At 43.9% G+C, this 60,657-nt stretch overlaps 4 protein-coding genes across 4 annotated transcripts; all 4 read left to right on the top strand.

Moving 5' to 3' along the window:
• Positions 1-5,266: 5,266 nt before the first annotated feature.
• LOC309581304 (arylacetamide deacetylase-like 4) lies at positions 5,267-10,052 on the top strand (the record flags this gene model as incomplete). Its single annotated transcript, XM_082295848.1, has 4 exons — positions 5,267-5,449; positions 5,817-6,033; positions 8,882-8,945; positions 9,278-10,052. The coding sequence occupies 4 exons, from the start codon at positions 5,267-5,269 to the stop codon at positions 10,050-10,052; spliced, it is 1,239 nt and encodes a 412-aa protein (XP_082151974.1).
• Positions 10,053-12,314: 2,262 nt separating this feature from the next.
• Positions 12,315-16,856, top strand: LOC309581305 (arylacetamide deacetylase-like 4; the record flags this gene model as incomplete). The annotated part of the gene is made up of 4 exons (XM_082295849.1): positions 12,315-12,491; positions 14,643-14,859; positions 15,238-15,301; positions 16,082-16,856. The coding sequence occupies 4 exons, from the start codon at positions 12,315-12,317 to the stop codon at positions 16,854-16,856; spliced, it is 1,233 nt and encodes a 410-aa protein (XP_082151975.1).
• A 9,685-nt stretch (positions 16,857-26,541) lies between these two features.
• Positions 26,542-28,275, top strand: LOC309581134 (arylacetamide deacetylase-like 4; the record flags this gene model as incomplete). Its single annotated transcript, XM_082295579.1, has 2 exons — positions 26,542-26,615; positions 27,501-28,275. 2 exons carry the CDS (start codon positions 26,542-26,544, stop codon positions 28,273-28,275), a joined length of 849 nt encoding a protein of 282 aa, XP_082151705.1.
• A 2,359-nt stretch (positions 28,276-30,634) lies between these two features.
• On the top strand, positions 30,635-34,469 carry LOC309581302 (arylacetamide deacetylase-like 4; the record flags this gene model as incomplete). Its single annotated transcript, XM_082295846.1, has 4 exons — positions 30,635-30,796; positions 32,303-32,519; positions 32,708-32,771; positions 33,444-34,469. The coding sequence occupies 4 exons, from the start codon at positions 30,635-30,637 to the stop codon at positions 34,216-34,218; spliced, it is 1,218 nt and encodes a 405-aa protein (XP_082151972.1). The 3' UTR covers positions 34,219-34,469.
• Between the last annotated feature and the right edge of the window lie 26,188 nt (positions 34,470-60,657).

Below are 60,657 nucleotides of genomic sequence, written 5' to 3'. Positions count from 1 at the left end.
CCAGACGTATTAACCCCAGAGAATGAGGGCAAGAGCCACATTTCTTTAGCTGGTCTCTACACTTTGGTCTAAGGGCACCATAGCACAAATAAAAGGATCTAGGAGCGGACTGGAACACTGTCAAAACCTGAAAACTAGTGAGATGCTGGGAAGCCCAGTGCAGCTGGGAGGGCTTGAGACTCTTAGAACAGCTCTGTGTGACAGGAAGAAGTTGAAGGAAATGAAGGAAGGGAAAGGAAACTGCCCTGCATCGTTCCATCACCAGATGTCAGCACCAGCTGAGTCTGTAATAACCTGGCAAACCTTTCTGCTCTGGGCACACAATGTGAGTACCTGAAACACATTACCAAAGGTCAAACTGTGGTTTGATTTCAATATTTTACTGAACCTGTTCTTATGCCTTCATAGCTTGAAGCTGTCTGTTTAATAACAGAGCACTTTTTAAGACATAACAACTTTAGATTACCTGTTCTAACCAATCAAGTTTGGAGTGGTATATTACAGAAGTTTATAACTTCAATTATCCTCTCCTTTGCTGTCTTCACATCACCTCTTTGTACCACTCTAGTTACAACTCACATACCATAGCGTTTTTAAAATAAATAAGCAATTAGAAAACATTCCAAATTTGCTAGCTCTATTATTTATAAATAATATTATTTATTTAAAAGCACTTAACACTATTCTCTGCCTATGATGCCCATTCTCTGTACTGCTCAGGGGCAATGCTGCAAACTCTGGCTGTTTTTATTGCTGTCTTCCTTGTCTCAGTTATTCACTATGTTTGCTGATTCCTGTGAGAGTGAAGACACTGCTAACCTGAATATTTGGAGTACTGAGATTCAGACAAACCTGGCAGTTGCAGTTGTTATATTTACATTCAAGCAACTTCTGATTTAGTAAGATTCATTTTGGTGTGATGACCTGCCATGAAATCCCATGTGGATGTTCCAGAGCAGCGTTTTGGAATCCGTATGTATGGAGCAGAATTCATTCACTCTGAGGAACAGAACTGCACAGCAGCAGAGACACAAACACCCAACAATCCACCCACATTTTCAAATGCTACTTAACAAAATCCTCCAGTTGAATAAGCATTTCAAAAATGTACCTGCCCTGAACTGCACAACACAAGATCTTAATTGCCATCACTGAATGCTAATACATAACATCTGTCTTTTTTTTCTTTTTAGTACAGTACAGCTTTTTACTCCAGAATTTGTTAGCAGCTGCTTAGCCTAGGAGTCATTTGGAAGGGAAAGACTTCAAAGAAGAAGAGGAAGAAAGGAAAGGCTAAAATAAAGATTTATGGCGGACTAAATGGAAGGTGGCTTTCTGTCGTAAGAGAAAAACATACAGGAAGTGGCTACTTATTTGGGTGGGGAGATGGAGATAACAAAAAGGGAGGACACTGAAAGGTAGGTAGGAGGCAGCCTAAATGCAGAGGTAGATGAAGCAAATACACAGCACCTTTAAAAACCAGTATGGTAGAGCGTGTACTAAGGTGTAATTTCTCAAAGCTTCTTACTGTCACTGTGAAGGGCATATTAAATCCATCTCACAGATCAGAAGACTCAGGCTTACAGATATGAAGAGCTCTGAGATGCTTTCAATCAGTTGTTAACATAAAATGAAGAAATGTGAAGGATGGCAAGTTCCTCCCATGCTCCACTTGGTAAAAACAAAGTCAGTTAAATTACTCTACAGATTCTAATTGTTCTGCTAAATTACCTAGAGAAAATAAGAATAATTTTAAAAAGCAAGGCAAATTATATTTACCAGAGTGTTTCATTTTGAAATGAACATTAAAAAACTAAAGAACTCAACCAGAAGCTATTATTTCTGGGTTTAAATTTTCTTTGGAATGCATTATTTTTCCTGTTTTCTGTTTCCTGGCTATACCTGCTGGCGTCGATACCTCTCATCACAGCTGACTACTTTACCACGCTTTAGTTACTCATCGTAGGATTTCTTGTGTTACACAGAGTAGCTCTGCAATAGTCAACTGACTCCAGGTTAACTGTGGTGGCAACAGCCTGCAATCACAAGTGAAATGTGTTGCAATGTTTTAGAGAAAGACTTCACAGGAAAACCAGTAACTCATGACAGTCACAGAATTCATTAGCACCAACTCCCCTGACCCTCCTGCCTTGCATAGTGTTGGGTTTCTCAGCTCCTGCCTCTTCTGCTAATAATTAAGGGGAAGTTGATGAGTTTTACACATTCTCAGCCTACAAAGCTATGTGGGATTCCACAGCTACAGAAGCTTTAGAAAACCCACAAGACTGAGTCTCGTGAAAACCTGCAAATACCACATTTCCTTAGATAGGTATTGTTATTGTACTTCCCCTTCCCATCATTATTATAACTATTAGAAATATGCCAAAAAATCAAGAAGAGAATGAATTTTAAAATGCATAAAGGGAGGCTTGCTGATGAGAAAATGGGAAGAATTTACCCAACTATTTTTGATTCTGTACTCATCAAGTGCTTCATTAACATTAAACTCCAGCAACACCAAGTTCAATGAATAAAGCATCAATTTGTGATCTCCAAGTAGCCGTTTTATAACAATAAAGAACCACATGAGATCCATAATTCTCATTACAATGTCAAACTCCAGACTGTGTTCATTTTCTCTGGTTTAGTGGAATCTCATCAACCTTTACTTAGTGCAAGGCTGTTCTCATCAATAGGTAAAGACTTTGTGGAAGCTGGGGTTTGAGGATGAGTTTGCTGAAAAATAAAAATATGGCTATAGCAAAACACATCAAACACCCACCATTTAAAGAACTACGTCTCTACTGCCAGAAAGAGAAGAAGCCTTTGTGTTTGCAAAGATACAAGGTACTCACTTCATGCAGTGGATTGAAAGGAAATAAAAGATTCTTTTGACAATTTAGCACCTCAAAAACAACTGGGAAAAAAAAACCCACTGAAAACTTTACTGACTGTTTTGTAACAACTTGAGAACCAGACATTGACCATAGATATTCCTACCCATCCTGTGGGTACAGGAATGGCTGGCCAGACTGGAAATAGCTGAAATATATGGAATATAAGGCACCAAGCATCATCACACAGTTGTCAATATAAGCATCCTCAGAAGGATCTAGCAGCTCTCAGACCATGGGATTTGCTTGATTCTGGAAAAACATGGACATTGTGTTAACAGGACAAGGAGGACTGAGGTGCAAACAGCACAGAGGTAGAACATGCTCTAAGTCCACATGCAGAGAATGCTCTAAGAGTAACATATTAAGAGATTAAGAGTAAAACATTAAGGTATTATTTTGAAACATTACTTCACCAACATTTCTTTAACAACAGAAAGGCTGTAATGCGGAAATGAAAGATTTTTGTTCAGATTGTCATGAGTGTACAACAGATTTTATAGACAACTGCCAGGGCATAACATCAAAAAGCAAACAAACAAAAACCCCAAACTGTCCCTTTGTAAATTTATTTTTAAATAAAAAGACAGTAAAGCAATCTTCCTTCCGCTCTATCAGATTCATCAAGGTTTCAAAACAGAGGTGGCATGTGTGAGGTGTTTTGGTTTTGATTAAAGCTGATTAATTATTGACTCACTGAATAGGAGAAGAAGTCTTGTGTCAAAATGGTGTCAGCAAGAGCTAACAGCAGACAGACACGTGCTCTTTGGTATAAGGCTTTCATAATCTGATCATATAAACAGCAGGTGTTTAATTGCCTTTGGTCACCTTTAAAAGTTTCATTTACTGCCACTGAAGTAGGAATTTTTTATTCTTGATTAAAGATTCTTTTGAAAGCACAGAAATTGCCTGCTCTGAGGATTCAAATATAAGAAATCATCAACAATGCTGAAATACAATATTCAAAGCTGATCTCCATGTGGGAATTTATTTCAGGATATTTGGACTGATGACACAGACATCAGAAATAAACAGTAGAACTGTGCTGTTCTTACAGGAATATATGGCAAAACAAATCCAAACCCCTGCAGGCTGTGCTGTAATATCACACTACAGAGAAACCATTTCTAAAGCAAATAACCACAAGCACCACTGGGCTGCCTCAATTGCACTGCAGACCGCTGTGGAGAACATCTGATGAGCTTAGGACAGGCTGAGCACTGGCCACGGGCATCTGGGTTTGGCTTCAATACTCTACAGTCTAAAATTTTAACTACCTATATCCTTAATCTGTGCCCTGTGGAACGGAAAGGCTCCAAATCAGCCAATCTCAGCACAGAAAAGGCTCTGATGACCTCCCTATTTCATAAACCTTGGCATAAATTTACAACATTGCTTCATCCCACATATTCTTACCTTCTCAAGCCAATGTTGTGCAAATCAGCTGTGAGTGTTGCTTTGATTTAAATAATATGCTAATGAAACTAAGGACTAATTCAGTTTTCAGATGGGAATTCCACTTTAAAAACCAAGGCACAAAAAAGGTTTGGGACCTGTAAATTTTAAATTGTGTAGAAAACATAATTCTAAGTAAGAAGAACACAAACCAGAAAAATTACTTCACCAAACAACTGCTACCAACTGTTACCATCCTTCACCAATACACATGTATTCATAATGCCTCTACATTGAACTGCAAACAAGAATAACAGTGAATATGAAACACTGAGGGTTAATCAGTAAAAAGCTTTCAGCAGAAACAACAGTGGCTTGAATCTACAAACACACCCCCATGTGTCTGGAGAGACCTTCATGTACATTAAGGCTTGCACTGATTTTAAACACTGAGCAAATATGCTCTTATTTTAAGCAAAATTAAAGCATGAATATGTTAGTGCATTCTCCTACAAACAAGAGTATTTTGATTTGAGTATTTTTCTTCTCAGAGAAGTGTATATATACCTTGATGACAAATGCAAGTAGTTCCATGTCACTAAAATTTAACACTGCAACAGGAATGTCCATCCAAAATGAATCCACTACAAACCAAAAAGACCATCTACAAAGCAGGCCCCCTCTGAATAATAATTTCTCCTTGTTAGCAAAGAGTTCATAGTATCAATCAATTCCGTATACTTTGAATCCCACCTTTTGTAAAGGGTACCAAGAAAGCATAAAGATGTGTTGCCAATAATGTCATTGTCAAAAGAAGGGTGGAGAAAATTGCATTACATTGCATTGCAACATTAATAAACATTTAATTTCTGCATATGAACTGAGCACTCATTCTCCTGTGAAGACTCCTCAGATGCACTTGAAAACAGCGCTTAACACAGCACTGGTTTTATAGCATTCACTCCCACTGAAGTGAAATGGCATGTGTTTTTACAACTTTAGCAATTATAGGAATGTTTTTTATTTCTCCTGTTTTAATACCAGCATTGTTTTTGGGGGTTGTATTATACGGTTTTTTCAACTCAGAACTGCCACCTGGAATTGAGCAACCTCTAAAGCTTCGTTTTTTCCACTCTTTGATGATTACAACCATGGTCACAGTAAGTTAAATTTCTTAACCTGGGGATTTTACTTTTCCTTGGGTAGGATATTTGGGAGCTGGAGGAAAATGGCTTAAGGGAATAAAAAAAAGAACAAAGCAATTCACACTCCTGAAACCTGTAAGCATTGATATATATGAACGCAAAACATGTTAAATTAACATAAAATTGATATGACTAATCTTAAAAGCTTCTTTAGATTCTTCAAACGGCAGCCATTTTATGCTGGGAAACTGTTTCACTTGAGAATTTAAAACAAATACCTAGATGTATCCTGTACATAGTGAACTGCATGTACATAGAATAATGCTGTCTGTTCAGGAACAAGCCAACATTACTCTTCTTCCAAATTCTTTCTTTTCAACAGGGAAAGATTTTGGAGAAGCTGGGGATCTGCAATGATTTAACCATACTGCGAGTAGCACTCGATGGGATACCCCCATGGAGAGATTACAAACTGCTTATCAAAGATCTCACAGTATATGAGGTACCATTGAGGATTTATCAGCCCAAAAGCCCACCTACTGGCAAAAGAAGAGGAATTCTGTATTTTCATGGAGGTGCCGGCACATTTGGGAGCATTAGTAAGCAATGGGCAAGTTTTATTTTTCAAGTCAAATCCAAGTCTTTACATTTTTGCCTTCAGGCATGTGTCAGTCAATGTCTGCCCTGTCCTTCCCAGTGTCACCAGTCTTGGCAATCGCAGCGCTAACTAGAAAGTATTTGTGGAATGAATAGTCTTGTGTTAAAGGGAGTCACATCTCTGCTTCCTTTGGGCTAGAGACCTGTGATCCAGAAATCCCTCACCCTGCTCTCAGCTCTCAGTGAGGGACTCTGCTCTACTAAGACTACTCTTACATAAAAGATATAATATGGGTCCCAGGAAGAATTTAAAGAATACATTAAAAAAAAAAATCTGTAAATAAATTCCCATTCAAGGAATCCAAATGAAGAAAAATACAAATAACGAAGGAGCAATTTGGGGAAGTTTGATTCTTGTGATGACACAGAACAGGATACTTGATTTCTTTTTCAGAAAGGGAGACAACCCTTGTCTCAGCAACTGGGAACTCTGCCTCCTGACTGCTCTGGATCTCCTTCTGAGCAGCCGAAGCTCTGAGTGCCTTCTCTGCAAGCCAAGGCCCCTAACATGGAAATATGGACTTCATTCCAGGGGTCAGGCAGGGCAGTTTGAGGGGTTTGAATCCTTTACTGTTTCAAAGTGTAGGTTTGCACTATACTGGGCAGACTTCAGTTTCCTGGCATCCTTCAGCCCCATGCAGGAACCATGCAGGATCCTGTGCCACAGATTCCCCTCTGCACTGGGGCACAAATAACTTACTCTGCTGTAATCAGAGCATGGGAGTCTGGGTGCAGTGTCAGTCTCACATCTACAGCTAGTCTGGGTGGCTGTGAGGACTCCAGGGATGACACTCTGTGATCTAAGTGACAGGTGAATTCCTCTCACTGGAAGAAAAAACCACACCACAAGTTGCACAGTGAGTCCCTGTTTACATGGCATGTCTTGATGTAACAGCCATACCTGTACACAGAGAGTGGGACCTGACCTTTGGCTTCAATTCCTTTTGGTGTTTGATAACAGGAAAGCAATCAACATGATGACAGGCTTTCAGAAGGACTTGGGGAATCTCCAGCCTAGGAAGCCTGAAGTCTGCAACCAGCAAATTAGCAGATGCTACAATGAAGAGAATCAGTGGGCAGATAACTATCACTTATTCCTCAAATGACTATCATGCTTCACAAATCCCAGAAACATTGAATAGTTTGGGTGGGAAGGGACCTTAAGTCTCATTCTCATTACAAGTCCCCACCATGGGCAGGGACACCTTCTGCTATCTGAGGTTGCTCCAAGCCCTGTCCTACCTGGCCTTGGACATTTCCAGAGATGGGGCAGCCACAGCTTCTCTGGACATCCTGTCATCCTGCCAGGGCCCCACAATGCTCACAGGGAAGAATTTCTTCCTAATATCTAATCTAAACCCACTCTTTACCAGTTTGATCACTTCAAGCTTTTTAAGTCAGGAAATACATGAATAAAGAAGACTGAGTTGCTAAAACCCACTTGGACTTCCAGAAGAGTCTCTTAAAGAGGCTACACACCCATGACATAAGAGGGAAGGTCTTTCATTTGGATAAAAGCTGATTGAAAAACAGAAAAAATATGGGTTATGGGAAGGTCCTGTGAGATTCCCATAAGGTGATCCTGTGCTGGGGCCAGTGCTAATCAATTTATTCAAACACACAAAAGATGGTGCAAGCTGATGTGGTATTAAGTCTGCTGAGGGTCATAAATGGATGGCTGAAAAACTGCAGAATGTCTTTATGACAGTTGAGGATCAGACAATAAAATGACAGGTGAAATGGCATGTAGAGAAGTCAAACAGATGAACAGAGCATCCTGACGTTATAAATGAAGCAATGGACTCCAAGCAGAAGCAGGAAGAAGATCTTGCAGGAAGGAGGTCTTGGCATTATGGTAGGAAGTTGCCTGAAAATGCTGACATACTGCACAGTAGCAGTCAAAAAGCAAATAAAATGCTAGCAACTATTAGTAGGAAAGGAAAGACAAAACAGGAAACTTCTTTATGCCACTGTAATAAATCCATGGTGTATCTAAATATAGTGTAGTGCTTATAGTTCTGGTTCCCACTGCTCAAAAAGGATAGAGCAGTACTGGAAATACTTGGAGAGGCTGCCTAGGTAAGAAAAGTGTCTCTATGCAGAGAATATGTGAATGGACTATGACTCTTCAGGCTGCAAAAGATGCATAAAGACAGATACACCAAGTGACTACAAAATCATGAGAAGCAAGAGAAGTTAAACAGGGAAGGATTTATCCACCATTTCTTACAGTATCAGTGTCAATGTCACCATGTGGAACCAGTGAATGCCAGGTACAAAAGGAGGAACTAGAAATTACTCTTTGTAAGCAAGTGAGAGAACTCCTCCCTGCACAAAGCTGTTATGGTTAAGGTTAAAATCATGGGCTTAAGAAGTGGTTTGGTTAATTCACAGAAGAAATACTAATCAAGGGCATTAGGTATAAAGACAGCTTCTGTCTCAAAGGACCACCCTGAACTCAAATTCCTGTATGCTCCTAATTCCTGCTTGTCCCCAGCTTACACTCTCCTTAGACACCTTTTGTTGACCACCAGGTGAGATGTGAGACCAACCCAGACAGATTTCTGGGTTTCCTTGGTATCACCATCCTTACATGCTTGTGTGATGCCCTGAGAGCCACTGACCAACAGAAAATGTGTTAATGTGTAAAGACCACATTCCATAACACGAGGTCCCTATTGGTCTCATGTTGCAGGGCCTTCCACACAGTGTATGTTCAGGGATCTGTATTTTAATTTCAAAAGGATATTTGATTTTCAAATCATCATTTCTGATAAACTTTCTCTTTAGGAGCCTTTGAAAGAGTATGCTGCTATATGGCCAAAAAATGCAACTCAGTGGTTGTATCTGTTGGGTAAGTGCTATTTTTCCATAAAAGTGTTTATGGGAATACAGCTCTCAGTTGAAACTCTTATGAAAAATATGCTGAAAATATTTACTATTTTAGGTTGTATACCTATTTTTCACTTAAACCTTTCATTTAATTTAGAAATGTGCTTATAGGCAAAGTATTCTAAAATAGCTGTAGCATCACTAGTTTGGCTTTCCAATCTACACTATTTAAACCCAAATATAATCTTTAAAATAAAGAAAATAAACTCTATATAACTACCACAGCAACTGCAAACAACACAAATTGAATGTTTATAACTCCACTGACAATAAGCACAGTATTTGACATTTCAGGTACCGTCTGGCTCCTGAACACCCCTACCCAGGGCAATATTTTGACTGTCTCAATGCCACCTTATACTTCATGAGGAATTTAGAAGAGTATCATGTGGATCCTGGTCTCATCATTATTAGTGGTGACAGCTGTGGAGCTAATTTTGCTACAGTTATTTGCCAAATACTTCTCAATGATAGAGATCTGCCAAAAATACGTGCTCAGGTCCTACTTTACCCAGGACTCCAGGGGTTGGATTTCCATTTGCCCTCCTACCAGCAGAACGCTTCCGTCCCCATGTTGTCCCGGAAGATGGTTATCTACTTCTGTTTTCGTTACCTTAACAGAAAACCCACAGTATGGAAAGATGTTTTACAAAACTGCCATGTTCCTGAGAGTATGAGACAAAAATATAAAAACTGGGTAAGTGCTGACCTTATTCCTGATGAATTTAAGATTAGAGGCTACATACCACCGAAACCCGCATCATATAAACCTGAAGTCCATGAAGCTGTCAAAGAAATTTTAGGAATAACATTTTCTCCACTTTTAGCTGAAGATTCCATTATTTGCCAGCTCCCTGAGTCCTACATTGTGACATGTGAGTTTGATGTGTTGAGGGATGATGGTCTGTTATACAAGAAGAGACTAGAGGACAATGGTGTTCAAGTGACCTGGTATCATAGCGAGAATGGCTTCCATGGAATTTTAGCTTTTTTTGGCTATGGGATTTTTTCCTTTTTATCTGGAAATAAGATAATGGATAGTATTGTGAATTATATAAACAGTTTATAGAAGTATTTTTCAGAAGAAAGATGCAAGTCATGCCGTATCATTGATGAATTTATACTTGGCAAGGAATGTAAACATTTTTGATTTATGGTTCGGATTTTGACTGCATTATGTGGTTTCTGATTTCTGCTTCATAGTGACTCTCAAACAAATGTTAAGATTATTTAAAGTGCTACCATTCTAGAAAATATTCTTGTAAAAACACACCAATAAGAACTAGATGCAAAGGCAAGGACCTAGCACATCCCGTTTCACTGAAACTATAGCAATTCCAGTATCTTTGCATGGCTGGCACCCACTGAAGGCAAGAGACAAGAATATCCATGAAGACTCTTCAACAGCCCAGAAATGCTGAAGACAACAACCAAGGTCTGCTTTGGCCCTTGAGACAGACAAGAGGTGCTGATGGTATCAGATGGAGAACTCAGCTTCTATGAAGTCTTACAGCAGACACTGAAATTGCAGCCATGAATTTAATTTCTAGGGTTAGTCTGTACAAAGACTACACTGCTCCAGAAATAGAAAAGTCAAAAGGAAGGCTCCTGTCTGGAGTGGAAATCCTAAACTGGAACTAGCGTGGGTTTGATTTTGTTTGGGATCTGAGAAATGATGTTTAATTTTGGAACTTCACTCTCAAACTGGAATCCCTGAACGTTGGTGAGTGTGGGGATGTTAGAGAACTGCAGAGGTGAGACTTTTCTGTAGCCCTTGTTTTCTTTCAAGGTTATCTTATGCTCAAGGCTACCTGTTCTGCTGTGTTGAAAAAGTTCTGAAAATCATGTAAAGAAGGCAGAGAAGCACAATTTTATCTATATTATCACTGTAATGCTATGGTGATCCTGTAAAGCTTTCAACAACAAAAAATAAAAACTAGCACTGCAAATACTTCTAAGAGTGAGAGTTACATTTGCTAAACACTTACTGATGGATAAACCAAACTGAACCCCCTGTGGTGAAAGGAACAACACAACTCAGGCAGGCAAAGACCACAATCTTGCTAATTCTACCTGGTCACATCTGTGCTGTGCTCAGTAATTAACCTACCAAACAAGTGGACATGACCATGTAACTGTGAAAACACAATACAAACTGAAAGTCCACAAACACTGCTGGATGGTGTTTTTTGCTGGTGGATTTTCCAAATCTGGGCTTTTGCAGATTTTTAAAACAATATTTCCTTCTACTTCAGAATATTTTACGATGACCATGTGCCCTATTAATAACGCTCAACTTCTCACTAGAAAAACAGCATGAAATTAATTTTTTATAAAATTTTCTAACTAAAATGACATGGTACTCTCCCCCCATCACTTATAATTTGACTTTACAACAACAAAAAAAACCACTGAACAAAAAACAAAACAAAACAAAAAACCACCCCCACATTGTTACCTAATAATGTTAGATTTTTACCTATTTCCTTTCCCTGTGAATTTACAATTTAAATGTTCTGACATTCTAGTTGTTTGAAGAGTTGCAAACTTAGATTCCCAATTAATTAATCTGCATCATTTAAAGTACACATTAGCACAATCCTACTCTTCAGCAAGAACAAGATAAAGCAGTTTGATTTGAAACTCTTTAATCACTGGTTATCTTAAGTCATTTTAAGCTGCACTTGGTGCACACAGAGTTACTGAAGGTTACCTGCAACAAGGTCACCTGATCGTGAATCTAAAGTCAGCCTCCTGTGGCTTTTTAAAAGCATTTTCTTCTGTTAGAAGAAAACATAAATACTAAAAAGAAGTTTGGGTAATGAGATTTGGGTAATGACAGAATTTTCTAAGTGCTACTTTCCAAAGAGCACTGGTGACAATCCCTTTGGCCGTTTTGAGTGACAATCATCACATGCAGGTTCCCACTCCTGAGGAAACTCTTCAGATGGGTGTTTTATAATGCCACAAACTAAAAGCACACAAATGCCCTCTGTCTATTTTCCACCTCCAACTAATTTAATACTAATGCAGTTCATTCATAACACTCTTCTCCCAGCTAAGCACTGGTTTCATGCAAAAATTCCAAAATGCTGCGGGCATGGATCTGTTAACAAATCAAGGACTTTGACCAACTTATCTTTTTTGAGATAATGGGAATGTGGGGGAAAGAAAGTGGGAGAGGGAAAGATACCTGCTAATGTATTTGTAAAAGGGAGGAGAGAGATTTTTACTGGAGCAAACAAAGAACAGGAAGATGAACAAAGACTCAGGAAGTAACAAGCCAAATATATCAAATCGAAGACATCTCAGATCGCTGCAGTTCAGCAAAATGGCAGTTGTACTCACAGTGCTGGTGTTATTCTTAGCTGGTTTTCTTGCTGGATTTATATTGTTGGTCATGGGGGCAATTAATTTTGATTTTTCCAACTCAGAAATTCCTCCTGGAGTGAACCAGCCTGCAAAGCTCCGAATCATTCATATAATTTTAATATGCACAGCTGTGGTGGTAAGTGAACCTGGTGTGATTTCTGGGGGAAGAATAGTGAACCTGTAGATTTTAAACTTAGTACAATGCTAGAAGCCTGCATGGAATTATGTTCCAGAGATGAGAGCAGGGCATTGCTGTCATGATGCATGTTTTATTTAGCTGAGTGTTGCTAAAGAAACTTTGCCAGACTTTTGACACTGCACTGCTCTACCCCAGTACTGCCCAGCTCTATCTTAGGCAGCACCTATTGCTGCTTTAACACAAGTGTGTCAAAGTCTGACTGTGCTTCTGCCCTGACTCGAGCTGACCTAGTAATGATTTGATTAATTATGTTTATTCATTCTGGATCATTTATATTTCCATTCTGGGTTCAGACTATACCAGATGTCTCTGGGCCAAGTTTTTCTTGGTCGTGAGGATGACAAGTTCTGTATTTATTTTGAATATAAAGTGAGAAGCTGAACATTTCAGAACTGGCTTTGGGAAGGGACAGTTTCTGTCACATAAGTGACAAAATTAGGTAACATTGCCCAAGAGGAGCTGAAGGCATTCTTCTGCCCAAAGCACATTTATGTAACTCCTGCAGCAACTAAGTAGGATTCTCTGATGGGAATGAGGGGCTCTAGCCAGCCCAGCTTCTCCAGGTGAAGCAGTCTGTAAAAGCGTGGGAAGGTAATCAGTCTCCAAGAGCAGCACTCAGCATCTGGTGAGCTCTGCTGACGGAGGAGCTCACTGAATCACAGGTATTTCTACGTAACGATAGCTGTAGAGATGCTCTGATGAGACATGACATCAGATTGGAGATAACAGAGGTTGTGCATATATATAATAAATTAATTTAATGGAATACCTGCAAAGAGAGACAAACTGTTTAAAATTTAAAAAGGAAAACAAAGAGAAAAAAATTCTCTGTCAGAAATATTCTAGATTATGGTTGACCATAGTAAAGAATTCTAGATATATATTCTCATGCTTTGGCTGCACAGATGTTATAATTAGAAACCGAGATTACATCACCTAAGCAGCTGGAAAAGCCAGTTGTCTTTGTATCATCGATCCATTGCCCACCATAAACAAGCATTGTATGCTGCAATGTAAACAACACAGGGTGAAAGAAAAACAAATTGCATGTAAAAGTTAAAATATTCTTGGTATTGTTCCATTCCTGCTTGGAAAATAGCAAATACAAAAGAATAAATCATTTAATCATGCGTGTATGCAATTGGAGACACTAAGACTAGTTTCTGTAACCAATTAAAATCAGTATATTGTAAAAAGTCTTAGTTTCTGCAAGAAATCTTTCCTCAAGATCAGGCACAAAGAATATTATAAATAGCTGGAATCACTGAAAAAAAAGGCCTTTCATGGATAAATACATTGAGAGTCATGACACTACTGACAATCCATGCAAATCTGTCTGTCTAATAAGAAATATTCAGAACAGAATCCTGAGTACTATGAACTTGATCCAAATGTTCCTAAGGACCAAAGTACTGGTTGGCATGGCTGAACAATGCATTTCAAAACAGCGGGTATGCCTTTTTTTTATTTACGCAAAGTTATGTTGGAGCACAAGCTCTGATTTGTATTCATTTTCTGATGCCTGGCATGAATATCCCTATGGCACAGAGAATGAACAGAAGTTCATTCCTACTAAATACCTCAGGATTTTCTTGTCAGTGCATGGCACACATCAGTGAGACTTAGGAGACGGATCAAAAAGCTATTATCAAATATATTCTTAAATTAGTCAACTCTACTTTGGGCAAGTGTCTGTACCACGAAAATCAGCACCAGAATGACCCATCTTTCACTATGTTTCCACATCTTCTGGGGGGCAAGGATAGAATAACCAGTGAAAACCAAATTTGCTTTCCATGTTAGGTAAAGGACCCGCTGAGGAAGCAGAGAGATCTATTTCACCAGTCTGTTAATGTTGCATTGTTTGGGGTTCCATTCTTTGGTTCAGGTAGCTCTCTCATGACCTCTCCTGACGCTGCTGTTACTTGTTCAGTTGTCTCCTATACCTGTACAACTACTCTCTTAGTTCATTACTGCCCTAAAAATACATGACTTAGGCACCGTGAGTTTACTGTCCACACAGTTCATTTCCTTTGGAAAATGCAGGATCTCTTGAGTGAGATCTCTGTTCTCTTTGCCTTTGAACAGGGAAAGATTTTGGAAAACATTGGCATCTGCACTCAGGTGAATTTTGTACGGTACATGCAAGGAAGAAAGACTGTGGGGGCGGACGCGAAGCTCTTCATCAAGGATCTGTGGTTTGAGAAAGTGCCTGTAAGGATTTACCAGCCTAAGGCTCCATCTGCCAACCAAAGAAGAGGAGTTATGTTTTTTCATGGAGGAGGATGGGTATTCGGAAGTCTTGGTAAGATATCTAACAGAAAAAATATTATAGTTTAGTTAAAGAAATACATACTTCATAAATAGTAAAGTTGGTTGTTTCTTGTTCTGTAGCAGTTGCAAACTTTGAGTACAACCACAGCTTCAATCTTGTAATTCTTGCTGTCAGAAGAAGGCATCTGCTGTGGATCACGTGATTTTTCTTACAGGACAATGATATAAGGGGAAAAAATAATGAAATAGGAGGATGAGGAGATACAAAAGGACTGAGGAGCTGTGTAGGAAGCAGCAGAGAAAAATACAGAATATTTTCTTCTTGCAATTATTTGACTTCTCCAATAGACAACATCTCTGGAGAGAAAACACCCCAACCCAAACCCAAACCCCACCAAATCTCTTTCAGAGACCCACGAAAAACTGTGCCGCTTTATCACCAGAGAAAGTGAATCCGTGGTTGTATCTGTGGGGTGAGTCTTTCCTCATGCTGATTTTGAGAGATTATTTCCTATAGTGTAAATATCACCTCCTGTCTCCCCAGTCAGAGCAACAATCTTCCTCAGAGAAATGTCTCTGTGGGACTTCTCAAGCGTGGGATTTACAAATTCATTCTGCTGTTGTTTGGAGCCACTGAAGACTCACTTGGGCTGTTTTCACTGTCTAATTACATCACAAATTATACGTTGGCATATCTAGTTGGAAAATGAAGTTTTGAATCAATATTTTCAAATTCCAAACTCAAAACTGATTGTAAACAGATAGTAAGCTATATGGTCTCCTTAACACTTATTCAAGGAAAGCCTGCTTGATGCTTAGGGAAGCACAGTGTGAATGACAAGCTAATACGTTATTAAAATACTGGCATAATGGTTCAGATTATGAGGATATATAACAGCTTTACGTAACAAAGACATAAACCAGAAGTATTGTCATTTGTGTCCAACTCATTAATCATTTGTGTCCAACCCATGAAAAACTGAAGCAGAAAGTAACTGAATGATTGTCAATAAAACCTACATATAGTTGGCATCTGAGTACTCCTGTGTTGTTAAACACCTAAGAGACATCATAAATAGATGATATAATAACAAAATAATCTGCACCACCTACTCACAGTTTACTGATGATAATCCTGTGGAGAAAAAGAAAATTCTGCAGAAATCAGGGTATTGCTGGTTGCAGGAACCAGGACTTTAGCAATACATTTAAAACTACTATTTCCTTCTCTTACGCTTGTCTCTGTGTCCCAGGTACCGTTTAGCCCCTGAGCACAAATACCCCGCTGCATACGAAGACTGTCTGAACGCCACCCAGCACTTCCTGCAGCACCTGGAGCACTACGGCGTGGATCCTGCCCGGGTCATTGTCTGCGGGGACAGTGCTGGGGGCAACCTGGCAGCAGCTGTGAGCCAGACCCTGGCAGGCAGGTCAGACTTCCCCAAACTCCGTGCTCAGATCCTGATCTATCCAGGCCTTCAGGCGCTGGACTTCAATTTGCCATCTTATCAACAAAATCGGGGAGTCCCTCTGTTATTCCGGGAACGTGCTGCTTTCTACGTGTTGCAGTATCTAAATGGAAATGCAACAAATCTGGAAGAGGTCTTGGAAGGTTCCCATATTCCTGTAGATATTAAACTAAATTATAGGAAGTGGGTGAGTCCAGACAACATCCCTGAAAAATTTAAGGTCAGAGGCTACAAACCACGTGTGCTACTTGACTGTACAACTGAAGTTTTTGAGAAAGTGAAGAGATTCTGTGAGCCCAACCTTTGCCCACTGCTGGCTGAAGACACAATTCTTCAGCAGCTGCCAGAATCTTTCATCCTGACCTGCGAGTATGACGTGCTGAGGGACGATGGCTTGTTGTACAAGAAGAGGCTGGAGGACAACGGGGTTCGAGTGACCTGGTGCCACCTCGAGGATGGATTCCATGGAATCATAAACTCATTTAATAGTGACTGGTTGTCATTTCCAGCTGGAAAAAGGGGTCTTGATAATATTGTGAATTTTCTAAGAAGCTTATAGAAACATTTTTCTTTGTTTCTGTAAGAACTGCCAAATTTCTGCCACCTTTTATGCTTCTAAATTCCATATAAGAAGTTCAGATAGGAACATTTGATAAGAAGCAATTATGCCAGTGTGATTACCATAAAAGATGTTTCAAGAATACTATGAAAGTTTCTTTTAGAGCTGTTTGAAGTAGTCTGTGCAGTCTGCCTATTTTAATCATCTGTTTGGACTACACACTTGCTACTCTCTCAGTACATATAAAAGATGCAGTAAAATTTTAAGCCAACATCTGATCTGACCTATTTTATTCAATTACAGTCGATAGTTTCATTCTTCCTAGAAGTGTGTGTTTTAGCAAAGGAGAAAGACACTGACACTACAGTGCTATAATGCACAGCCTGTGCTCTCTGCTACACCTAGCACCTGAGTTTAAGATTCCCAGTCACCAATTTGAAGATGTCTGTGGGCTAGGTAACTGGTATTTTAGACTCAAAAAAATGAAGTCACATTAGTTAACTTGTGTACTAGTTTGAAAACAAACTAGTGGGAGACACCAAGTCAGAATAACAATTTAATAGGGAAATAAAAGGAGGGGGAAAGAAAAACAAAAAAACCCAATAAAAGCGGATAACACTGGGTTAAACTGACAGAGTTAAGATACAACCTGGCACCCTGTTAGTCAGGGTGGTGGTGGTGGTCTGGTAGAATGGTGGCTGCAGTCCTCCCGAAGTGGCAATCCTGTAGGAAAAAAGAAGGGTCTGCTCCTCCTCAGAAGGTCCAGTGGTGACTGTGTAGCTCCTGTCCTCTGGAAATCCAGTGGAAAGGTTCCCTCTCTGGCGTTCAGCCTCAGCTTATATCCACGCTGGGATGCTTGGTTCCTCCCTCTGGGTGGAGCATCTCACAATGGGGTAATGAGTCATGAGGCCAGGTGTTGATTGGGCCCATTAACAGATGATAGTCCAGAGGGAGTTATCTATGAGTCATGTGGCAGGACAATGATGGGCCATTAACAGCAAGATAGTCTGGGGGGAGGAGGCAAGGAAACACTGCCCCACCTGATTTCAACGGCTGATGGGGATGGTAATAGAATACACTGCAACCCCGGACATTATCCACCCCTTATTCTATTACCATCTGCATCATCCCAAATCAATACCTTCTTTAAACTCTACACACACATACATATATATATATATATATACATATATATACACAATAAAACCCTACGCACTGTTCTCACCTAAGATTAGGTCTCCTTGTGGTACACAATGGGTTTCCCCATCTTTTTGCATTACCCACCAAGTGCAACCAGGTCCTTGAGCAAAGACAATCCCACGGATGGGTTTGCCTTTGCCTGAGGTGGGATTGATCCAAACAGTCTTTCCTAAAATACCCCTCAGGTGTACCGCAGGGACTCTATCTCCATCCACTGTGTGCAAGGGTTCAGACTCGGCGGGACCAGCTCGATTGATGGACCCTCGGGTATTGACCATCCAGGTGGCCTTTGCTAAGTTCACTTCCCAATTTTTGAAGGTCCCCCCACCAAGTGCCTTTAGGGTGGTTTTAAGTAGTCCATTGCAGCGTTCAACTTTTCCGGCAGCTGGTGCATGATAAGGAATATGATATATCCATTCAATACCGTGTTCTCTGGCCCAGGTGTTGATGAGGCTGTTCTTAAAATGAGTCCCGTTGTCCGACTCGATCCTGTCAGGGGTGCCATGTCTCCACAGGACTTGCTTTTCCAGGCCCAGGATGGTGTTCCGGGCTGTAGCGTGAGGCACAGGGTAGGTCTCCAGCCATCCAGTTGTCGCTTCAACCATGGTCAACACATAGCGCTTGCCTTGGCGGGTTTGGGGAAGGGTGATGTAATCAACCTGCCAGGCTTCCCCATACCTGTACTTTGACCATCGTCCACCGTACCACAGAGGCTTCACCCGCTTGGCCTGTTTGATTGCAGCACAGGTCTCACAACTGTGGATGACCTGTGAGATGCTGTCCATGGAAAGGTCCACCCCTCGGTCACGGGCCCATCGGTATGTTGCATCTCTCCCCTGATGACCAGAGGCATCATGGGCCCAACGAGCTAGGAATAATTCTCCCTTGTGCTGCCAGTCCAGATCCACCTGAGATACTTTCACCTTAGCAGCTCGGTCCACCTGCTCGTTGTTGCGATGCTCTTCATTAGCCCGACTCTTGGGTACGTGTGCATCCACGTGTCGAACCTTCACGGTCAGCTTCTCTACTCGGGCGGCGATGTCCTGCCAAATCTCAGCGGCCCAGATGGGTTTCCCTTTGCGCTGCCAGTTGGCCTTTCTCCAGCGATCCAGCCATCCCCACAGAGCATTAGCTACCATCCACGAGTCGGTGTAGAGATAGAGCCTCGGCCACTTCTCTCGTTCAGCAATATCCAAAGCCAGCTGGACGGCTTTAAGCTCTGCAACCTGACTCGATCCACCTTGTCCCTCGGTAGCTTGTGCAACTCGTCGTGTGGGGCTCCATACTGCAGCTTTCCACTTTCGGCTAGCGCCTACAATTCGGCAGGAACCATCAGTGAAGAGGGCATAACGTCTTTCACTCTCCGGTAGCTCATTATATGGTGGGGCTTCCTCAGCACGAGTCACTTGCTCTTCCTCTTCTTCAGAAGATAATCCAAAAGTCTCACCTTCAGGCCAGTTTGTTATAATTTCTAGAATCCCAGGGCGATTCGGGTTTCCAATACGGGCACGCTGTGTGATGAGGGCGATCCATTTGCTCCATGTGGTGTCGGTGGCGTGATGCGTGGAAGGAACCTTTCCCTTGAACATCCAACCCAGCACCGGTAGTCGGGGTGCCAGAAGCAACTGTGCTTCAGTGCCAATTACCTCAGAGGCAGCTTGGACTCCTTCATAGGCTGCCAAGATTTCCTTCTCTGTGGGAGTGTAGTTGGCTTCAGACCCTCTGTAGCTTCGGCTCCAGAATCCCAGTGGTCGGCCACGAGTCTCACCAGGCACCTTCTGCCAGAGGCTCCAGGACGACCATTGTTCCCGGCTGCAGAGTAGAGCACATTCTTCACCTCTGGTCCTGTCCTGACTGGGCCAAGGGCTACCGCATGAGCGATTTCCTGCTTGATCTGGGCGAAGGCTTGCTGCTGTTCAGGGCCCCAGTGGAAATCATTCTTCTTGCGGGTAACCAGGTAGAGAGGACTCACGATCTGGCTGTACTCGGGAATGTGCATCCTCCAGAAACCTATGGCGCCTAGGAAAGCTTGTGTTTCCTTCTTGCTGGTCGGTGGAGACATTGCTGTGATCTTATTGATGACCTCAGTGGGAATCTGACGCCATCCATCTTGCCACTTTACTCCCAGGAACTGGATCTCTTGAGCAGGTCCCTTGACTTTGCTCCTTTTGATGGCAAAGCCAGCTTCCAGGAGAATCTGGATGATTTTCTCTCCTTTCTCAAACACTTCCTTTGCTGTGTTTCCCCACACAATGATGTCATCGATGTATTGCAGATGTTCTGGAGCCCCACCCTTTTCCAATGCAGTCTGGATCAGTCCGTGGCAAATGGTGGGACTGTGCTTCCACCCCTGGGGCAGTCGATTCCAGGTGTATTGCACACCCTTCCAGGTAAAAGCAAACTGGGGCCTGCATTCTGCTGCCAAAGGAATGGAGAAGAAGGCATTGGCAATGTCAATAGTAGAGTACCACTTCGCTGCTTTGGACTCCAGCTCGTACTGAAGTTCCAACATGTCCGGCACAGCGGCGCTCAATGGTGGTGTGACCTCATTCAGGCCACGGTAATCCACCGTCAGCCTCCATTCTCCACTGGACTTACGCACTGGCCATATAGGGCTGTTGAAAGGTGAATGGGCCTTGCTGACCACCCCTTGGCTCTCCAGTTTGCGAATCATCTCATGGATGGGAACCACAGAGTCTGTCGGTGCGGTATTGCCGACGGTGCACTGTTGCTGTGGCGATTGGCACCTGTTGTTCTGCAACTCTCAGCAGTCCCACAGCAGAGGGGTCATCTGAGAGGCCAGGCAATGTACTCAGTTGTCTGATATCTTCTGTCTCCACAGCAGCTATCCCAAAAGCCCAACGATGTCCTTTTGGGTCCTTGAAATACCCATTTCTGAGATAGTCTATGCCGAGAATGCACGGGGCCTCCGGGCCCGTCACAATGGGGTGTTTCTGCCACTCGTTCCCGGTTAAACTCACTTCAGCTTCCAGTACAGTCAGCTGCTGGGATCCTCCTGTCACTCCAGAAATAGAAATGGGTTCTGCTCCCACATACCTTGATGGCATCAGAGTACATTGAGCACCGGTGTCAACCAAAGCCGTGTATTTTTGTGGGTCAGATGTGCCAGGCCATCGGACCCACACAGTCCAAAAGACCCGATTCTCCCTTTCCTCTACCTGGCTAGAGGCAGGGCCCCTCTATTCCTGGTCATGTTGCATGTTGCTCCCTTCCGGTGAATACGTTCCTGAGGTCCCTTCAAGAGGATCGGTCATATTATCATTCCGGTACCGTCTGGAGTTCTGTGTGCGAGAGACCGGAGCAATATTGACTCTAGATGCGCTTCTTGTGGTAGTTGTCCCTCTTTTGAGTTCACGTACCCGAGCTGCTAAGGAGGAGGTGGGTTTTCCATCCCACTTACTCATGTCTTCTCCATGTTCCTGAAGGAAAAACCAGAGGTTACCTCGTGGGGTGTATCCTCTCTCCCTGGTTGGGGGACGCCGGCTCCTAATGGCAGAGACTCTTGTTGGTTCTGGCGAGATCGGGTAAATCTCTTCCTTAAGTTCCTTTTTCAGTTTCTGATGGCCTTCTTCGATCAAGCTCCGGACTTGCTCAGCCAGCCTTGTTTCCACAGATGAGACATGAGTGCGAAACGGGGCTGTGACGGTGTCCTCGTAAATCCTCAGCTTGTTCACCAAGACACCCACCCTGTCCTCACCTTCCCTCCATTGCAGCGTTGCCAGGTAACGGGAGTATATCTCTGGTCCAAGGCGTGCGAACCTCAACCACATCTGTGATGTGCACTGGACACCATCTGGGCTCTTCGGAAATCTCTCATCTTCTGAGAAAATGATCTCCAGCACAGCCAATTCCCTCAGGCACCGGATACCTTGTTCCATTGTGCTCCATTTTCCTTGGTGCACCTGGAGGTCTTCTTTACAAAGGTACCTGTCCCTTACACTTGTAAGCAGTCGCCGCCAGAGGCTGAGAGCTTCTTGGGTTCTCCCGATCCCCTGGTCAATGACCACATCCTGGGACAGAGATCCCAGCTGCCTGGCCTCACTTCCGTCCAGAATGGTGTCATTGGCTGCAGCGTCCCAGATGCGGAGCAGCCAGGTCAGGATAGACTCGTTCGTCTGGCGGGTGAATTCCCTCCGCAGGTCACGCAGCTCACACAGGGATAGCGACCGAGTGATGATCTCTGGCTCTGCCTCTTCTGCTGGGTGCGAAGGTCCTGCTGCATCCTCGTCAGTCACAATGCGGGCTGATTTGCTTTTTGATTTCTTCTTCTGAACGGGGGCAACTGCAATCGGTTTAGGCTGTTCTGGTTCAGTAACAGTTTGTGTGGAGATGCTGACAGCGCCTTTGGTTTTTTCCTCCTCTGCGTCAGTCTGCGTGGACATAGACGCTGCAGTCTTGCGTCTGGGTTCTTTCTCCTCTGCGTCAGTCTGCGTGGACATGGACGCTGTGGTCTTGTGTCTGGGTTCTTTCTCCTCTGCGTCAGTCTGCGTAGACATGGATGCTGCAGTCTTGCGTCTGGGTTCTTTCTCCTCTGCGTCAGTCTGCGTAGGGATGGATGCTGTCACTATGCTTTTGGTTCCTTTCTTCTTTGCGACAATCTGTGTAGACATTGTGCTTGTTGCTCGGCTCTTTTTTTTCCTCTCATCCTGGGGATGCTGTGCCATAGCTCTGATCCTAAGCATGGTGTACACAGTGCAGGTCATAGAGAAAAAAGAGAAGAGAACTGACAAGAAGATTATGCCATCCTTAACATCCACAGGGAACTCAATATTTTCAAAAACTGCTGTGTCCGGTCTGAAAGGCTGGAAAAAAGCATTCTTTAATCCTCCCCCCAGGGGCTGGGTATGATTGTTGAAGCCCCAGATGTAGCAACCTAAAGTAGGACAAGCAGATAAAGTTGAGTATATATTCCGAATTATGTTCATTGTCTCGGAGGTTATCATGCAGTAGGCATAATAGACTAATAAAGCAAATTTTATACCATACCCTGGTCTACACAGGAGCATTGCAATCGGCAGATAGCTCCCCATGTGCGGAAAAATATAGAGAGCCAGGTACAAGACCCATGTAAGAATGTTGAACATCATAGTGAGTAGGTGGCTTCTACAATACGAAATTGTAATTCTGACTTTTCTCAGCAGCCGGCCCCACATTGGGCGCCAAATTATGTACTAGTTTGAAAACAAACTAGTGGGAGACACCAAGTCAGAATAACAATTTAATAGGGAAATAAAAGGAGGGGGAAAGAAAAACAAAAAAAACCAATAAAAGCGGATAACACTGGGTTAAACTGACAGAGTTAAGATACAACCTGGCACCCTGTTAGTCAGGGTGGTGGTGGTGGTCTGGTAGAATGGTGGCTGCAATCCTCCCGAAGTGGCAATCCTGTAGGAAAAAAGAAGGGTCTGCTCCTCCTCAGAAGGTCCAGTGGTGACTGTGTAGCTCCTGTCCTCTGGAAATCCAGTGGAAAGGTTCCCTCTCTGGCGTTCAGCCTCAGCTTATATCCACGCTGGGATGCTTGGTTCCTCCCTCTGGGTGGAGCATCTCACAATGGGGTAATGAGTCATGAGGCCAGGTGTTGATTGGGCCCATTAACAGATGATAGTCCAGAGGGAGTTATCTATGAGTCATGTGGCAGGACAATGATGGGCCATTAACAGCAAGATAGTCTGGGGGGAGGAGGCAAGGAAACACTGCCCCACCTGATTTCAACGGCTGATGGGGATGGTAATAGAATACACTGCAACCCAGGACAACTTGACAGTTAGAACTGCAACTGTTCCCAAGAGAAATACTCTATTGACAACTTTGTTTAAATTACAATGGGAAAATGCTTTAAGTGTTTTCATATGTTTATCAAACATGTGGGTATGCTGAAAAACTTGTTCTTGTGCTTGATTAGAATCCTAGAATCACAGAATGGTTTGGGTTGGAAGGAACATTAAAGTTCTTCCAACGCCCTGCCATGGGTAGGGACACCTGGTCTAGCCCAGATTGCTTCAAGCCCCAAATAATCTAACAACAAAATAAGACTTATGCATTTACTTTTGCAGAGCATGGTACTTACCTTCCCCCCCCCGCCCCCCCACCCCTCCCTTGTTCCCAATTTCTTTTCTGAATGTCCTTGATAAAAGCATGTATTCCAAACTACGTAAAGCATGCCCACAGTGCAGGAAGTGAATGTCCTGCCTGCCGATCAGCTGCAAGGGACAATTTAATCTCCACATTCACTGGCTCTCTGTCATAGACTAGAACTTCATTCAGGACTTAACTGCAGTCTCTGAGCACTCACTGTTATCATCCACAATCCAAGAATTCTGTATTCAATACCAGACCCTTTATCAGTCCCACAATTATCATAAAGATAAACAGGAGATTAAACACATTGACTCTTCTCCAATGTGATAACTGCTGGCACATTGCACAACATTTCCAATGACTTTAAAGTGAGTGACACCTGAAAGATCTCTTGCAACTGGGACTGCTCCAGGCCTTACTGTTACCTTAAAAAGCCAAATCCCAGATAGGCGTGAAGACACGTCACCTCTGGATAGGTGAAATGGCATTTTTTATCTGCTGCCAATGATACTACTGGTAATTTTTGTTGCTTCATTCATATCAGCAATCATAAAAACAATTTAAACTGAGTATGCCAATTGCAGCATCCCTCCTGGAGTGAGCAATCCTGGAAAACTTCAACTTACTGTTGCTGTTTTGATTGTTACATCTACTCTGGTGAGTAACTCTGCTGCGACTTCTGCCAGAAATGTTGTTAGATGTTATTTTTGCTGTATATGTAAATACCAGAATCCTGCCAGCTCCATCAAGGCTTAAATGATGGCTTTTCTCTTCTGGGGGCTTACTTGAGAGGACAGTTTTTGGAAAATCATTTCTGTTAGACCTCAGTCAGATTTTCCCTGTTCCATAAGGATTAAGACAACTGTAAGAGCCCAAGCTTTATCAGCTGAGCTTCCCTAATTAAATTTAAAATTAAGAAGTGAGATTGCTTTGATTTCCACTTTAGGTAAGCACATATGATGTTTTTAGGCCATTCTTGGGGCTTTCCAGTAACATGGAAGGCTGGGTAATGGAAGTAGCAGTAATGGAAGACTGGATGCTTTCTAAGATGACAAAACCAGAAACCCCATAAACCTTAGAGAGGTGAGAGACACTTGGGCGCACTGCTCCCTCACCAGCTGCCCCTTCAGCAGTTGCCCTTCATTGGCTGCCCTTCACCAGTGATCCTTCATCAGTCGCCCTTCTCTCACCAGGAGCCCCCTCACCAGGTGCCCCTTCACTGAGTGTCCCTCACCATCTGCCCTTTTCCAGGTGCCCCCGCACCAGTTACCCCTCGCCAGAAGCCCCTCAGCAGTCACCCCTCACCAGTCGCTCCATGCCAGTTGCCCTTCTGCTGCCCCTCACGAGCTGCTCCTCACGCGGTTCTCCCTCACCCGATTCCCCCTCATCCGGTGCCCCTCAGAGCTGGCTGCGCGCGCGGTCTCGTCTCAGCTCACCCCGGCTGTGCTCCCTCTCCCAACAGGGCAGGATTTTTGAGAAGATGGAGCTGTGCAGCAGCCTGGCCTTCAAGCGCCGCGTGTTCTCCGGGTGGCGGCCGGGCCCGGCGCGGGGGGTGAGGCGGGAGGACGCGCGGCTCGGGCTGTAGCGGCCCCGCGCCCCGCCGTGCTGCTCTTCCACGGCGGCGGCTGGATCTGCGGCAGTCTCGGTGAGGCCCCGGGCCCCGGCTCGGCCACCGACCCATCGGGACGGAACGCCCTGGCACTGTCTTCGTAGCGTTAGCGAGTCAGGCGTTACTTCAGCCTTGGCCACCGTCTGTGTGCGGCCGACAGAATTCCGGCCTCCACACAGACGCTGATACAAAACTTTTTCACCTGTCCATACACTTTTAGCAAACAAAGAAACTAATGTCCATTGGTTCTAAATTAATTAATTCTCTTTCATAAATTGATATTTTATCCTCTTTTGTCTTTTTAGTATAGTTTTCCTCTGGTAGGGACTTACCAATACACATACACTGAGTCTTTTGTTAGGTGCTTCTTTTTATTCTGATTTCTGCAAAATGTCCTTGTAGTCCATAAATTCTGCCCTTCTTGTATCCAATTTCAACAATACACATCACCTCCCAGGCCTTGTTCATTGAAGTGTATCAGGGTTAGTTTAGCAAAACTTTTAAAAGTTTCAGTGATTTTCCCAATCAAGTCAACAATACCAGTTTGTGTAAAGACAGCTACATGCTGACTAAAAGTGATTTAAGACTAGCACACTGCTTATAATGAATATACTGGTTATGATTGATTGAAACAAATAATTAAAAATTCATTAGAAAGTTACATCATTTCCAACAGCTGGAAGGCTGACCTCTGGCCGGGCTTTCCCATCCACTGCGAAGGGAGGCAGCGGGGCACGGGGAGAGCTTGAGCGTTTGAGGGCAGCAAAATATCTTCTGATGTGTTTCAGATTCCCAGAAAGGATCTGCCAGTACATTGCCAAGGAAAGTGGCTCGCTGGTGGTGTCTGTGGGGTGAGTTACGGCCGGGCTGCCCCGGGAAAGCCTTTTTGCCTCTTGTCACTTCTCAGCACTGCAGGGATGTGCAGCTGGTGGGAATGCTCCTGTTCAGAAGCTGGACTCGATGATCCTGATGGGTCCCTTCCAACTCAGCATTTTCTTTGATTTTCCCAGAATCCTGGGTGTCCAGACAGAATTTCAAGGGGGCTGTTTTAATTTCTCTCCCTGCTCCATCAGCTAACACTGCAGACACAGGCCACAGTAAGGTCCCTGTATCTCGCAACACAGAGCTATGCTGGCACCACACAAAAACAAGGAATGCTTTCCAGAAGAGAGTTCCAATGTGTTGAGAAATGACTAATACACTGACGTGGAAGGTGGTGATTCAGTGATCCATTTAAATAGGTGTAATTACCTTGTGCACTTCAAGGAGCTTTCTAACAGTAAGAATCAAATGCTAGTAAGTTTTAATACTAGTAATACTGAAAAACAGAACTGTTCCAGTTATTTAAATAAAGAAAAAATAATTCAAAAAAATGGAATATCCTAAATAAAGGTGAGGTGCAGATTGATTAAATTACTTAATCCACAAGCCAGATGCAGTCTACACCAGAAAAGAAAAATGAAGTTACATAACTTAATTTGTGATCAGGGCTGCTCTCCGAATATCCCAACTAAGCTTGAGTCCTTGCAGCCTCATCCTATGGCTCTCACTTCTCTGGGATGACTCATTGGACAAATACCTGTTTAGCAGATAAAAATACCTTTATGTTTTTTTGGTTTTTTTTTTCTGAGGGAAAAATTACTCCAACACAGGGAAAACCGGGGTTATGTAGAAATTTCGTATTTACAGTTATGACATTTCCTCCTGTTATTTTGTTGTCTCTGTCCATGTCCCAGGTACCGTTTAGCCCCTGAGCACAAATACCCCGCTGCATACGAAGACTGTCTGAACGCCACCCAGCACTTCCTGCAGCACCTGGAGCACTACGGCGTGGATCCTGCCCGGGTCATTGTCTGCGGGGACAGTGCTGGGGGCAACCTGGCAGCAGCTGTGAGCCAGACCCTGGCAGGCAGGTCAGACTTCCCCAAACTCCGTGCTCAGATCCTGATCTATCCAGGCCTTCAGGCGCTGGACTTCAATTTGCCATCTTATCAACAAAATCGGGGAGTCCCTCTGTTATTCCGGGAACGTGCTGCTTTCTTTGCTTTGCTGTACCTCAATGGGGATGCACTGCACATGCAAGAGGTCTTGGAGGGCTCTCATATTCCTCCAGACCTGAGGCTGAAGTATAGGAAGTGGGTGAGTCCAGACAACATCCCTGAAAAATTTAAGGTCAGAGGTGTGAAGCCACTTGGGCCCACTGATTTTATAGCTGAAGTTTATGAGACAGTGAAGAGATTCTGTGAGCCCAACCTGTGCCCACTGTTGGCTGAAGACTCTGTTGTTCACCAGCTGCCAGAATCTTTCATCCTGACCTGCGAGTATGACGTGCTGAGGGACGATGGCTTGTTGTACAAGAAGAGGCTGGAGGACAACGGGGTTCGAGTGACCTGGTACCACCTCAAGGATGGATTCCATGGAATCATAAACCTATTTGAATATTGTGGTTTGTCATTTCCATCTGGGAAAAGGGGATTGGACAAGGCTGTTGCATTTATAAAATGCCTGTAAAAAGAGCTCTCCCTCATTATGCTTCTCCCATTAATGTCTCTGCTTAGGCTCCCACACCTCAGGCAGTGCTGGTCAGTAAAGATGTGACACTTTTTGATGTGTAAAATATTAATTCTGATATCCATGAACTTCAGATTAACACATATCTTTTCCTCATGAGACTCATGACAGTTCAATCTTTACAGTTTTTCTACATGCTGTGTTTTTTTCAAATTGGCGTATGATTGATTCCTTATCTTAAATTACTAAATTATTTATTCCTATATGTTATAAACATATATTATAGTATTGGCTTCTTGCAAAGTATTAAGGTAGATATTATATAATGTTAGAAATGCTTTTTGCTGTGTGGATGTAGTTTTCTCTCGTTTTAGCAAGAATGTTAGCGAGTGTGAGCAAGTAAGAGAACCTCCAAGGGAGCAGAGGATGAGGCCCGAGGAGCTGCTAATCAACGCTTTGTCCAGAGAACAAAAGGGCCCAAAGGCTGCTCCGCCCCGAGAACGGGCGGCCAGGAGGGTCCGAGAGCCGCTATCACCGCTCTGCCCGGGGGGCAAAGAGGCCCAAAGCTGCAATCAGCCCTGACTGTCTGGAGAATTCAGAGATCCACCCCACCATCGACTCTTACCTAGCGGGCCCAACCCCAAGAATCAAAAGAAATAAAACCACAAGGCAGAAGACTACGCATGCTCTAAAAAGGCGGACCCAAGGAGTGGCCATGCAGAACAGCTCCTGGAAAAGTTTTAATATGAATAGAGAACAGACAGTAAAAATGGTATAGAAAGGACTCACCTCGAGCATCAGGTGTGCTCTTGGCAGAGCGCCAAGGCACCCGGCCGTTATCCCTTTGCTTTATTTTATGTGTCTCTTATTGTCTTTATATTAAACTCTTTAAATTCTAACAGGAGAGTGAACCTCGTTTTTCACACTATACAAATAATCGATGTGGAATGATTTGGATTAAATGCTGTTCACTACAGCCAGGATATTTGTGGTGCCCATTTGATAAGCTCCAAAGCATGACTTTATTTAGCTAAAAAGTACGAGCTAGGTAGATAGTGAGCTGGAGGGAAGAGATAGAGGAAAACTCTGGAGAAACAGGCAGAGACCAAGATCTCAGTGAGGAGATTGAGCAAGTATTCCATGGCTACAAAAGTAGCAGTGCAAGGCCAGAGTTGATGGGGGACACCCTGCTGGAGGCAAGTAAGGGCTGCTCTGATTTTGAAATAATTGTAGGTCTACAAAGTCCTTTTAATTTTGGAATGTCTCCACTATGCCCACTGAGGGCAAGATACACTGTTGAGAGGAAATGCTGACACCAGGTTTTAGAAAGATAGAAAGGATCAATGAACTGGACTCTTGGTTTGTGTGTACTGAAAGGTACAGCTTAAAGAGAGAGAGAATATGAAGCAAAATGTTCTTCCAAAGGGTGTTCCCCAGTATTAACTTTTGCAGAATCTGTGCTGTGTTTGTGTGCTACAATCTGTCAATTTGTGCTGTCTCCACGGCTTGAGTTTTATTTACAGGATGAGACAGTGTATTCCCTGACATGATGCTTCATTACACCCTGCTGATGAAAGCAAGGAAGAACTGCACACTCAGAACAGCCAGACTGAGGACATGGAAATGACAGAATTTCTAGGGTTGGGAGTGACCTCTGGAGATCATCCAGTGCAATCACCTGCCAAGGCAGAGTCACCTGGAGCAGGTGATGCAGGAACACATCCAGGTGTGCTTGGAATGTCACCAGAGAGGGAAACTCCACACCCTCCCTGGGCACTGTCCCAGTGCTCTGCCACCCTCAATGCAAAGAAGTTTTTCCGCATGTTGAGGTGAAACTTGTGTTTTAGTTTATGCTCATTGCTCCCCGTCCTAAGGAAATCCTCAGGAAAAAAGGAAAAAAATCCTACTGGGGGGCTGAGAAAAGCAGAACTTTTTACAAAAACGAATGCTGACTTCCCTTAGGTTTCCCTGCACAAGGGCAGCCCTTCACTGAGCACGGGCAGCCAGCCCTTCCTTTAACCTCCCGCGGGCAGCCGCTCGCAGAGAATTGCGGAACTGAGGGCGGAGAGGGCGGCGGTGAGCCGGCCGGGGGCGCAGGGTCGTGGGGGCCGTGCCAGCCCCGGCGCGGCGGGAGGCGGCGCCGGGCCCGTCCGTTCCCCGGTACCGCGCGCAGGTCACGCCGGGCCTCCTTGAACCGAGATTACCCGGCCGGCGCCTCCGGCCGCTCCGCGCGGCTCCCCCCGGCCGCCCGCACCATGACCCCTGCGCCGGCTTTGCGGAGCGGCCGCACTCGGCCCGTGACGGGGCCGCGGCTCTGCCGAGCACTGCCGGGGGAGCCCCGCGGGGCCGCGGCCGGGCCATGGCGCTGCTGCCCGCGCTGCTGCTGCTGCTCCTGCCCCTGGCGGCGCTGGCGGCGGCCGCGGTGCTGCTCGGCCTGCCCGGCTACGACATCCCGCCCGGGGTGAACCAGCCGGCCAAGCTGCGCCTGGTGCTGACCGTGCTGCTCGGCACCGCCGCGCTGGTGAGTGGCGGTGCGGGGGGCGAGGGGGCGTTTGGGGGCACCCGCGGGCTGGGGGGGCGGGGGGGCAGCGGTTGCACAAACACGGGGAGCCGGGGCTAGGATCCGCGTGTCCCCGCTGTCTCCACGGGATGCTGGCGGTGCCGCATCACGGGGAGGGCATGCGGAGAGCACCCGCCGGGCGGGTTCTGCCCCGGGGCAACACCCGATACGGTCACTGCAATGGCACCCCCGATCCGGACACTGCCCCCGATATCCCCCAGTCGAGGATGCTGCCCCCGGCACCGCCGGTCCAAACACTGCCCCGAGCAACCCCCGGTCGAGGATGCTGTCCCGGACACCCTGGTGCGGACACTGCCCCGGGCACCCCCGGCCGGGCTGCTGCGGGGAGCACTGCCCATGTCGCGGGCAAATCCCGTTCCCGGTTCAGGAGCGTGCTGGGGCGTGTTAGCGGAGACTGCGACGGCTGATGGCAGCCCCGAATTCGGGGCTGGGCTGGTGTTCCTGCCTGATAACTGCCCGCAGCTTCAGGCGAAATCACCTTGCACAAGGAAAGCTGCAGCCCTTCAGCTGCTCCTGCCACGGCTGACATTTATGGCACACAATCCGGTTAGGGCTGCTTTATTTAATCCCTGGACTCCCTCTGGCAGGGTTGCATAAACGGCATTAGAGCCCTCCTCAGCTCTGCCTGTTACTTACTGTCTTTGAATTTCTTAAAATCTTCAGCTTTGTCACTCCTTTAGCCCTAAGCATCACTCCTGCTATCACACAGACTTTGTTTTCCTCCACACAGATTCTTAAACCATTTACATCCTCTTTAAATTAAATTTACTGACAATGCTGCCCAGCAATCCTGAACCCCACTAGCAGGTGACAAGACAGACTCACTGGGCATTAAAAAGAGGGATCTTGTTCAGCCAGTGAATGGTAACTGATTCCCAGCTTCTTGTTTGTTCACTTATTACATCAGATTTATATTCTAGCTTGCAAGAGCATTGGGAAAGGAAGCAACTTCATTTTGCTCAGTAGATCTGTTGTGCAAATAAAATACAGTAACTAACTTGCACAACCCAGCTTGGCACTTTAGATTTGCAAATTCACTGAGTTTTATGGTCTAATTCATGAACATTTGTTTCAGCAATGAAGAACTGTTTCTACATACTGTATTTAGTTGTTGTCATCAAGTATAAATGAAACAAGAATGACACAAATATGTGCAGGACAATGCTGATGATTAAAATATGTACTCCAAGACGACCAGTTTGGCTGATCTTTATAAAATTTCTGATATGACGTTACAATGACATTGGATTTGAGTAGCGCAAGTAAATTTTTCTACAGACTATAGGATGTGAGAACTTGGGAAAATTGTTTCATTTCCAAATCAGAGTTCTGTGTTTCTTTAAAATTTCCCCCAAATAAAGTTTGATGTAAGTACGACGCAGAATTTTTATACCCTGGCTAGCTCCAGACTTTTAAACATGCCTTAATGTCTTTTACCTTTAACAGGGAAGGATTTTGGAGAAGACTGGGCTTTGCAGCCAAATCACTTTTGGCCGATACGTGCGACAGGGACGGAAACTAGGGCTGGATCCAAAGCTCTTTATCCAGGATCTGCAGTTTAACGAAGTACCTGTGAGGGTTTATCAGCCTAAAGCTACCTCTGATGGGCCAAGGAGAGGCATCCTCTTCTTTCATGGAGGAGGCTGGGTATTTGGAAGCCTTGGTAAGATACTTCCTGAAGGAACTGTAATAGTGTAGAAAGAATATTCTCATCTTTTTAGAAAATTGAAATAAGATGAGGTTTCAGCATGTGATTTGGGATGAAGTCTGAAGCCTTTCTGGAATGGACGTTGCTCAGGCTGTCCCAAAGCTGAGGGCAATAGCAAAGCACTAACAACATTTCTTTTGCAGATACCTATGAAAAGGTGTGTCGCTACCTCTCCAGGGAGAGTGACTCGGTAGTTGTGTCTGTGCAGTAAGTGAACACTACCCAGTTCTGTTGTTGGGAGGTTATTGTTGCTGTGGGACTACAGCAGAGCTGCGCTGGTTTTGGAGATGTTCTTTTTTGGCAGAGGAATTTCTATGGGATTCAGTGAAGTCCATAAAGAGACAACTAGTGATAACTGAGATTTTGCAGCCCTTAAATGTTCATGCCCAGAGATAGTCCAAAAAGATATATATGGAAATATTTGGCACACTAAGGAAGTCTATAAAAGCCAATTAAAAACTTAGGTGAAAAAAGTCTTCCTTGCACTGAACATATAGACATGTTGGTGCTCCAAGCAATTGGGAACTATGGGAAAGAGAGTAATCACACTGAAATACTCCCATTTTACACATAGGAAGCAGAGGCACAAAATTATTAAATAACCTTGTCAGGAGTACAGAGGGAGTTTTCAGCATCAGTAGGAATTATACAAGTCCTTGGTCAGATTGTTAATCAGAGACAATGCTACTTCAGTGAGTTCTTGTGACTGAACTCACCATTTACAGCTTATCTGCAATCCCAAACTGTTTGGAGGCACTGAAGACCCTAACTTAGAGCCAAACCAACCCAAAATGATAGGGCTGAAGAACAGCATACGAGACCATTTCCTGATTACTACTACTGATGTTTCCTTCTCTTACACTTGTCTCTGTGTCCCAGGTACCGTTTAGCCCCTGAGCACAAATACCCCGCTGCATACGAAGACTGTCTGAACGCCACCCAGCACTTCCTGCAGCACCTGGAGCACTACGGCGTGGATCCTGCCCGGGTCATTGTCTGCGGGGACAGTGCTGGGGGCAACCTGGCAGCAGCTGTGAGCCAGACCCTGGCAGGCAGGTCAGACTTCCCCAAACTCCGTGCTCAGATCCTGATCTATCCAGGCCTTCAGGCGCTGGACTTCAATTTGCCATCTTATCAACAAAATCGGGGAGTCCCTCTGTTATTCCGGGAACGTGCTGCTTTCTTTGCTTTGCTGTACCTCAATGGGGATGCACTGCACATGCAAGAGGTCTTGGAGGGCTCTCATATTCCTCCAGACCTGAGGCTGAAGTATAGGAAGTGGGTGAGTCCAGACAACATCCCTGAAAAATTTAAGGTCAGAGGTGTGAAGCCACTTGGGCCCACTGATTTTATAGCTGAAGTTTATGAGACAGTGAAGAGATTCTGTGAGCCCAACCTGTGCCCACTGTTGGCTGAAGACTCTGTTGTTCACCAGCTGCCAGAATCTTTCATCCTGACCTGCGAGTATGACGTGCTGAGGGACGATGGCTTGTTGTACAAGAAGAGGCTGGAGGACAACGGGGTTCGAGTGACCTGGTACCATCTCGAGGATGGATTCCATGGAATCATAAGCCTATATGATTATTGTGGCTTCTCATTTCCATCTGGGAAAAGGGGACTGGACAGCGTTGTTAACTTCCTAAAAAGCTTATAGTAAACTTCTTAGATTCCACAAGTCTCTTCATGCCTCAACCTAGGAAAATATCTTTTTAGGATATTTAATATCAGGTTATAGGTAGTCAATCAGGGGCAGCCATTAACAATGATAAACAAGGCTCATCAGAACCTCATTCCAGCTGTTAGTTGGAACATGGAATATACAAACCTTATACAAGCTTGTACCATGCCGCAAGCCCTTATCTTTAACTCTGTCAGTAAAGAACAGTTCTTCAAATGGACATCCTGGTTTGTTCCAGTTGTTTAAAATATATCTGTATGAAGAGAAACTGTGTGTTAGCAGGTGTGTGTGGTATGAGAATAAAACCCAGCTGACTTTAGTGGGTTGTGAGCCACTGTTTTGGTTGACAATAAATAAATATGATGCAGCCTCAAATGTGGTCACTGTCACTGTGGGCACAACAAACATGGTTCCATGGCCAAGCAGTTCCAACATCACCCATGTTTCTCAGCACACAGGCAGGACTGGAGCCCCTTCCTGCCCCAGCTTTAGCAATGGACAACTGGGTAATGTTTCACTCACATAACTTGAAAGACAGTTCCATCAGCCAGGGAGGGGAGTGCTGGTGAGACAAACAAATATGATTGCATCACAAAAAGATGGGTAAGATTTGTGGAAAATTGGACCCAAATACTCTACTACAGCTCTCGTTGGAAACTGGTTGTAGAAGAGGAAAAGGGAAAGATCAGGAGAGAAGGAAGGGGAAGATGAGGAAGGTCAGGGCAGGAACAGAGCAGGTCAGAACCTGTGCTGTCGGGGTAGTACAGGGCTGTAGCTGTCAGCTGGAGTCCAGCCCCAGCTCATGAGAGTAATAAAAGGGAGAAGAATAAGCATCTTTCTTGACCTGTATTAATTCATTCTGTTTATGACCAGCCCTTCCTCTCCTTAAGCTAGGGCAGAAGCAATGCTGGAGCACAGGTTGCACTGAGTGGTTCACACTGTATATAACATTGGCCAATTAAAAATGGCACTTACAGCAGTCACTTGAGGCTGCTGTACCACTTACACACAACTGTATAGCAATATAGACAATAACATACACCAACATCATGCAAGAGAGACTTCGCTAATCCTTTCAGAATTTAATACTTATTATGACTTGTATCAGAGGATCTTTAATAATCTGGATATTGGTCTCATTTGCTTGTAGAAACACGAGCATCTTTGCTAGCAGAGCTGCTCGATAGATTTCATGCCCTGCTTAAGAGCTCAGCAAAATTTTGTCATTAGACTTTTAACTTTGTCAAAACATGCCAGTTAGGTTCAATATTAGAGCTGTTCAAGCAGATCCTCCTGACTCTGCTAGAATTGCTTCCTTTAGATTTTTTTTCCTGGAACCAAATGCCAGACTGTGTTGCAGTCTGCTGCAGCAGAAATAGAACAAAGGGGGGAAAATGGTTCATTCATGCTTTTCAGATGCTAGTTCCCATGGCAGGTGAAGATATTTAACTAAATTAACCAAACCACAGATAATTTTTCAATTTCAATTCAAGTGCTATGCAGTATCTTTTATTTGCACTAAGGAACCAATCTAAAATTTTACACTGGCTGATTTCACCAGTTGATTTTACCAGCTGAGGCAAAGAACATAGACCAGACTTCTTCCCCAAAAAAAGCACTTGTGTAGATTAAGAAAGGAGCACTGGGACAGAGCTGCTGTGATTACTGGGCTGCCTCAGCAATGCTGAGTGTTGTGTATCTCTCACATTTATAAACTCAGCAACATCTCATACAGAACAGCTTCATCTGCTTCCCAGCTCACAGATCAGACACTAAGGAGAACCACAATGGGGAAATTTGAGGTAAGGAGCAGAAAATTCCAGTGTGGGGCTGTGTGTGCCAGCATTCCAGGCAGTGATGATCTGTGACTAATAAATCCTGTTTTATATATCCTTATGTAAAGGAAGGCACTGCAGCTCTATGGCTGTGCACAGACCCCAGAGCTCCCCTGTAGGTTGGATTCCAGTGGGAATCCTTCCCGAGACAGGCAACCAGCACACGCTGCTTGGGATTCCCTGGATGTTTCCCTGGTGCCTTGGGGGCAACCAGGGCACATGAAGAAAACCAGTGTGTTACCTGGGACTGGGTATTGTGTCTTCAGGGCATTCTCTGGGCTCTAATAGCAGCTTGCTGGTAAAATAGGATTATTTTAATCAGCACACCTCCAATTCATATAAACAAACTGCACTTAAATAAGGCCCAGATCTTTTACAATACTTTTCCCACAAACATTATCTGCTAGAACGTCCCTTCCACCGAGGTGCCTCTGCACCCCCAAGTATTGTTGTCATTCTCTGTAGACAGGCAGCTGGAAGGTTGGATATGCAATGCTGCTGCACAAAACCCTTAGGCAGCACAAGGCAATCAGCTTTTCATTTTCAGCCTTCTTAAATGTGTCTGCAAATCCATGATGCAAATGTTGAAATCAGACTGATCAGATCTCATGACATACAGATGCAGTTGCTTAAGTTAAGTGGAAATTTATTTGAAATGCAAATGCCCTTATTTTCAGAGATTAATTTATAAGTAACACAAAGACTGACAAAGGTGTGTGATATCAGTGGCACTACAGTCTGACTCAAAAGCACACTAAGCCATCTGAATGCTGTGCACAACTGTAGCATGTGTATATCATTTCAGGGCCTGCCACTGCAGCACTTTTCATCCATCACAAGGAAGCAAGAAGCCAAAATTTAGCGTCAGAGTACACTGAGAACTGCAGTGGACATGGCTACAATGTGTGCTGCCTCCCCTCTGCAGCTGGAGTGCAAGTTGGCCTGGATTCCTCAGCAATCAGATTTCTCCATTCTTGGTAGTTCTTGGCATTTTTAATTCAATGAAATGGAACATGGCACACTGTCAATATATAGATTTAGAGACAGGAACCTCCTTCTGTTTACATTCTGGAAATGGATCTTGTGGTGACTTTTGGCTACTTTCTTACCCAATCAGTACCTTATTTTTTGGATTAATGAAGTGGAAATGTTATTCATATGACAATCCCTATTCACCAAAGGGAGCAATGAAGGAGAGTGTCAATGAACAGATTTCTCTCCCCTATCTAATATCAGTTGAAAACAAGGAGAGCTGTGGGATACAACTAGCGGGAGAATTCATGGAGTATTATTATCTTTCTGAATTTTTAAGTAGAAGGTACACCTGTGCTAACTTTTTAAATACCTACCATAGAGGTTCTGAAGAATCAGGACTCCTGATTTATAACATTACACTCTGGCTAGAAGAGAAAATCACTGTTAGATACTGACAGATGCAGTAGACACACATGTCCTGGGAACAAAAAGATCCATTTTGTCCTTAATCTGCTGTCAAAATAGTACAAACATTCCCTATGACAACTGTGGAGTGAAAACACCTGGACCAAAAATTTCATTACATCCTTTCTAACATTTAATCTTGTCTCAGCATAACCCACTCTCTATGGCCACCTCGAAGACCTGATGAAAAGCTGCACTAGAAAGAAGTTGAGTGATGTCTGTTGTCTGCCCCATTTCCTGTGAAAGCCCAACAATTTCTGCTTTTGCTACTTGTCAGCTGACACAACCACCTAAAACTCATGACCCCCTGACCAGGGATATCTTCCCCAAAATATCGGTAGAATCCTGGACTTCCAAGAGGGGCAGAATATCTGCAAACCATGGGGCAACTGGTGAGAGCCAGAGAAACTGGAGATGCCCCTGTGTAAACTGCTTAGGGTGATCTTAAGTACTACTTAATATAGCTTGTTGTTTGTGGGAACTGCTCCATGCAGAAGGAATGAGAATTAGGTTATACAGGCACAGGGCTTTAGACCAGTTAGAACAAGTTGCTGGGTTACATCCTGACCTGCAGGTGGCCAGGACTATTTCAGAAGATATTAAATCATTGAAACCAAATTTTTCATCTCTTGGTTTTTAGTCAATAAATAGTTGCAGTAAAAAAAACCAACCAAGCCAAAACACAAAACAAGTGGGATGGAACTTGAAAAAACATAAACCTCTTAATTGCTTTGCCCTCTGGTTTTTTATTTTTACACAGCTTGCTGCATGTTTCTTTGAAGAAAGAGCAGAAAAGAACCTTGTGTTATTCCATAGTATGTCTGAAACATCCAAGAATAAAGCAAACATAGGAAACAGCTGCACATGCAAGGACAAGGTGAAGCAAGGTTAGTCCCCGTGCAGGAAGCAGGCAGACCTTGATTACCCTTGGCTTTACATAGGGAACAGCACTTAGAGGCAGATAAGCTGCAAAGCAAACTACATTAGCTGACCTTGCATTACCAGAGGGCAAACCTGGAAGAAATAGCTCTGGGGGACCTTTCCACCATGGGATAGGCCACCCTGGGACTTTGCTCCTACGTAAGAAGTGCTGGTATAAGTCCAAATTCTTATTGCTCCAATGTGCAACTTCTGCATTTAAATCACATTTGGCCCAGAGCAGAGATCTGCAGAGCTCAGCTGCTCTTGGTCTGAGGCTCAACAATAAACCTGCAGCAAGTTAAAGGCTTACATTCAATATATCTGGAATTAATTCAGTGCAATTCATCATTTTTGCTCAAGATTAGCAATATTATAATTATTTTTAGGAACAAGATAAAGCATATACCTTAGTCTTGGCATGGACAAGCCTCTGGCCAGGGTCTGGATGGAGTTTTACCTCTGCAACATTGTAGTCACTGTGATTTAGATTTGCGTTTTCAAGGTTGGGTTTCAAGTGAAGGACATTGACGACTCAGACGTGCAGAGCAACAGTGGCACCTATTGGCAAAGGGACTGTGGCTCTGTGAGACACCCAAAACCATCCGGGAACAGAGCCTCTCAGCTGAGTGCAGGAACCAGAAAGCAGCGTCCTTAATGAAATCTTTCAAAGATGCAAGAGCCCTGGTAATTAGATAAGCATTATATGGGTTTTTTTAGGCTTCAAAGCCCCGGGGAGACCAAAGGCAATTAGAAAAAATTGAAAGCAAAATAGGTGAAAGTCACTGAATCACAGTCAGCTATCAGTGCTGTGCTATTAAACACATTCTCTTGAAAAACAAATCTCTAAAATAACCCATAAAGAATGGATTACAATGGAATGAAAACTGCTGGATACAGAAATTTCTGTATCCACAAGGAAGTCCTCCATATAAATTTTATTGCCAATATAGCTGTTAAAAGTCTATTTTTCTGTTTGCTCCCATCTGCTAATATTTTTTATGACAGTACTAATCAGGCATGCACCTCTATAGCGCAACAGAGCCCAGATAATATCTAGAATACAGCTTAGAAAATTATACAAGGGTAGCCTTAATTTCACACTACTCTAATCAGTTTGCTTAAAAATCTGCTCTTCAATTATTCATAATTATTAAATATTTATAAGAAATGAAACATTTATGTTTATCATCTACTGTGCTTTTAAAAGCAAAGCTCATCTATGGAAAGAAATGACGGGCTCAATATACAGGGAATTACTGAGATGCACAAGAATCACCTATGAAATTTGTATGAAAACATTAATTCCAAAAACTGAGAGTTCCCCAGCCACAAGTCTGATCTGTTTTTATTGAGCCATTTACCATTAAATATATAACCACAACACCCAGGGGAGCTCGGGGTAACCTGGTGAAATGTGTTCTGGTGGAGAGCTTCTTAAACAGGAAGGTGCACAGCTCCACCAGATGGGACTGGTGATACCCAATCAAAACATCAAAATATATAGCAGTGAAATATCTCCTTTGGTCTGCTTAGCTGATCAGCTGTTTTCACCTGGAAATTTAGATCTTCCTCACAGGTGCCCAGCCAGCTTTGTGGCGAGCCCAGCTCCAGCTGAACTCCTGACAGAATGAGTCCAGGCCTGAGCTCAGAGGTGATGGAACTGAACACCAACCAGCCTGAAACAAAACCCGAATGTGTCCTTATCTCAAATAATTCCACACGACAAAATTTCAGAAAGAATAGCTCTGATAATTAAGGTTTTCCCCTTCTCTTTTTCCTACAAAATGTAGCTGACCTAAGTTATTCTAGACAAAACCCCCCGAACCCTCTGAGCCGCAGCTGAAAGCAATGCTGCAAACACAACGGCTACACCAAGGTTATCTCATTTATATTTCCTTTCTGACCATTGTGAATGGGTCACAATCCCAGGTTCTGGGCCTGGTTTGTGCCCATAGGCAGAGGCAAGCACAGACAGGATTGTTCCCAAGTTCTGCACTGCATTTGGCAGAAGTCAGTTGAGGTAGGAATGGAAGATAAAACTGAAAGATTCCTATACCCATAGCTTAGAGACACTAATTCTTGCTGAGGGAAACAGTGCTGTTTAATCAGTGACAATAATGCTGTGCTAGAAGTTCCCTAAATAATAGATACCCTTGTTGTGTCTAACACAACATTTGCCAACTCACTCTAATCTTCAGAAATTACAAGGACTTTTATTCACAATAAACCCACTGAAACAGAGGTTATTTTGCCTGTGCTTCAAGAATACATAAATCTGAAAGAATGAAGATATTTACAGCTGCCACAGAAAAGAGGTGAGAAAATCTGAAATTTCATCATTGCAAGTCTGCAATAACTAAGAAATTCATTTATTAGGAACAAAAAATTCAGCCAAGTCATGAAAATGTACAGCAGAAATGCTGGGCTATACTGTCATATGTTCATTTTTCAGGAAGATATTAATGAAGAAAATAGCATAACCTTATAAAGGAAAGAGACAACTTGACACATCGACCTAGTGATAAAACCTCTTGAACTTGGAGACCTCTGAAATAGGGATCAAGTTTGGAACCTAAATATATTTAAATATGTTTCTCCAAGACAAGTAAATGGTCGTGTTTATTCTGGCCCACTCTGATGTTGTAATTAATTTGTTAACATACAACAAACACAGCTCCTGAGAATCATTATAATATGCAAAGGGTGACATTTTGAGGATGTGTCAGATTTATCCAAGATTTTTTTGAGAAATTTTTTTTAGTCTCAGGGCCTTGTGGTCACTTGTGTCTCAAAAGCAAGAGTGCACCTGGCTCTTCAATTTTTCATGGAGCCAATAGATGTTTGGATACAACTCTCTGCTATGAAAATGTCCCACACTGTCTTGACTGCAGGAAATCAGCCTTGTGTTTGAATGTGACATTAAAGAGGCAGCGTGGTGGCTGGAATTGATGCACAACTCTCAAAGCCAGCATATTTCTTGCCTTGAAGGAGACGAGTGTCAGCCTGGATGAGCTGTGTAAATAGGACAACAGATTATTTGGACTGAGCTGCTCAGTAGGGGCTGGGGCTCTGTCAGGAGCACTGATTGTGGCTGGCAAGGGCTGCAGCAGTTGGGAACTGTGGATGCCCCATGGAGTGAGGGTGGTCACAGGGACTAAATGGCAGCGTTCTGGGGAGAAGAGAAATGGGCTCTTGACAAGGGGCTGTTCCCATGTTCCCAGACCTCTTCCAGAATTACAAATATTCCTTGGAAGGTGCTTAAAAAGAGCTCTCCAAGTCAGTTAACTGGTAAAACAGCCTCGTTGGTCTGAGTTTGAGCTCTGCCTGATGGGACACAAAGGCTGCCGAGTCCTGTCCTCCAAACCTGCAGTCCCACTGCTCCGATGCCTTTGGGACTGGGATTCAGACTCATCCTTCATCCACAGGAATATGAAAAAGCTTTCTCTGATGGCACTTACACGAGGCACACATTCCTCACAAAGCTTGTGTATTTAAATATTTATTTTTCATATTGGTGACAAAGCATCAAATTGTCATTAGTAATTAGGCCTTTCAAAAATTTTTGTACTGTTTGTTGCACTGAGCTGATCAGCTCTTCAAAGGCAACATCTTAAAACCATGCCATCGATACTCTTTTGTTCCCCCCATAAGGCCAAGCAGATTTCACTTGCCACACCCCAGTGATGACAATCTCACTGCCGTGAGAGGTTGAAACACTTCAGGGGAAAAATTCATTCAATAGCTTTTCAAAAGAATTCATATTTGGTCCTTCTATTCTAGACAGTGTGGCTTTCCTCATAGGAATACCATCACCCATCAGCAGGACCTGCAGCTCCCATGAGGGATTTCATCAAACAGCAAATACCTGAAGCAAGAGCTGCATCACCCGGCTCTGGACAGGGGCACAGAGGACCACGTCCACAGATGGCAGCAAGACCAAGGTAACCATTAAACAGAGTAAGGCCCTGCTTACTCACCTGAACAAAGACTGTATAAACTTCCCCAAACATGACACATTCTTTGCAGAAACATCTTACTAATTTATACTTCATAGTCATATTTCAAAGGAGCCACTTATCTCCAAGAGCAGCTGAAAGCAACAAAATTGTACCAGCACATCCTGAACCTGGTTTGTGCTATGAGCAGACTCTGATGAAGACATTCCCTCAGTTTTTTTCCTTTTTTCTTGCTTTCTTATGATTTAAAACTTACACAAGTTCAAAAGGCTGTTTGAGGGAAATTGACTTCACAAAGGAATAAGTTTGGAATACTGAAGAAGTGCTGCAGAATGGAATTACATTTTTTATATGTAACTGTGATGTAACTCTTAAGCTTGTTGGTGCAGATAAAAACTGCCCTGACAGGGTATAATGGACATAATTTTGTAGTTGAAGTGATGGGGACAATGGCTCTGGGTAGAGAAGGACCCAAGTTCTATTCAACAATGACCCATAAGGAAATTGTTACATAAATACAAAAGTAGTTGTTTGGGAGCAATAATGTTTGTTAAGAAGGGAAAAATCCCTGGGCACAGTCATTTTAGAGGGAGTTGCTCTTTATTATCACATAATCTCATTCTTTCAATTGCAAGAACCCCTGAGGACTGAATCCAAGAAATAGATCCCAGAAATACTGCTCCCAGTTTTCAGGTGGAAGCTGGGTTTATTGAGCAGAATTTGCCGTAAACACACAGAGAGCCCCTGGCCCGGAGAGCTCTCAAACCTCCCAGCTCTTCAATATTCCATCAGCATTTTAAAAAACACTCTGAACAAGCCAGTCCACTTCTTTAAAATAAGAACTCAGGACTAGCTGTATAAATATGTACTTACCTGCTCCAGTGCTGTAAATATGTAATTTAGTCTACTGTCTCACGACACATTTTGTGTCTAATTTAAGGAACTGTGTATTTGGACAGGAGGGTCTGGACTCCTGGTCAGGTAAATATTACAAGCTGTAATTTTTCACAGCAGATTTAACACTAAATTTAGTTAGCACTGTATATAAAGTGATCACTGGCCTGATGGGAGTCCTCGTCCTTGACAGTGGTTGGCCTGAGAGGAAGTTAAGTGTCTATGGAGGAATGAGCCACAGTCTCCCTTAAGTCCCAAAGAACTCCAGTCTCCTGTGGCAACCTGAACATCCTTGATATCAGCACTTGCAACTTCTGCTGCCATGGAAGGTGAGAGCCTTGTCCTCCCAGCTCACCTCAAGGTAGGGAACACTCACATCCAATGGAAAGTGTTCATGGAGAAGAGCCTTAAGGGCCAGGCACTGCCTCAGCTGCTCGAGTGCCTCAGCTGCTTGAGTGCCTCAGCCTAGCAGCACATAAGGATAAAGTCTTGGATATTCAGAGTTAAAGCAATTTTGAATTCCTAGTGATACAGAAGCCATGGATTTGCACATGCTAGTTGCTGATAACTGCCCATGGAGTCAGCTTTCTAATTTAAACTTCTCACTTGGAGATATCTAGAGGGATGCTGGGAACCCCCACTGGTTTGTACAGGCAAACCTGCATTTCTCTTCTGTTTCCTCAAACGCTTGAGCTTTGAAAGCACCTTTAGTTATGGCAGTCATAACCTTTAGCCACGTCAGTGCTCTCTCTCACTGAACAGCCCAGTCTCCCTCCTTTGTATTATTAGTAATTTTCCTCTAAAATATGTACTTAGCACAATCCCAGGGTTTGTTTTTTTAAGGCAGGCATGGACGTTCTTCATCACCTTTATCACTACATGCTGCAGGGACAGTCTGCATTCCTGCTGTTAATACATATGTTGAAAGCAAAGCACTTAACTGAGACTCTTGGGGTTTTTTTTAGGCTTAAATACAACAACCCCCCCAGTAACACAACCTCAGTAAAATCCCAGCCAGGTTAGAGCAGACCAGGGCTGGGTCCCGAGTGACCATACAGGCGCTGTAGGCGTGGAGGGGAGCAGCAGGTGGCAGAATTGGATCTGGTTTAGTGCTCCTGATCCCTGGACTCTGACAGTGCTGATGGGGAGCTGCCCCTGGCCCATGGCTGGTATCCCCCTGACCATGGTTGGGCACCAAGGCTCAGCTTAGGCTCTGCAAAGGTCCCAGTGGGCCAGAGCCCCCTCTGATGTCAGGGAAATAAGTCCCCCTCTTAAGGAGAAGGAATTTCTTCATGTTCCTTCAAATCCTTCCATATCCCTGCTCAGAGGATGCAGCTTTTCCAATGTTCTGAAATCCCTGAGAGTGAAAGGTGCCATTGTTACTATTCTTATTAAGAGTAGAAATGAGGTCCAAGCCGGGTCAAAAGTAAACTAGGCTTGATTTTATGCAACCAGGACAGAAGCAGCCCTTTTCTTTACAGATTAAATCACTCCCTGCCCAATTAGCCAGTCTCAACCTGGAAACCAAGAGCTGTCCTCATTAGATTTTGGTGGCCGATCTCTGTGTAGCACCACCCAATGTTCACTGGTCCGTGGCTGACAGACAAGGGAGCAGGAGGACTTTCTCTCCTCCGTGAATAATTTTTTTCTGGCCATACTCAATGCTCTCACTACAGGATATGTTGAAGACAACCCATGGATGCAGCCAGCCCAAAATGACCTGCCAGGTTTTAACATGAACTGTTCAATTTGTCACACAAATCCCTGTGATTTACACACTGACCACTTTCACCTTTCACACTCCATGATGCAATTTTTTTACAGTTTTTGCTACATCTGAGAAATGCTGCCTGCAGTTTTCATGTGGAAGGTGGCCCTTTGTCAGTGATTGAATCACAGGGAGGGGATGTGCCTGCAGCCAGTCAGCAGGAGAAACAACACAGGCATTTTCACTCTTATTTCCATATTTTAAACACTTGACTAAACTTTCTCCCTGTGCACAGACCAAAGTGCTGTGGTTGATCATTCAGACAGCTCTGTCATCCTGTGTTTCCATGAGCAGTCAGGCTGGGCTCTTGGGCTGTACCTGTTCCCTGATTAATGAGCCTTTGCTCTGGCTGGGCATTTCACAGAAAATGCTTATTTTCTATTTATAGGCACTATTTGCAATGCCATCTCTGTGGCATTGAAATTCATAATCAGCAAACTGCTACAGGGAAAAATATGTTCCAATTAATATTAAATGAGCAATGTGTTATTTTTTTTCCTTTTTTTTAAAGAACTGATAATGAGGAAAATCAAAATAGCATCTTCCAGTGAACCAGTGACAGATCTAAGGTGTTAAAAGTTTAAATTTGAACACAAAGCACTCTCAATCCCCCAAATATCAGCCCTGTTAATGGGAAAATGTCAAAAATGCCTGTGAGGTTTTAGATGGCCTTTAAAAAGCAGAACACTGGCACCAAAACCCTGAAATAGTAGACCAGCTTGTTACCAAGCTGGAATAAATTTCGTGGTTTTTTAAGGTGAACGTAACTTTGGCTTATGGTGCTGGTTTGACAGTCTTAGAAATCGCAGGCATCTGCTTCTGCCTCGAGCTAAGACAGCAGGCGCAGAGGCAGGGAGAATTTATGCAGAGTGCTCTAATTTTATTCAGATTTGTTGGAATAAAAAAGTGTATTTAGCTTCAGATGGCGAGAAATAACAGCTTTTAAATCATGGGTTTTACAGAGATTACTGCTGTGGAATCTAAAGGGTAGAATTTGCTGGCTTCATTGTTAAAATAACGTTTTTCTTTCCTTAAAACACATTGAGTCATAGCAAACTTCCAGGCCTATTTTAAGGAGACCCACTGTTGATAATTACTGTTGTCCTTTTTTTAGAATTCTGCAGAAATTCTCTCTTTATTTTCCCATATCCTTTGGAATTCCTGTGTCAGGAGTACAGCAGATGGCCTATATAAGATAAATATTGACATGCAGATTTACTCTAGGATCAGCCAGGGTATGATTAAGCTGAAATACCTGAGCAAAGATTTCCTCTGAAACCAGCATTTGTCACTGTCTTTACACTCTGCTGGAAACGGCATCATAATATCTATAACGGAGCAGGGACCTGGACTATATTTCCAGGGGAAAATTAGGAATTCTACATCATGAGATGAATTACATACAATATGGTCCAAAGTAAATTGAAAACAGTGGAAATCTTTCAACTGGCTGTGAAAGATTTATGGTCAGGCTGTTACCACAAGAGTTCTTAGAACTGGAACTCTTGCAGATAAAAATAATTCTATTTTTAGACCATGATGATTCCCAAGAAGTCCCTCTTTTCTCGTATTCACTTCTCCACTTGTGCTTCAAAGTTTTGGGGAGCAGTCTCCCCTATGACCCCACTTTTTCTACATAGATTAAATCCCACTCTGCCCAGTTCTCCCATCCCTACCTCGAAACCAAGACCTGTCAGCAGTGATTTTGGTGGCAGATCTCTGTGTAGCACCACCCAGTGTTTTTCCTTTGGTTTCAGAGGAAGAGGCCCCTGGTTGAAAGCTGGATGCTCCCTGTGCCCTCTTCTCCTCCTGTCTGTAAATAATCATGAGATGTTTTACCAAAAGATACCAACCATGTTTAAATATCCCCAAAAGCGTGTGCTGGCAGCGAGGGGGACAAGGGTGGCTCTACAGACAGGTCACTGATATGAGCTCAGCATTAGGAATACCATGACTTTAAGGAGTTTTTTACAAAAACCCCTGCAAATCTCCACTTACTAAATCAAGGGGTCAATTCCCTGCTACAGAGCACAGAGTTCAACCCTTTTGGTGGGTTTTCCAGCATGGGCTACAGGCTGGGCAGCTGCAATCGGAGGGTTTCTGTGCCCCCAGGCTGGTTCACAGCTCCCATAGCCTCATGTCTGGGTGCTGTAGATAGGAACAGTGCTCACCCTGCCAGTTCCCATCCAGCAGAGCAGCATTTCCCACTTCAGCATCAGCACCTCTCCCTCCAAAGCTCACCCCAGAGAAGTAAAAGTCTCATTTATCCAAATCTGCTAGAGATGCAAAAAGATCCCCAATTTGTCATTTCTTCCCCTTTCACAGATAGGGAAAGGCAGTAACTATCAATTCACTTACACCAAGGCTTCTGCCATCAGGAGTTTGATTTCAGAGACAATCGCCTTTGGGCCTTAGAGCAAAGTGCAAAGTCCGTGTTTGCAGAGGTTATTTGAACACTTCTGCCACCTGGGAAACCAATTCCAGGAATATGTGCCTTGAAAAAGTAGCCTTTATAGAAAGACAGTTGTGGATGCTCCACATCCACCCCCAGACATTTGGTCAGGCAGCTTAAACTGTGACAGGCTCTGGCCACCTACTTGTGGCAGCCGTTTTGATTATCACTCAAATATATTCATATCACAGGGGAGGCAGAATACAGAAAAACCTGCAAGTCTCCACTTAATAAACTAAGGGATCAGTTCCCTAGTTCATCTGGGAAAAGTACCTAAAGGAGACTGGAACAGTCACGTTCCAGCCAGCAGATGAGATTGTTTTGTGTGTGTATCCCAAAATAAATATCATGTGAATGCTCTACTTGGCCAAGAAAATTGAGATAATTAGGAAAGGGAATCTTTTTTATATTGATCTACTGATTGACATGTTCTGCCCTAAATTAAAAATGTGCCAGGATGAGGAAATTGCAGGTGTTTGGGGGCTTTTTTACTTCTTTGCTGTTCAAAAACCTCATACAAACCAAAGGGCTTCTGCCTAAACTTCAGGGGCTTTTGGATTTTGTACCCACGCTTACAGCAAGCAGATGTTTTCCAACCAATATTGAAGTTGTTTCTCAATTAGGGAGGAAGAAGGGAGGAAGAGAAAGAGAGAAATCTGAATTTGCCACACACCTAATTTTATCTGCAGTGTTTGCCCAAGCAAAGGCAGCTACTGGTATTATAATTAATAAAATCAAGAGAACGAATCAGAGCTCTACCTGTGTTATCAAAACCAATACTTTTATTATCAAAGTCTAGAAAAAATAAGTAATAATCATATTTATTTAGTAGATAATGGAATAAGGACTAATTTCACTGTGAAAATACCTTGCTGCTCGCAGGTGTGATAAAATTCCTGCTGTTAACTGGGGGCTGTTTATGCCTGCTCTTTTTGATTTTGCTGCTTGAGTCGTCCCACAAGCAAGTTTAAAAGGAAGGTATTTGGGGCAGGGACAGTTTATCTCCATGTCGTAACACTCCCATGGGTGTTGATGATAATTCAGCGGGTGGGTCAGTGCTATTTTCTGTTTTGCAGAAACGCTTCTTTTATTGGCAAATTCCAGACTTTCTGAGCCCAGAGGCTGCTGATTTCTCCTCCCACTTCTGCTTTTGTCTTGATTTTTTGTTTGAATCTTGTTGTTGTTTTAACCTGGGCACTGTAGAGAGATCCTGACCTTTGGCTGGAATGGGGAGGCAGCTCAGGAGAGTCAGAGCACCTGGAACCTTCTGAAGGGAGATTTGCTGGAGGGGAAGGACAACCTCAAGTTCATGATCCCTTTTGAGTGAACCTCTAGCAAACACATTTCACTGAGTCATTCATCAAAGAGGAAAAAAAACCAACCTAAGAATTCCTGCTGATCATTTTTTCCCTTTCATTTTAGAGAAACATAATGCCTGGTTGGATATACTCAGCCAAATGTTTTCTGAATTGGGAATCTCCCATGCTTTTTTATTTAAAGAGCTCTTGATAATTCTTTTCCAGTAAGTCAGCATTACTGCAGTAAACACTGAGCCCTTCGTAACCTTGCTGAGTGTGATCCCCTCTGAAAGTCACTCTGCAATCAAATGCACTGGGATTTCATAATAGTAATTTGCCACACTGTCAGAAATAGGCTTCTCATGCTGCTGTCAGTGGTATCATGTGAACCTCACCGAGTATCTGTGCCCTTCAGATGAGAGCCAGTGCTGGAGCCAGTCAGCGAGAGAGGAAGAGAGAAAAAAAGGGAAGAGGAAGAGAACATTAACTCCTTAAAGTCCAGTACAGCCTCTGGCTGAAGAGGGGAGCAGAGAGCTCCTGTCTGTGGGGTGGGTACCTCCTTATACATCGGTACTGTTGGCTGGGTAAAGTAGTTGCATTTTTTTTCCAGTTTGCCTGAGATCTCTGAAAATCTGCTCCCGTTGTCTCTCATTCTACAGAATGTGGCAACTACTGATTTCCAACACCACGAGAAAGGCATTTTTCCCAATGCCCACAGGCTGTTAGCAGATCTTGACTGAGTATTCAGGTTTTTTAAATATATTTCCATCCTTGTTTTTTGCTGTTTCACAAATGTTTTTGTTTCCCAATCTTTTCCTGTTAAAAGTATTAGGGATTTGGAATTCCCAAGCAGACCTTTATTTAAAGAAGCAGTGGGTAACATCCTTTAAAAGGGGTTCCCACCTGTACTCACACAGCTGAAACTGTGCTCTTCTCAAAGCTTTCTCCTGTAAAGTCACACATTCAGCAAACCTTTCAGTCATTCCCATGGTTGTGCCAATCAGGTTAAAAAAGAAATATCTTGTAGCTTAGATTGAGCAAAGCAACTTGAATGATGGGAACATGAGTGAATTTTCACAGTGACAAGTGTCCCTTACTGATGTGATTGATCTTAAAGATTGTCCAGAGTCAATTTTTACTGATTAAAGAGAGAAAAAATATTAGTCTGGTCATTCCTTAAATTCTAGCAATAAGCATAAAGTACCATCTTAAAACTGCAGGATTGCTTGGGGTCTGGATTAGATGCATTGGGCCTGAAGAGGATATATCTTGATGGATAAAGCTTTAATCCTCATAGCAGCTCAAGATATTTCTGCACAGCATGGGGGAGGGAGAGGAAGAGGAAAAAGGACTCACTAAACCAACACAATCCAAAGCCATTATATTGGTAATGGCTATAATGTCTCTGGTTATGTTTTTAAACACTTTTCTCCACAGGAACTCATACTGTACATGAGATTTGGCCTTCAGGTCAAGACGTAATGCTAAACTTAGGATTTAGGATCTTTAAACATACTGAAGGTGTTTGGGTGCCTCCAGTTTTCAGCATTTTCCAGGCAGCAGTGCTCAGCACATCCATGTCCCGTTCCTCAGGATGTCTCCAGCTGCACACTCAGAATGTGTCCTTACTTTAGCAAGTGTTTGCTTAAGTCTTTTGGTTGTTTTAAGAATTGATTTTTTAAATTGTCCGAGACACCGATGCTTTGGGGGGGACTTCCCTGTGAACGAATCAGCAATTTAAAATGATCAAATTAATGTCATAGTTTTGACAGTGTGGATGTCTTGTCCAGTAACGAGTAACACGTTTTGTTTAATTTAAACCTCTCCAGGCTTTTATCTGAAAAGTTTTAATTTCCTAAGTGAGTCTGAAAAAGAGACAATAAAGATATTGTGAGCTAAAGATTGTATCTCCTGGAACAGCTTCACAGCACATTGTGGTGTGTGATTTTTATTACCTTATTTATTTACAGACTGAAAAATCATCACAGTTCGGTCCCTGGAAGTTCCAGGCTGTTCCCCCTTGTTTTGGAAAGAGCACAGGTGTGGTTTGAGGTTCTGAGATGGCACAGAGAGGAAGCCATCCTATTGCCCTGGAAATGTCCAAGGCCAGGCTGGATGGGGCTTGGAGCAACCTGGGATAGTGGAAGGGGGTGGGATGAGATGAGCTTTAAGGTCCCTCCCAACCCAAATCACTCCATGATTCTGTGATAAGGAAACCTCCTAAAACTACGGTTGCAGTCACTTCCCAGAGCAGAACTGCACGTCAGACACTGCCCCTCCGCAGCTGCAGAAATGAACAGTAATTACAGGTAATTACTAGTAATTTTGGGAGGGTTGTTCCTGCACACAGAGTGTCAAATTTGCTTAAAAATATTAGGGAAGGTTTAAATACTGTAGCATTTATTAGGCAATCTGTTGAAATATAATTAATTGTTGGTTTCCATTTCCATTGGCTGTTAAATATAAACAGTTATATTTTAGCATTAACTTAACTTCTGAAGGACTTAAGGACTTTATTAGTAAAATTTAGGTTTGTTATCACTATTTTTGTAAGTGTTGGAGGGCATAGGGGGTGGAGAAATAACATGGAGAATAATACCTGGTCATATTCTATGGACAATCAGCCTGAAATGTAATGCCAGGGCCCTGTACAGAAATTATTCATACCCAGCTCCCACGCAGGTGTTTCATTACTGCCTCTCTCAGACCCAGGAAATCTGTTGTGTTCCCTCTGGTCCACTTTGGTTGTTATAGAAATGCCTTCAACTACATTGTCCAGTTCTTCTGCTCCTGGTTAAATTAATTCAAAAGCCTGTGGTCAGGAGAGAGGGCTGAGCCTGTGTCAACATGTCTTTAGAAATGCATTAACAAGTTACTCCACATGTATAATTAATAGGGACGAAGGAACCCTAGACTGTCACAAAGTCCATCCCAGTACATCTCTTTTGCTTCTTGATACTTTCTTTCCTTTTTTATGTTATTTCTAGAACACTGGTATAGTTCACTGTGTATGACTCTTGGAATATAATATAAGCTATAAAAGCCTTAATACCCTAATAAAACTGTTTTGCTTCTTGGTGCATATTTTATACAATGAGCTCAAAGTGTTTTAACAGAGCTTGATTAAAAATTAAGCCTCTGTCCAGCTGTGTCAGGCAGGTAAGTAGTATCATATCCATTTTACAGATGGTTAAACACACAATAGACAGGTTAACTGCCGTATCCGTGGCTGCTCACTGTGTTACCTGCACTGCTGGCAGTGAGAGCACAGACCTAAATAAATCATCAGTTCTCGATTGGGCAGCTGATGCACAGATCAGAGAAATGGTCTTTTCAGTTTCACTAAAAATAATTTTCTTCTAGTGGCTCTTTTAACCAAAAGAGAGACACATAAACCTTGGTCAGCCAAAAAATTCAATTTCATGTAAAAGGAAATCGTATCGAACTCTTTTGGTAAACTTTACGTAAAGCTAAGGTCAGAAAGAAATGTGACATTTTGAAACCACAAGTTGTCTTCTGAGATGACTCAGTTGGAAATAATTTGTTTCACTGGTGAACTGGCTGGTATGTGGCAGTGCTTTGAACCATAGTGCTGAATGAAGAGTGAGCAGGGGACAAGTTCTTCTTCTGCAAGGTGACATCATTCATGAACTACATTTGACATAGTTCATATTCAATCTATAGTGATACAGAAGTTCCTTTTTGATGAAGACAAGCAGCAGGTCAGCAGACAGGATCTCTGCCTTCTGAGTCCTTTCCCAGCACCTACAAAACCAGGCTCCCACAGACCCGCTGGGGAGCTGGGAAGGACAGAGACAGCTCCTTCCTACTCGTGGCTGCAGGCAGGAGACAAAAGCTTCTACAGAGGTTAAAAGCCTGAGCTCTTGTTCCTTCCTGCTTTTGGGCCTTCAGGAAGCACATTCCAGGCAAGGCAGGCTCAGTGCAGGGTCCGTGCTGTGCTGGCAGCCCAGAGGGAGAGATCCCTCCCTGCACGGCTCCGGCAGAGCCGGCTGTGACCCACGGGGAGCATCCCTCTGTCGGGTCTGTGCTGGGGATTTGGTGAGAGGGCAGAAGGCAGAGAAACAAGTGCAGGACTGTGGGAAGTGGGATTTGATGGAGTGATTAATCTACAGTCCAGCTGGCAGACACAGCAGCTGTTGCTATTACAGTCCTGATAGCATTTCATTTATTTAAAAACCCGATCTTAAAGCTTTAATATCCGATCCATTTTAAATCGCTTGGTTTGAAGGTGGCAGCAAGGGGGATCATCTAGTAAAGAACATGGAATAAAAGACAGACAAGTCTTAGACGTCACTTTATGAGACAAAGCTTCTTAAACTTTTCCATTTAAAATTGGATGTCCCTAATTTTCTAGTGCTGCAATAGAAGGCAGACTTGACGAAGACTCCTTTTTGCTAACAGAAGGCAGGTGGAGAGCAATTTCATAATCCAAAAACGATTTCCATTAATGAAGTGAGTGCCCTCAACTGACACTCTCCCTTTCTGAGACATCCTGTTAAATAGAAAAATGGACAGTTGCCATGAAAGTTTAAGAATGAAGTCTCAGGAATTTATGATCATGATGGAGACACAGAAAATGCAGGGAGAGAATTTCATCGGGAGAGAATTTCATCAGGAACTGCAACGGGGAGGTTGGATAAATGCTGGGTTTTCCCTGTTGCCTGTAGGTATGGGCCAGAGTCTTCACCCTTTTCACATCCCTCCAGAGATCTGTGTGGCATCCCTCTATGATTCAGCTGGGAAGCAAAAATGCTCAAGTTTGGTGCCTGTGCTCAGTCACACACAGCTCTGGAGCCAGCAGCATGAGGGACTTTCCTCACAGAGCTGGGTTACAATCCTGCTGTAGCCTGGTGGGAGGAGATGACTCACTGTTTGTTTTGTAGGACTACAAGGAGACACCTTGAAGCAGAAAATGGCTTTGAAGTGCCAGCTTGCTTCCCAGAGCAGATGGCTGGGCTAGGCTGAGGTTAAAGATGTTCATTATAAATCCATCAGCAAACTAGGCCAGTGATGGACAGTGATTACCAGACAGTGACACCTTCTGTGTGAATTCAGCACAAGGGCTGCAGTTGAGTTTTGGGGAGTGGTTCAGATTCTTTCACAGAGCAGAGTCCTGGATCCAGAACACAGCTGGAAAAGCTGTATGGCCTCTGCAATCTCCAAATAATGCTGCCTATCACCCTAAATAATATTAGGATTCACCCCCCCAGCGCAGACACCACAAACCCAGGTAACTCCCATGCACTCAGATCACCAGGACAAAGGGCCCACACAAGAGTTATTTTCCTTCTTTCTGTATGAGAATGTGGAGAATAGATGTCCCCACCCCCATGACTGCAGAGTTCCCAGTGCCCAGGCAGTTTCCTCACCAGGTAAACCAGGGTATCATAGCAGTGAAGAGGATGGAGCTGCACCATTCTACTGGATGGGATCCAAAATCACTTAACACTGAAATCGGGATTGAAGCCAACTGCAACTTCTTTTGTCACAACACACTCAGGTCAAACAGAAAGCAGTTGCCTACTTTGATGCACTCACAGTCTCAGAAACCCCTCAGTGCTCTGTGGTGGATAATCTGCATCCCATACCCCAAACCTGAAGGAATCAGCCTGTATGGGATACTTTCCTCAAAAACAATACCAACTTCTCAGCCTAATGACTTCTGTTCCCTCAAGGAATAATATAAATTAAATATTAGGTCTGTAGTCACTTCCCTGCCATACAGTGTAATATTAATGAATTTACGGTTCGAACAATTTCTGCTTTCATTTAAAACACTACATTGTGGGGTTTATTTTAATTTGATTGTTAAAAAAAGCCATTCTGGACTGAAAAATCCCTAAAGCATCTTTTTCTTCCAATTTTTGTTTTAAAGATAATTTGGTTTTTTTAAGGTGAGAACATTTGCACTCACAACATGATACCACTCTCGGAAACATAATTTAGAATTAGACTTTGAGAATTTCCTACCTCTAGTTGGAAAGAAATACCGGGTAAGTTTTTCTATAACTCTCTCCTGTCACTTTTTACCAAACTCCCGAGGTCAGTAAATATAATGACATTTAGGAATTGCCATAGGAAGAAACCAGTGAAACTACTCACAGAACACTCCTTTTTCTGGTAAAGATGCAAACTAGGGGGGTTTGGTTTTGGGTTTTTTTGTTTGCTTGTTTTAGTGGTTGTTTTGTTTTGTTTTTAAATAATACAGTCATAAGACAACTGAATTATTTTGGACAGGCAGATGTTGCAGGTTATTGGTTAGGATACTGCAAGTCTAAACTCACAACCTGTGTCAATTTATGGCCAATATTCCACAGTCCCCTGCCAATCTGTAGATTTTATCATCACCACATGGAAATTAAGGTTAAGTACTCAACAAAGGAACCGAAAAATAATGTTCTTCTATGAAAATACAAGTCAATCTAATTATGCCTCATTTTCCTTTTTAATGATATCTACCATGCATCTCTCTCATCCTTCTGGTTGCCCCTGTGTTTTTAAAGCCATCAAATGCTGCGCTTATATGGAATCTTTTGGAGCTCAGAGAAGTGTTTTCCCATCTTCATGTGTACAGTTCATAGACATAAAAAGGGCATCTCGATGCATTTGCCAAACTGACCAAAGTGACCTCAAGGTCATGTTCTGGTCATTTCCTCCCTTGATCCAAATTCACATTTGAAGCCAGATTTTCAGAGGCTAAGGAGTGATGCCAGTTGGTGAGAAGTATGACCAGGAGAAGAAAAAGGAGGAGTCCAAACCTAATCACTGATATTCCAGTGATAGTAAGTCAGCTTGGAAGAATGACCTCACACTCTGGAAGGGTTGAAGCAGAACCTGCCAGCACTATTGTCTGGATGGACTTTTTTGACTTAACAATTTCTGAGCTGATAAGAGATTTTTGTACAACCTTCTAAGTGACATCTCACATTTCATGTTCAAATGAAAGCTTTTGAACAGGCAAATGGTGCTTTGGTTGGGAGCACTAAACTTCGAAAATTCACTTGACATGAATTTCTGCTGGATATAGACAATACAGAATCAGAAAATCACTGAATCACCAGGTTGGAAGAGACCTTCAAGATCACTGAGTCCAACCCATGCTCTAACACCACCTCAACTAAGCCATGGCACTTGTCCCGTACCATCCACTGCGGCTGGTCGGTGCTGGAGCACAAGGTGCTGCAACCTTCCTAAAAGCGTCTCCAAAGCGAAGCCACTTGGCAGGACCACCACACACACGTGCACGCACACACGCATGGATAGCTCCATATGGGTCAATGATAAAGAGCCGGGAAGGGTCCTTGTATGAAGTTCCATGGGAGGAGTTTAATGCAGCCACACTCATGAAGGGTTCCAGGGATGAAGACAAAGAGGAATGGAGGGTCCAGGGTTTTATATGGGAGAAGAGGGAGCATCAGGGACCAATGATCTGAGGGCATGGGGACGGTACACAGGCGGGACTAGGGTATGGGAGCCAATAGGAAGCTCTGAGGGAGTGGCAATGGGGTGAGGGCCAATGGGAGGAACCTGGAGTGGAGAACCTTCTAGGGCAGGAACATATAAGGTAACAAGGGGCGGAGAGGCCAATGGGCCAACCAGGGAAGCAGAACTGGGGTACATTAACATAGGAGGGCAGAGCATTCTGGGGGAAGCTTCTTTTGTTCACCCTAACCCAGGGAGGAGTCTTTGGTACTAGGGACTGTCTCACCAGTGGGCTCTCTTTGTCTTTTGTACCACAGGCTCACTGGCTGCTGCAGCACTGAGTGCCGTATCCAGTCTTTGAAACACATCCAGGGACCGTGACTCCACCACCTCCCCAGGCAGATGATTCCAGAACTTTATCACTCTTTTAGTAAAAAACCTTTTTGTAACAACCTAAATTTCCCTTGGGAGTGTAAGGCTGTGTCCTCTTGTCAGTGGTTGCCTGGAAAAAGAGACCAATCCCCCAACCTGACTACAACCACCTTTCAGGGAGTTGTAGAGATTGATAAGGTCATCTCTGAGTCCTCTTTTCTCCAGGCTCAACAACCCCAGCTCCCTCAGCCGTTCCTCACAGGGCTTGTGCTCCAAGCCTTTCACCAGCCTTGTCTTCCTCCTCTGGACACGTTTGAGCATCTCAACGTCCTTCCTGAACCAAGGGGCCCAGAACTGGACACAGCACTCGAGGTGCGGCCTCACCAGTGCTGAGTACAGGGGAAGAACGACTTCCCTAGTCCTGCTGGCCACACTATTCCTGATCCAGGCCAGGTGCCGTTGGCCTTCCTGGCCACCAGGGCACAGCTGGCTTGTGTTCCGTCGGCTGTCAACCAGTACCCCCAGGTCCCTTTCTGCCTGGCCACTGTCCAGCCACTCTGCCCCCAGCCTATAACGTTGCAGGGGGTTATTGTGGCCAAAATGCAGAACTCAGCCCTTGGACTTATTAAACTTCATCTTATTGGACTCTGCCCATCCATCCAACTGTTCCAGGTCTCTCTGTAGAGCCCTCCTACCTTACAGCAGATGGACACACGCTCCCAGCTTGGTGTCATCTGCAAATTTACTGATGGTAGACTCAATACCCTCATCCATGTCGTCAGTAAAATATTAAACAGAACTGGCTCCAGCACAGACCCCTGAGGGACACCACTGGTGACTGGTCACCAGCTGGATGCAGCACCGTTCACCAGCACTCTCTGGGCCCAGCCATGCAGCCAGTTCTTGACCCAGCAAAGAGTGCTCCTGTCCAAGCCGTGGGCTGCAGCTTTTCCAGTTTACTGTGGGAGATAGTGTCAAAGGCCTTGCTGAAGTCCAAACAGACAACATCCACAGCCCTTCCTGCATCTACCAGGCGGGTCACCTGGTCATAAAAGGAGATCAGGTTGGTCAAACACGACCTACCCGTCCTAAACCCACGCTGGCTGGGTCTGATCCCCCGGCCATTCTGTAGGTGCTGTGTGATGGCACTCAAAATAAACTGTTCCATTGGCTTGTCAGGTACCGAGGTCAGACTGACTGGCCTGTAATTCCCAAGATCCTCCTTCCTACCCTTCTTGTGTGACTCCCTGCTGTCACATTGGCCAGCTTCCTGTCAGCTGGAACCTCACCAGTGAGCCAGGACTGTTGGTAAACGATGGAGAGCAGCTTCACAAGCTCATCTGCCAGCTCCCTCATCACCCTGGCATGGATCCCATCCGGTCCCATAGATTTATGAACATCCAAGCGGCTCAGCAGTTTTCTGACTGCTTCCTTCTGGATGACAGGGGACCATCCTGCTCCCTGACACCATCTACCAGCCCAGGAGGACAGTTGTCCTGAGGACAAACCGTCTTTCCACTAAAGACCAAGGCAAAGAAGGCATTGAACACCTCCGCCTTCTCCCCATCTGCAGTCACTAAATTCCCTCCTGCATCCAGTAGAGAACCGAGCTTGTTCTTACCCTTCCTTCTGCCATTAATATATTTGTAAAAACATTTTTATTATCCTTCACAAAAGTTGCCAAATTAAGTTGTAACTGAGCTTTGGCCTCTCTAATTTTTTTTCTTATGTGCCCTAACAACCCCCTTAAATAATTCCTGAGATACCTGACCCTCCTTCCAAAGATGATACATCCTCTTTTTATTCCTCAGTTCCTTCATCAGCTCCTTGCCCATGCAGGCTGGACATTTGCCTCGTTGACTCATCTTTTGACACACAGGGACAGTCTGTTCCTGTGCCCTCAAGATCTCTGTTTTGCCCACCTTTGCTGGACTCCTTTGTTTTCAAGGGCTGCTTCCCAAAGAATTCTTCAAACAAGTCTCCTGAATAGGCCAAAGTCTGCCCTCTGGAAGTCCAGTGTGAAAGTTTTATTGATGCCCCACCTTGTTTCACCAAATATTGAAAACTCTGTAATTTCATGATCACTCTGCCCCAGACGGCCTCCAACCACCGCATCTCCCACCAGCCCTTCTCTGTTTGCAAACAGCAGGTCTGGCACAGTCCCTCCCCTGAGGGGCTCACTCACCAGCTGTGACAAGAAGTTGTCCTCCACACACTCTAAGAACCTCCTGGACTGCCTCCTCTCTGCTGTGTTAAGTTCCCAGCAGATGTCAGGTAGGTTAAAGTCACCTACAAGAATAAGGGCTGGTGATCCTGAAACGTCCTCCAGCTGCTTGTAGAATAAGTTGTCCACCTCTTCTTCCTGGTTGGGTGGTCAATAACAGACTCCCAGCAGGATGTCAGCCTTGTTGGCCTTCCCCTTAGTCCTTACCCAGAGGCATTCAACTTCATCGTCATTAGTTTCAATTTCCATGGCATCAAAAGCCTCCCTAATATAAAGGGCCACCTCTCCACCTCTTCTCCCTCTCCTGTCTCTCCTGAAGAGCTTGTAGCCATCCCCTGCAGCGCTCCGGTCACGCGAGCCATCCCACCACATTTCCGTGATGGCGACTACGGCACAGCTCTGCTGCTGTACCACGGCCTCCAGCTCCTCGTTTGTTACCCGTGCTGCGTGCGTTAGTGTACATGCACTTCAGCTGGGCTGCTGACTTCACCGTGACTCTGGCTCACCAGCCCTGGGCTTGCTTCTGGAGAGCCTGGTTGCATCTTCTTCCCCCTTCAAATCTAGTTTAAAGCCCTCTCAATGAGTCCCACCAATTCATGGGCTAAAATCCTTTTGCCCTTAACAGAGAGATGGAGCCCGTCTGGCTCCAGCAGGCCAGGTGCCGTAAAAGATGCCCTGTGATCAAAGAACCTAAAATTCTTCCGATGGCAAGCCTTGAGCCACTTGTTGATGATGTGGGCTCTCCTGTTCCTTTCATCACTTGTCTCTGCCACTGAAGGGACTGAGCAGAGCCCCACTTGTGCTCCTGACCCATCAACCACTCAACCCAGTGCCCTTAAGTCCCTTTTAATTGTTTTGGTGCTCTTTTTTTCAATCTCATCACTGCCAGCCCAGAGTATCAACCATGGGTAATAATCAGAGGGCAGAATCAGCCCAGGGAGTTCCTCGGTAGTACCACGTACCTGGGTGTGACCTTCAGAGCTCACCACTGCTCACAGAAACTGGTAAAAAAGCAGCTCTGAGATGAAAACAAAGCAGCTTCAAAGCAAACTTGGCTCTGCTGAACAACTCTGGCCCAAGCTGGTTCACTCATTACTTGCTGCCCACCTCCCTGCAAGCTTTTACATGCCACAAAATGAACAGTAGAAGCCTGCTCTGAAGTATTTACTGGTAGGGTTTTTGACAAGCCCCAAAAAAGCACATTATGTGCTGTTGATCCAGAGTTACACAACTCCACATGGCTTCAGGGAGCTCTGGGTGGGGTGTGAGAGCTGCTGGGAACTGGGGAGACACAGCATAATTCAAGTCCTGCTCTGTGACAGAGGGGCTGCTGTTGCTCTCTCTGTCAGCTCAAAATTCAGTAGATTTTTTTTCCTACTAACTCTTTACAATGGTAGCTGGGTGCTTGGATAGATAGTTGGACCTGTGGTTTTCCTGGTTTGATTGTTGCTGTGGTGATTTGTGTTGCTGCACTGCTTAGAGGAAGCACCAAACTGGGACTCTGTTGTTTTAGATACAGTTGTGATGTGAAGATACAGAAACCAAGACATAAAAGGGAAGATGATGTCAATGTGAGAGCACAAATCTGATTACAAAACCAGGTATTTTTGTGACAAAGCATCAGGTGTCATTAATAATGTTTGTGGTTCCTCCATAGTTTTCTACAGTTCTATGTCAAGGCTCTATTGCTACAATGGTGACAGGGAGGACATGAAATAATAAATGGTTCTGGTGGCTCGTGTGTGTCACAGGCTGCCTGGCTCTCAGAACCCTTGGCAGATCTTACTCTCCAAGAAATTTAATTTCCTGGTG

Source organism: Coloeus monedula (assembly GCF_965178545.1).
Source record: "Coloeus monedula genome assembly, chromosome: 22".
In the NCBI taxonomy this organism is placed as follows: domain Eukaryota; kingdom Metazoa; phylum Chordata; class Aves; order Passeriformes; family Corvidae; genus Coloeus; species Coloeus monedula.
This window is presented reverse-complemented; position numbering and strand designations above follow the sequence as displayed.